This window comes from Zootoca vivipara, chromosome 3, assembly GCF_965207765.1.
Source record: "Zootoca vivipara chromosome 3, rZooViv2.hap1.1, whole genome shotgun sequence".
Classification (NCBI taxonomy): Eukaryota; Metazoa; Chordata; class Lepidosauria; order Squamata; family Lacertidae; genus Zootoca; species Zootoca vivipara.
In genome coordinates this window covers 72,377,849-72,437,120 of record NC_142586.1, presented here as the reverse complement: position 1 = coordinate 72,437,120, position 59,272 = coordinate 72,377,849, and the positions used below count along the sequence as shown (strand labels likewise).

Genomic DNA, 59,272 nt, shown 5'->3' with positions numbered 1-59,272 from the left:
GTGCTCCATTGTTAAAACCTGCATGAAATGAACTTTGAAGTTACAAAACCATACACTGCACACTACTCCTAAGTTAAGGACATTTGAAGGTAAACAATTCCCATCTTCCCCGACCACTGGTCCTGTTAGCTAGGGATCATGGGAGTTGTAGGCCAAAACATCTGGAGGGCCACAGTTTGGGGATGCCTGACATAGAACTTTGTCAAAGACTCTTACAGTACATTAGACCAAAGGTTTGTTAAAAACTCTTCTGTTCAAAAGTTGAAATATGCACCCACCAATGCATTACCGGTAAGTTATAAACCAAGAAGTGAGTTAACTGACAGTTCAATTATGTTTCACCAGTGTGTGATGTACAGGTGAAACTCAGGAAATTAGAATATCGTCGAAAAGTGCATTTATTTCAGTAATGCAACTTTTTATTTTTTATTTTTATTTTAATTTTTACAAATGCTTTCTTTTGGAAATTCCACAGTAATAAAACAAATAGTTACAATAATACAAAAATAAATATCGCTATTCCATTTCATTAATTACATTCCATTTGTAACTGACCCGCCTAACGACAAATAATTACAACAAATAAAGGCTTGACATATCTTGCTTTGCATGTCATGCATCTATCTCATATATTAGTTTCACCTTTTAAGTTGCGTTACTGAAATAAATGCACTTTTTGACGATATTCTAATTTTCCGAGTCTCACCTGTATACAATTTTATGTAATCTGATAAAATTTGCAAAGTTAGAAAGAGGACTGTTTACTAGTATTTTAATAATACATATAGTTAAAAATCAAAGAAGTCAATTCCTATGCTTTTGTTTATTTTTTTGTAGTTTTTAGAATGCATAGTATTATTAATCTTGTTCTCTTTACTCTGATAATCTAAGGCTGCAAGTCTAATCCCATTTACCTTGGAATATGCCCAATTGAATTCAATAAGGTTTACAACTGAGTAAATATAGCTTTCCTCATGAAAGTTTCCAATATTTAACCCACACCTAGGCATAAACATGTTTGCTAAGTTATACCCATTTTATGTTTTATGACATATTTCCAGTTTTGATTCAAAATAATTGATGGTGGGTAATAGTAAAGTGGCTATGACTGCAATCCCGTGTACAGTAAACTGGTTTTATTTATTTATACAGTTTTATTCTGTGTGACTTAAACATATCTTTATAAACACATGAACAAATGAAGCTGCCTTATATGAAATGAGCCAACATTAAGATACTTTTGGACCAGGTGAATACTCTCCCACCCCGGATCTTTTTGGTGCCACGTGAATGCTTCCCTGCCCTGGACTATTTTGAATGGTTTTTATGGGGGTGGGGCACTTTGGAACATATAATGTACACTGGGTTTTAAATGCTGCTTGTTCTGCTTTTTAAGCAAGTGACAGAATGATTTTTAGGGTGCAATCCTAAAGTGGAAGAGAGATTACAAAGGCAATTTAAAATGTCATCCGGTGTGTTGGCATCAAAGTAACAGGATAGAACTGAAAACAGAGGAATGTTCTGTATTCCTAATCAGTTACTAGCCTCAGGATTTAATTGGGAAGAGTGAAAGTTTTAGATACACTCAAGAACATGTCTAAATTCTGCCTGTGGGGCAAATATCCTATTAAAAAAACCCTAAACAGGTCAGGGTGGAATTTCTGCCTTCCCCATTTTGTTGGCCTTTTGACCCCCATCAGTTCTAGCCAGGATGACCAATGGCTAGGGATGACAGGAGTTTTAGTCCAAAAACATATGGAAAGCCACAGGTCCCCCATCTCTGTCATAGGTCTCTGTCTTCCAGCCCAACTAGTAGCAGCTTTTCTACTAAATGTCTTTCTATGATTCCCCCTTCGGCCTCCTGTGCCACATCTTATGCTGTACCAGAGGCTCCTCCAACTCTCCGGAACAAATTTGGAGGATGCAAGGGTCAATGGTGGGAACAAGGAATTGGTGAAACTTTCCCTCTGCTCTGATCCTCTGTGTTCAATGAATGGACCTCTGTTTCCAACCCCATAACTTAAAAAAAAAAACATAACTAAATGTAGTTTTAATTTCCAACAATGGGAAAATCAGTGTGCTGCCATAACCTAAAACCAATGAACATCCATATTATAGTCATCAATAAAAATACAAAGAAATTACAACCTGAAAACAACTCAGTATTGGGTATCTTCATAATATAGTTAGTAGTTCTGAATAAAAAGTTTAGCACAATCAAGTTTAAAAATATTTGAAACAAGCTGAAAAATATATATAACATTTATTGTACATAAACTGAAACATAATTTAAAATTCTTGGAAATGTGGTACATTTCGATTCCTTATACTCTTTCATAATTTTTAAAAATATTTTTCTTTCAGGATTTCACATTTAATGCAAAACTTTCAGGAGTCTGGATAAGAGACTGTTTCTTCATTAGTTTGCTGAAAAGTCCATCTGGGTTTGCAAGCAGTGTTTCATGCTTTCCACACTCAATAATTCTACCTTGGTCAAGAACTGCAACAGAATTAGCATTCTGAATGGTGGACAGACGATGAGCAATAATGAGGACAGTTCTCCCTTCCATGAGCCGATCTAGTGCTTCTTGGACAAGATACTCATTTTCAGCATCCAAAGCACTAATTCAAGAATAGATTGAAGGGAAAAGATGTGATATATTCCACTACTACACTCTGAGGGCTATTTTTTTTTAGTACAGACTAGTTGTCTAACCAGCTTGCTTTTGTTTCATTTAAAAATCTGCCATAAATACGCTTAAAATATTGTTATTTCACAAAGTCCACATTCTGTGGACAAAATAATATCCCATTATTTATTGGAAAAGATAATCTTAACCCATTTTGTCTTCAGCAACACACACCACCTTTTGACAGATCAGTTCCTACTGAAATTTAATTAAACATGTTCATTTTTAATCAAATTTATATTTAATCAAGTTTCAAAAGACAAGGACACATCCAAATGGGAGCTTCCCAGTTTAACAGGAGAGAAGGAAGTGTCCCAGAAAGAAAGACAGTTCCTTTCATTGTACAACTGAGCACAGCTTATCCTGTACTGATTTTTGTGCTCTCCTGGTCTGGACTTGCTGAAGCATTCCACAGATGTGGTCAGAAACTGTTGGGAACATCAAGTCACAGTTCCTTCCAAACTGCTTTGAAGGAAAATACATGGCCTGCTCTGGCATAAGGTGAGTAGTACAGTATAGAAGTATTAAAAGGTCAGTAGTAAAGAAGAAATTATCACTTCTGGGGGGAAATGTTTTACTTACCTTGTTGCTTCATCAAGAAGAAGAATTTTTGGATTCTACAGAACAAAATGAACTTGATTTTATTTTGGCAGTTTTTTAGTTGAAGATTGTGTTAATGTACATACATTGGAAAAATAACTGGAACATTAGGGAGAATACTTCAGATCTCTTCCTCTATATAGGTGGAAAGCAACTATGAGGCCACCTTTATTAACAATGAACTTATCAGTGGTTTCTGGTGGAATTGTTTGCGTCTTCCATATATTCTTCATGTAATTGGAGCAGCAAGCTTAGCTGCTTCATAGCTATGCTTATGTAGCAAACATAGATATGAAGCAGCTAAGTTTGCTGCTCCAATTACGTGAAGAATATATGGATGAAGCAAAGAAAAGCAGCATGGCAATGTCATTCTATGCAAAAATTTGAAATTCATTGGAGAGTTGACATAAGCAATACATATTTACATATAAGTATGAAATGGAGTAAACATGGTAGCTTTTAATATGCACTACTAGATTATTAAGATTCCTCTAAACTAAAGCACAATTGCAAAAATGGCAATGCATTAGTACTCACCACTAAAACAACCAAAATGTTTTATCACATACCAGAAAAAAGAGATTTTTCTATGTAGAGCCTGGAGTTTGTATCTAACTAAATTAAGAGCTGTTACCAACAAACGGGAAGGCAATTTACATTTTTTTAAGTAACCTGCAAGCTAACTCTTAAAAGTGCTAAGCAAAGGTACTACACCTTTGACACCCTAATCAAAATTACTACCGTATCTTCCCAGAGAGAAAATGCTGCTCCTGGAAGAGCAAGCTATTCCAGACAGACCAGACCGACCTGTAGGTTTCAGACGGAAAAGTAAAGTAGGACAATTTGACTCTATAGTAAGCATCATATAACGCCACAACTGTAACACATTTCCTATTCCTACCGTACTACCTCAGTTAAGAAAAATCTGTTTGACACATACAGTCATACCTCATGTTACGTCCGCTGCGGGTTATGTCCTTTTGGGTTGCGCTCCAGGCCAAACCCGGAAGTACTGGAACGGGTTACGTCCGGGTTCGGCGCATGTGCAGAAGTGCTAAATCGCGCTTTGCGCATGCACAGAAGTGCCAAATCACAACCCGCGCACGTGCAGACATGCAGGTGCGGGTTGCAAACGTTGCAGGTTGTGAACGTGCATCCCACATGGATCACATTCGCAAGCCGAGCGTCCACTGTATGTTTTCCCTTGTTCCTCTTTCAAGATATGGATATGAGAAAAGCCAATTGGTTTCTGTCTTACCTTGAGAAGAGCTCGAGCAATTGCAATCCGTTGCTTCTGTCCACCTGTTAAAAAATGTAACTTTTTTTAAAAAATCCTGTTTTTTTCTCTTTATGGAAATTCTTAGTTAAATGCAGGAGGATTAATTGCTCTCCACTAATTCTGCAAGGAGGACTACATTTTAAAGCTTTCCAGAGGAGTAGCTGTATGAGTGAGTTGCAGCAAAACAACAGTCTTGGGACACCTTAGAGCAGGTGTCAGCAAACTTTTTCAGCAGGGAGCCGGTCCACTGTCCCTCAGACCTTGTGGGGGGCCAGACTATTTTTTTTGGGGGGGGGTGAACAAATTCCTATGCCCCACAAATAACCCAGAGATGCATTTTAAATAAAAGCACACATTCTACTCATGTAAAAACATGCCGATTCCTGGACCATCCGTGGGCCAGATTTAGAAGGTGATTAGGCTGGATCCGGCCCCCGGGCCTTAGTTTGCCTATCCATGCCTTAGAGCAGTGATGGCCAAACTTGGCCCTTCAGCTGTTTGGGGACTACAATTCCCATCATCCCTGACAACTGGCCCTGATAGCTAGGGATGATGGGAGTTGTAGTCCCAAAACATCACTGCCTTAGAAACTAGCAAATTTATAAAAGCATAAGTTTGGGGGGCTAGGGTTCACATCGTCATTTAATGTAAGTGAATCATAGAGTTGGAAGGATCATCTAGCCCAACTCCCTGCATTGCAGGAATATGCAGCTGTCCTTTAAGGGGATTGAACCTGCAACCTTGGCATGATCAGCACTATGCTCTAACCAACTAAGCTATCCTGCTGTAATAATAATTCATTTCTTTGTTTATAATATAGTGCTATCCTAATTTGCAGGTTAGATAAAGGGAGACTTGTAAACAGTCAGGTCAAAGAGAATAGAATGCATAAAATACAGACAGTGGCCTGGTTTGTCACGCTAAGCCAAATTATCAGTCAGTGCAAATGTATAAGCATGTGGGCCCATGGAGAAGAGACCATGGCCTCTTTGCTCCTCCCTGGGATATTAACAAAATTTAAATTATATTTTAAAAGCACATATACTGTATTACACAATGCATTTTGAAAAGTTCGAAGTCATACCTGAAAGAAGAACACCCTTCTCCCCCACTAAAGTGTGGAATCCGTTTGGAAAGTTTTGGATAAAACTAGCAGCGTTTGCTATCTCAGCAACTCTCTCAATTTCTTCAGTAGTTACTGTAGAAGGGTCCTCTGCACCATAGGCAATGTTTTCAGCAATAGAGCATGAGAACAGAACTGGTTCCTAACGTGTAAAACACAACATTTTCATATGAGATTTTTTTTTATCTGAAGTCTTAATATTTTCTACCAATTGCAGTGGTTAAACATTTTGTACGGCAGTGAATCGATTCCTTCTATAGGAATATAGAAGGAAGTATCCCTATACTCTATAGGAATATAGAAGGAGTGTTCTCAGGCTTTTGTCCAAAGCTTAGAATGGAGCATTGCAGTAAGAACCTTCCTTTCACAAGGAGTGCAAGAATTGGATAAATATACAAAGAATCACTGCTTCTCTTCTTACCTGGCTTACTGTTCCGATTCTATTCCTGAACCAGAGTGGATTTAACTGACGAACATCAACACCATCAACAGTGATGCTTCCTTGAACAAGAGATGGTTGTTAGATAATATTCTAGGAACAGAGGGAGAAATAGGAGACTCAGGAGAATGAGAAATAATAGCAGAGGGAATGCTTAAGTGCCACAGAGGTTACTGTATAGCCTTCTTGGCAATTTTACCCTGAATGGAACTGTCTCCTCGTGTCGCCTACTAAAATCACATTTATTTGCCTATGCTTTGGAAGACTTGGATAAGGTTGCTCTGGATCTTAATAATTTGTAATAGTCTGAAGACCCAGGGGGCTGCCACCTTGCTGAAGCAAAGCAGACTCTGCATATTGTGAACAGGAGACCAGCATTTTTGCATTCTATTCTGAATGCAAAACTGCATCTAACACAATTGCTGACCTTGTATACCCTCATTCTTACCTGAGATTGGATCATAAAGCCTAAGCAGGAGAGAGACAACAGTCGATTTGCCAGAGCCACTTGGGCCAACCAATGCCATTACAGAGCCCGATGGGATGCTAAGGGTAAAGTCCTGAAAAATCAATGCTTCTGGACGAGCTGGATATGCAAATTGGATATTTCTGAACTCCAGAGCACCTTTGAATGCATCCTGGTTTAATACCATTCCCTCTTAAAAAAAAACAAACAACAACAACAACAATTAAAATTGCAGTAATATAAACACATTTATGACTGAAGAGGAACCCAATATTTGTGCAAGTAAGATGCATCTATGTGCATTACATTCAGTTGTGCCATCAAAAAAATCAAAATAAGGGGCACAGGTTATCTGCTGTGACTCTTCTTAAGAGTTATACAGATTTGCTCATTTTTAAATGTTATCTATAAGGCAACCTGGATCAGTCTGATCATAGAGGAATTGGGCACGAGCCTTAGCTGTGTTCTTTCTGGGAATTAAGTACCTTAGCAATCGCACACTCTAAAAATCCCCAGTGGCTTATTCTGCTTATGGCCTAGCTGGACTAGGTACCGGTAGTTAGTCCCACTTTCTCCCAAGGGAATAGCAGCACCAATAGCAGCACCAAAGACAGAGAATGGGTCATATAATAGGGACAGAACTTGGTGAAGAGCTGGGCTGATATGTTTAGTTCATTCTTCTCATATATTTGGAGGGACGAGAGACAATATACACATAAGGGATGGGTGGGGGAAATGCCTTCAAATTTCGTGTGTGGGTGTGTGTGGCTTCCCTTACTATAAACACAACATGGACTGGTCATGTGCGGGTGCCTGATGATCATCTTCCAAAGCAACTACTCTATTCCGAATTTAAAAATGGAAAGCGTAATGCTGGCGGTCAGCAAAAGAGGTTTAAAGACTGTCTCAAGGCAAATCTAAAAAAATGTAGTATAAAGACCGACAACTGGGAAACACTGGCCTGCGAGCGCTCCAGTTGGAGAACAGCCTTTACCAAAGGTGTCATGGGCTTTGAAGACACTCGATCCCAGGAAGCAAGGGAGAAACGTGCTAAGAGGAAGGCACACTTGTTAAATCCACACCGTGATCAACTCCCGCCTGGAAACCAATGTCCCCACTGTGGAAGGATGTGTGGATCCAGAATTGGTCTCCACAGTCACTTACGGACCCATTGTTAAAACAGTGTTTATGGAAGACAATCTTACTCGGATACGAGTGATCGCCAAAGAAGAAGAAACACAACATAGCTAAGGATATTCTGGTTTTTTTTTACCTTTTTGAAAAGGGTCTCACTGATCACAGTTGGCAAGACTCTTGCATGTTTTCCTATTGTATATCCTCTTTCCATCTGTGCCAGATCCCTATGGAAACACATAGTGTTGTTTCTATGGGGATGTGCCACAGGCAGGAAGAGAAAACATGGCTAGAAAATTTAAGGGTTTTGCAGGCTGCAGTCAGAAGCCAGTAAGGCTTTTTTTAAAGTGCGAAACACAGAAGAAAGCCTCAGACACCTTGTCTTAGAGTAAGGAAAGCACACACACATTTTAATGCTGTATTGTTTTTAACACTCGATTGGGAGCCGCCCAGAGTGGCTGGGGAAACTCAGCCAGATGAGTGGGGTATAAATAATAAATTGTGGAGGGAATTTCAGTCCACCCCTAAATGGAACAAACACACAAAGGGAAAAAGGACCATACAGAGTCAGGCTTGAGGTAATCAGCAACATCCCTGGCAAATCACAGAATTGCAGAGTTGCAAGAGACCCGTGGGTCATCTATATATATACCTGAAAACCAGCCCTGATGGGAAATTCTGCTGTAAGATGGCGTTCCGGGTTAGGGAGCTAACACCACAGCTTAAACATTTATGAAACAGAGAACCTACCGTACCATTAAAAGGAAGTTGTGGCTTTCGATCCATAAGTTCCCACAGACGCCCTCCTGCACCTAATCCTTTCATTAGCTCCGAATAGAAAGAGCTTAAACCTAAACAAGAAAAAGTATTGTTATGTACAAACAGGAACATGCAGGACAGGTAGTTTGTTATGAAATAGATTGGCATAACCTCCATGCCTGAATCCTTATTCTAACTGCTTCATGACTGCTCAGCCTGAAAAACAAGTTTTGCATGTTTGACAGAATAAACTCTGCCAACCCACTTCTAAATAGCTAGCATGTACACCTAAATAAAATTGAAATCTAAGACTAGGGTATTCTTGGCAGAGAGTAGTCATTCTGCAAGGGCACTGCTTTTCCCTCTCTTTTGAAGAAGGTAAACACACCCCAGCACTGGAAAACTATTTTTTCCTTTTAAGTAAAGTAAAGTATACTTTAAAGAACCTTTCAAAAGAACCACCCTGCTGGATCAGGCCAAGGGTCCATCTAGCAGGACATGAGAGCAACTGTTGCTATCTCCCAGCAGTTGGTGTGTAGTAACATACTCTGTCTGATCCTGGAGGTTGCATATAGTTAACATGACTAGTAGTCCTTGACAGACATATTCTCCATGGATTTGTCTCAACTGGTGGCCACCACCATGTTTTGTAGCAGCAAAGTTCCATAAATTACTTGTGTGCTATGGAAAGAAGTACTTTCCTTTGTCTTTCTTGAATTTCCTGCCAATAAGTTCCATTGGATAACCCCAAGTTCTGGTATGATGAGGGATAAACCCACTTTACCCACTTCCTTAACACCATGAATGATTTTATAAACACTTACCATGTCTCTACTTCTAAACTGAATCTTGACTATAATATTTCTAACTCATTCTTTTTAAGCATATATTTTATGATCCATACCTCCAATGCTTATGCCAACCCAGAAGGCGTACATTAAGAAAGAGGACAGTTCACCAATAGTCATGTGGGCACTGCTCATCAGTAATCCTCCTTTGTACAGAACAGAGAGCACAATCAAATTCCCAGATAGCCCAGTCTGAAAAAGAAAAAGTAACATATCTTCCAAGATAATCCAAACCTTCATAGCAGCATCTTCTGAAATTATCTCATGTTTGAGAACATTTATCTAAAATCTTAAAATAAAGTCATTTATTTGAAAAAAGCATCCTTGGTACCCATATTGCCAAAATTAAAAGAGTGAAGACATCAATTCTTTCATCACATTCTTCTAAAAGAATCAACTGGACACGTGAAGGGTAGTCAAAATACACATGACAGAAGCAAATTGGAGAAGCACATTCAGTACATGAAGTCTATTATGTTTGGAGTGCATCTTTAGGACTGCAACTATTATCTTCAGTACTCCCAAACTTTTCAGAAGGTCTCCAAAGAAAGCCAAATAAATCTTAATTTTGAGTCAAAGGAGCCCCTGCGCTAGCAGAAGGCACTTCCACTCATGCAAAGAAATCCCCCCCCTGGCAGTTCTATGTCTATTCTTCTTGAAGTTGTTGGGACCTGTTGCAGGAAGAGTTTGGTGTGAAGGACCAAGATCAGTGGTAGAGCATCTACCTTGCACAGAGAAGGTCCAACATGTCTCCTGACAAGCCTCAGAAAAGCTCCTGCCTGAAATCCTGGAGAGTTGCTGCCAGTCAGTGCAGGAAGCACAGAGTTAGATGGACCAATTGTCTGGCTCACAAGGCAGCTTATGATCCAATCCACTGCCTGCTCTACCCACCCTGGGATTACATCTTCTCTTATCAGAAAGGAAAACATAACCCATGTAAATGTCTTCAACCAATTTTCTTAGGAAATATATCCGTAGTCCCTGTTTACATTATACGAACAAGGAAGCTCACAATAGGCAGAAGGGTAGTTTAAAGGGGAAATGCTGCCATACTCATGCAGCATATACCCTGAATTTCCACTGAATGCGCTCTGATATCCACTCCCCCCCCCCCAGTGTTCCTATTAAAATCAGGGTCAATTGAAAATTCTCTGGAGCAGCTAGTGGCAGAGGTCTCCAAGAAGTGCCTTGGTCACAGTTAATGCTAACAAGGAAGGAAAGCTTCTGTAAACAGAACAGAACAAAACAAAAAAGTGATACATGGCCTGAGGTGCAACTCCCAGCTAGATGTGTAAATAATTTTCTGTAGGGGCGTTGTGATACGCTATTTACAGATGGAAAATCCGATAATGAAGGTGCCTATATCAAAGCAACAGTGTAAATATACAAGAGAAACCCAGGGACATTACAGAAACATTGTGGATTCCTCACCTTCTTCATATACTTACTGCTCCAAAGAATCCTGCTCGAGCTAACGCTTCCTTTTTGGCTAACTGTAACACATGATCAACTTTGCTCCTGTATTTCTCCATTTCTTTCAATTCTTGCCCAAAAGCTCGAACTGTTCTTAAATTTCCAATCCGTTCTTCTGCTAACTGCAGTTAACATTTAAAATATATAGATATAATCCAGGAGGCTTGAATTTCATGTGCCCCAAACCAACATACAATCGTAAATGTGATCCCTCTAATTCCGTGTTTCCCAACAGGGGGGGCAATTTGATTTTTAAGGGGGGGGCAATTCGAGAATGAGTTATTAACAGTGAATGGCCTTTTAGGCTTCCTCCACATGAATACGAGTTGGCTTTTTGAATAGTAAGAATTATATGTCACGGGGGGAGGGGGCATCAGGATTTTAGAGATGCTTAGGTGGGGCATGGCCAAAAAAAGGTTGGGAACCATTGCTCTAATTGCTTTTAAGTACTAGACGCACTAGCCGTATGCTAGAAGCATTTAGCATGTGATGTCGTGGTTTAAAAGACATACCTGAACTTTTGCCTCTTCGTGTTCCTGTGTAAAAGGGAGCTGGAACATAGTCTAAGGCTAAGCCCCAGTACTATATGGGGCTTGGGGAAAAGCACTGTAGCACAGGCCACAGAGGGCAGTTATACAGTGGCCTAGTTCATATTAAACTATAGTTTAAAATATGTTAACAAGAACAAGCAGTGAGCTTACCCCCCTGCTCAATAGTGCCTGCTTTGCTCCTCCTCTGTTTCTGTCTTTGCCATCCCAGGAGGGAAGCAAACCAGAGGCTGGTTTTGCATTATGTGTGAACCAGCACTGATAGTTTCTCTCCAAACAAGCCACAAATATAGGTGTCAAATGAGCCAAGCAGGCACTACTGAGCAGTATCCCCCCAGCATGCTGCTTGTTCTTATTAAGCCACCCTTTATTTTCAACTATGGTTTAACATGGCACCTGAAACAGGCCAATAACACAAGGTCAGTGCAGATCCATCCACACAAAATGCTGATGCAGGCCTCCATTTGTTAAACCTTGTTAAGAGACAATATATACAAACCCTACCATGACACCTACAAAGAAAAGTTACATAGAAAACTGTTGTATACCATAATAAGAAAAAAGGACTTCACTCTCAGTTGAAAAGGGGAATAGAAAGCTTGCAACATCCCTGTTGCTTCATCTTCCACAATCCATGCCTGATGTTACCTCATTTTCCTTAACTGAACCTTTATCAAGAGACAGCTGAGAACTAGTGGGAAATTGCTGAATAATGGCAAAGTGCAGAGTGATATAACCTCAACACTAACTTTCAGTATTTTTATTTTAACATGTAGTAACTGACCTGTGTTGATGCTGCAAGGGAATCCTGTGTCATTCTAGTCAGTTTTCGTAAATATCTTCCATAAATAACAGCCACAAAAGCCAGAGGTGGCACCACACTCAGAACAAATGTGGCAAGATTGGGAGACACAAAAAACTAGAAGGAAAAGAAGTAACCTTGAATCAATATTTTAGTACAATTAAATAGACACTGCTAGATCTATAAATTAAAGGCATGTTAACACAATGAGATTTCCTTTTAACAAGCAAGATGGGGAGCAACTGAAGGGAAATATTTCAATCCCTGCTGTTCAGGGATACATTTGGAGCCGTACTGCAACTGTTATCATTCACTACAGGCAAATGACTCAAACCCCACCCAAGTTGCATGATCCATTTGCATCACAAGTCACAATAGAAAGTAGAATTACCCAACAAACAAACAAATATATCACCAGATATATTTAAAGGCATTCTTAGTACAGTGGTGCCTCGCTTAAAGAATGCCCTGCTTAACGAAACTTCTGCTTAACGAAAGGTTTTTTCTAGTGGAGGTTGCCTCGCTAGACGAATTCGTTTTACGAAAAATTCGTCTAGTGAATCACGGTTTCCCATAGGAATGCATTGAAATTAATGTGTTCCTATGGGCAAAAAAAATTCAATGCATTCCTATGGGATTCTCTAGATGAATTTTTCATTATAAGAAAAGACCCGTGGAACAAATTAAATTCGTCTAGCGAGGCACCACTGTATATGTATCCTGTATCAAACAAAACAGCTTCACAGGTGGACTCCTGATCTTTGCAACCTCAACCTAAACATCCTGAGCCGGCAGAATACACACACAGAGAGAGACAGAGAAAGAAATAAGAAACATACCATCATCCCAACTGCAACTGAAGCCTGAGCACCAGCTCTTAGCCCATCAGAAAGGTTTTCAGTGACTGAACGACCCAAGAGTGCCGTGTCTGATGATAAGCGATTAATCAGCTCTCCAGTGCTGGTTTTGTCAAAAAAAGCTACTTCTTGTTTCAAGAGAGAGGAAAACATTGTTGCTCTCAGCCGTTTCACAATTCTTTGTCCTAGAAGGGTCAAGAAGTATGACAATTCACTGAAAAGAATTCACATATAAAGAATAAATTGGCAACTTCACTAATTGCAAGTTATTTTGCAACAGATCTTGTATCATAAATGAGGAGAGACAGAATGGTGTGCTCGTGTGTGTGCATATAGGGAGAATGGAGGATATGGGTTGTATTGTTTGCTATTGTTAAATATTTGGATCAGAAATTAATACCGTATTCAATTATAAGATGAAGTAGTTTTTGCATAACTTAGGAGAAGAAACTTATCTTTAGGCAGAGAAAGGCAATTCATACTATTACAATGTTTCAAAGAAATTTAATTGTGCATTTCAGAGTACAGTGATACCTCGGTTTAAGTACACAATTGGTTCCAGAAGTCTGTACTTAACCTGAAGCGTACTTAACCTGAAGCGAACTTTCCCATTGAAAGTAATGGAAAGCAGATTAATCCGTTCCAGATGGGTCCGTGGAGAACTTATTGAAAGTACTCAAACCAAAGCGTACTTAAACCGAGGTATGACTATACTGTATATTGTGAAAAGCAAAGGTAGTTCTATTGACCCATGCGGGGGGGGGCCGGGGACCTCCACAATCTATACAGTGGTACCTCGGTTTATGAACACAATTGGTTCCGGAAGTCTGTTCATAAACTGAAGCGTTCATAAACTGAAGCGAACTTTCCCATTGAAAGTAATGGAAAGTGGATTAATCCGTTCCAGACGGTCCGCGGAGTAACCGTTCATAAACTGAAGCGAACTTTCCCATTGAAAGTAATGGAAAGTGGATTAATCCGTTCCAGACGGGTCCGCGGAGTACTTAAACTGAAGCGTTCATAAACTGAAACATGGGTGTAATTGGTTCCGGAAGTCTGTTCATAAACTGAAGCGTTCATAAACTGAAGCGAACTTTCCCATTGAAAGTAATGGAAAGTGAATTAATCCGTTCCAGATGGGTCCGCGGCGTTCATAAACCGAAAATTCATAAACCGAGGTGTTCATAAACCGAGGTTCCACTGTAGTTGGGCAAACCCTTTATTGGCACCAACAAAAAGTCTGTGGATCCATCAATGGCCCTGCTCTGCTCCCACCCTACATATGCCCTGTTTGGAGGCCTTACATTGGCTGCTTCCAAACCACCAATGGGCCGGCTTGGATGAAACCAGGGAAACCAGGGAAGGGAGACCTCCGACTGTTCCTAACCCCTTCCAGTGGAGGTTAGCATGCTTCCAGACTGGATGTTGTCCAACAGCTGTTTTTCATACCCTGGAGTATATACATTTTCAGTTTGTATAATAGGAAAGGAACCCAGAGACCAAAGGGTGGGGAATCTGTGGCCCTCCAAATGTTTCTGGCTTACAACTCCCACCATCCCTAACCACTGGCTTTTAAATATGCAACTATTAGTCTGGAGCTACTTTCAGCCACTTGTTCCATTTTCCAGAAGATCATTTTAGGTATCCATTCCAATTACCTGCAATCTGCATGAGGTAGACACGGATTGCATTGGCAGCAGCACCACATAAAAATATTCCACTCAGCAAGGCACAGAGATTGGTTAGGTTGTCAGCAAGTTCACCAGTGGGATTTGTGTAGATGACATCAATTACTTTCCCCAAGAAAAAAGGGGCAGACATTGTGATGACACTGGAAACTGTCAGAAAGCCAACAGCAGCTGGGGGAAAATATAAGCCGTTTAATAAATGGGAAAAAATGATGCAAGGATTATAAAATTAACATTTTATAAAATACTTCAGCTTCTTATATTTTAGCAGTCTAACTGGAGAATTCTTAGTATCAAGAACATAAGAAGTGCCCTGTTGGATCAGACCAATTGCTCATCTAATCTAGCATCCTGTTCTCACAGTGGCCAACCAAATGCCTGTGGGAAACCCTAGCACAAGACCCCTCCCATCTCCTGGAGTTTCCAGAAACTGGTACTCGGAAGCATTCTGCCCACAATAAACATGGATACTTTGTGAAATACTTATATGAGACATCAGCTTAACATCAGGCGCATTTCACAGTACCTAATTTAAAGGGAATCTGTACAGCAGATATAAATTAAGATAAAGCGGCCTTTGAAAGGGTCTCCTCACAGTTAACCCTGATGGACCATAGCTAATCCAGGATAACATGTAACAACATGTCACTGCATGATATAATCACTCAGGCTACACAGTATGATGTTGCCCTGACACTCATGGCCAGTCTTTGGTAATATGGCACCCTGAGCAAGGACAACATTTTGCACCCCCTCAACTTTGAGTAGGTACCCGTATAAATACGTATAGGTTGCTGCTGTTGCTGCTATTGTTCCCCCTCGGCTTGGCACCCTGTGGTGGGGAACTGCCCGTACCACCCTAAATCCATGCTGCTCACACTGAAGGTGGGGAGAGGCAATACTGAACAATGTCGCTGCCTAGACAACAGGGCCAACATTCTCTGCCTTCCTACAGCATATTGCATAGTACATTGCCCACTTGGAATACTTGGCAAAACTTCTGCATTGATCCAATTTTTGTAGCGTGCATTTTTGCATCACCACTTGGGACAGAATATGGACACACAGAAGTGTGTTCCACTAAAAGTAATGCAGTATTCAGATGTTCATCCCGTGGCACACTATATTTTTAAAGCATATTCAAAACACATTATTTCCCCCAAGGAATACTGTGCACTGTAGTTTACCCCTCACAGAGTTCCCCGCCTCCTTTTGCAAAGCGTCCCAAACTACAGCATCTGGAACCTTTGAGGAACAGAACTTTTGCATGCGCTCTAAAGGCATCATGCGTTTCTTCTTCTTCTTTGGCGATCACTTCCATAAACACGGTTTTAACAGTGAGTCCGTAAGTGACTGTGGAGGCCAATTTTGGATCCACACGTCCTTCCACAGCAGCCATGGTGGAAGACAGAGAATGAGGACAGCTCGCTGTTGTAGGCTGGGCAGCTAATATAAAAGTGGATCACACAGCTTCCTGCATTTCTGGACTCTCCCTGGGCGCATGGCTAGAGGGGCTGTCCTGATGCGCTCCTGCACGTCAAAATTTACCACCACATCCATGTGGATGTGTCAGAAAGGCAAGGAGAACATAAGTGTAGGACCTGTAGAGGAGGGAATAAAGATTAAGCGCCAGAAGTCCAGCGTTTGGGAGAGATAAAAAAGCTGCATAGAGTCAGTTCTCTATGGTGGGCATTTGTGGGGTGGAGCAAAGGTGCAACCAGGGGGGGTAGAAAAGAACGACCTGGGGGGGGGAGCATTTTCTCAGCTCTCAGCCATTTAGTGGGTGGAGGCCAATGAAGTGGGAGAAAAAGAGAAAACAGAAACGGAAGAGCCAACGAAGCCTGGCAGGACATGGTAGTAGTAGTACCACGGTGCGCCCTTGGCTCCCCAGAGCCCTCCGGGAGGCAAGCAGGGAGACGGTCTCGGGGCAGCAAAGGAGGAGGAGGTACCTGTCAGTCTCCAGCGCTCGGGATATGCCAAGGCCAGGAGCCTCTTGGCGTCCGAGACCTCGGCGGCGGCGGGCTCGGCAGCCGGGGGCAGCGCGGCTCCCGGGGGGTCGCCCGCCTTCTTCCGCGAGGTCCCCGCCGAGGCCGCCCACGAGGACGCGGCGGAGCGGGAAGCGGCTGGCCGCGAGCGCAGAGAGCCGAGCGAAGGAGCGGCAGCGTCCCGCCACCTGCCCGCCGAGGGTGACGCGGCCCATCCGCCGCCGGCAGCCGCCTCTGCACCTCCGAAAGAAGCCGGAGCCCAGGGCCAGCAGTGCAGGCGCCGACGCCGCTGTTGGCGCCACAGCAGCAGCAGGGGGAGGCGGGGAACCAAGCCTGCCATGGAGCAAATGGCCGGTGGCCGCGCGGAGGTGGCGGTTGCTTGCTGCTGCTTCTTCCTTGCTGCGGCCCCCGGCGGGAGAGAGCAAAGCAGCGCCTCACAGGCTGCGCCGCCGGCGCTGCCCCATAGAGCGCGGCCCGCCTAAACGGGGCCCAGCCCGGCCCCTCCTGCTTCTGCGAAGCGCTGATAAGGCTCTCAGCTGAGGCGGCCTCCGACCATCCCCAGCCGGCAGAAGCGACCCGCCCGAGCAATCGCGGCGTCCGGAGGCGCCCTCTACCGCTCGCGGCCCGGACCAGGGCGTAGAGGCCGCCGCCTCCACCGCCGCCCGTCCAGCCTGTGCCGGGAGGACAGGGAGCCTCCCCGAGAAGCCCGCCCCATGATCGCCTCGCTGATAACGAAAACGGAAAAACACCACCACCCGATCACTCGGCCAAGTTTTCAGTTAAGGTTCCTGAAACTAAAAAAAAAAGCTTATTGGAACATAGGCAGGGTGTTGCTCTCCCCGGAACTACACACTAAACCATGTTTTGGACTTGGGGCTACAAGCCTAGGCGTACACTGGGAGTGAAAGTCTCCAGGGAATAAAACTGATCTGCACGGTTGTTGCTATTTACACACACACCTAATTTGAGGAGGGTTTATTGGTTTGTGATTTTTTTCTTGTTTTTATTAAGTATTTTACTTTTCAGTGAACGTGGTAAGCATACATGGGTTGTTAAAGCCAAGGGGTTTCCAGTCACTGTGTACAACGTCCAGGTAAGTCTGTGTCTAAGGTGAGGTTCTTTTTTAGGAATGTCCTGTCATTTTGGCTCAAATCCTCAACTCAGCCATATGGCTCACTCTGGGCGATGATCTTGGGCCAACCACTACTACTAAGCCTACCCTATTTGGTGGGTTTGTTGTGAAAACACCAGTAGTAGCATAAGTGGATGATGGGTCCATGTATGCTGCATTGAATTCCTTGCAGAAAAAGTGATATATAAATGTGGTAAATAAATTTATCTGTTTGGTACAGTGATACCTCAGTTCTCGAATGTAATCCGTTCTGGAAGACCGTTCTAGTTCCGAAATGTTCAAGAACCGAAAACTCAATGCGGAAGCCTCAATTCAATTGAGAAAATGGAAAAACACGCAGTGGAAGCTGTTCGACTTCCAAGGCACGTTCAAAAACAGAAGCATTTACTTCTGGGTTTTCAGGGTTCGGGTTATGAAACATTTGTCAACAGAGACGTTCAGTAACTGAGGTACCACTGTATATAACTTGTTCAGTGTTCTGAAGCCTGCAACCTAAGAACTGTCTGATTAATTCAGATCAATACAGAAGATTCATAGAATTGTAAAGTTGAAAGGGCCCCTGAGGGCCATGTAGTCCAACCCCCTGCAATGCAGGAATCTCAACTAAAGCATCTATGACAGATGCCGATCCAACCCCTATTAAAACACCTTCAAGGGAGGAGAGTCTATCACCTTCTGGGGGAGTCGGTTCCACTGTCAAACAGCTTTTACAGTAAGAAAGTTCTCCCTGGTGTTTAGTCAGAATCTCCTTTATTGTAACCTGAATCCGTTGGTTCGGGTCCTAAACTCTAGAGCAGGAGAAAAGCTTGCTCCATCTTCCATGAGACAGCCCTATCAATATTTGAAGATGGCTATCGTATCTTCTCTCAGTCTCTTCTTATCCAGGCTCTTATTCAGTTATTCCTCAGTTCAGTACTTAACGCTGGTGAGTTACAGAAATTGCCATTTTGACAGTCCATTTTTATCCATGTTTATTGGGAAGCGAGGTATGCAGAGGATTGCAGCCCTCAGAGTACAGGAGCCTCCTGTCAAAGTATGAAACGGGTATCTGGGCCCACTTCTGAACCTAAAGCCTTGGGCAGGCTTCACCAACCTGGTCCCCTCCAGATGTTTTGGACTACAACTCCTCAGTTCCAGCCAGCCCCTAGGCAATCTAAAAAAAGAGTGGAAATCAATTAAAGAGAAGCATACAGTAGGCTCAAGTTAACCTTCATCCCCTGCTTTTGTGAACTTTTCAGAAACATCTGTCTAGCTACTGCTAGAAACAGGATGCTAACTAAATGGCCGCTCTGTTTGAGACAGCTGGGCTGTCATATTTTGAAGATTTTATACAGCCTCTGTTTTAGGCTAACCCCTCCTTTCTAAAACTCCCAGTCTTCTCTGAACTCCACCAGCAAGTTCCCAGAACGAACATTTCTAAGGCTATTTCTTGGTGCTATTAGGAGAAGAAAGGATTTCCAGTGTATAAACTGGGTTCATTGTAGAGAAGACAATCATTAAATTTCAAAGACAAATAGAGAACCACAGAGCCTAACTTTATATAAAAATAAAAAATGATTGCATTCTTTGCATGCACCGTTACTTATTTCTGATAAATACTAGTGTTAAGCAGCATTGCCCTTTTTTTTGGTGGGGGGAGGCAGATGGCATGATTATTTCAAAACACTGCAGCAAAGGTGTACTTCTAATTCTGCCTGTTTTCTTTGAATTTTATATATGTTCCTCTGTATGCCTGCACCCCTCTCATTCCATGCATGGAAAATTCATTCAACTAGAATCAGGAATCAGAAATGCTCTTAGAGCCTTTACTCCTTGTTAGTGCATTTTTGTGTGTGCTTCCCCCTTTGGAATAGTAAGATGCAGCCAACTGATAATTCAAATAATGAAATCACAACCCTGTTGAAGCTGGAAATGGGAGGTCTTAATTCAAAGCATCTGGACAGGAAGGGACAAACCAAAAATCTGGCACATCTCCCTTTTCTTTCTGAAATATTGCCAATATCATGGTAATAAAGGGTAAGGCCTAGGGAAGAAAGCACTAGATTAGGCTCCACTGATTAAAAATCCCCCGCTAGTCTATTATAATTGAGATACTGTATAACAATTCTAGCAGCTTTCCCCTTCTATGGTCTTAAGGATGATATTTTCTGGACTCCGTAAATTATTTCAATGTGCTGTTTGTCTTCTGAGCATATATAGAGTTTCACTCCAAGGAGAACTGGTCTTTCAAAACAGAGGTCTTACTTACATGCTCCTTTGTGAAGAGAATCATGTAGCAACAACCAGTGCTTTTTTCTAAAAAAATGTTTAGGGGTACTCTCATTTTGACTCAAGAAAATCACCATTAATAGTTCAGTTAAGGAAACATAAATACAGTAAATGGACAAAAGTACAAAGATTCACAAAATGTTTAGGGGTATGCGTACCCCTGCATTCCCCCAGAAAAAAAGCACCGGCAACAACCCATTTATGAAGCCCATCGGGGGGCTACTTAGTTGTGTCCATCATATTTAAAAAAAAAACGTTATCCTGATAATTTGCTTTGCTGCATCAGCATTTATATGTGCCAACAAATCATTGTCATAATCTTCCATCTTAATAGTGCCAAAATTATGTTTGGACATAAGACATGTTCAAGCATGAGGCGCCCATGCCAATAATAGCCAATGTGGGTAGAAATGAAGGAACTAGAGGTGTGCATGCCATAATATGCTTGGGGTCACCCTGAATGCTTGACAGTGTCTTGCATCCAAAGCAAACAGAGCAGGTATCTTCAACCTTTGCAGATCCATGACCCACTTTTAACCCATATATTTGTACAGTGATAGGGCTCCAGTTGCGACCCACCTTAGGTCAAGCCGCAACCCACTGAGTTCTGACCCAGCAGTTGAAGACCAGTGTCAAAAAGGACATTCTCCTGAAGGTGAATGTATGCTTTGGGAAACCAGGAAGATTGCTGTTATGGTCTGGCTTGGCTTTCGTATTATTAGTGCTAACAGCACATACCTGTCATTCTGAAAGCACAGTTGCATAACTCAGTATGCGACATGCCTAATAAATCAAGCCCTATAAAAGCACATTTGCAATTAACGGCTTGACTTTCTGTCTTGGTGTGTGTGTGTGTCACCTTCTAATTAGGAAAACTAGATGGCAAAGTCTTGGCAGTGGCTGTAAAATTATGGTTGGTTAATAACCCTACTTTCAATCTACTGTAAGGACACCAAACACACACACACACACACACACACACACACACACACACACACACACACACAGCAATTAAAAATTCTAGTGTTTTTTAAAAATACAAACACTACAATAATTTAAAACAGATTATGCAAAGATGCATGACTTACATAGTATCGAATGGAGTTTCGTTCCAAGGCTTGGTGGTTGTAAATTGGTATGAAGGTAATGAAGGTAATAAAATTGTGCAACAGTCAACCTAGGCAAGCTACAACAGATTTTGCAAGGCGTTAACTTATGTATGTGTAAAATATGTTATACAGATTTAAAAACAGTTATAAAGCCCCTTAGCTTAGAATTGCTTTCTTCTTTTGCTTGAAAGTCTTAGGTAGACCACACACTGCTCAGTACCTGAAAATGCCAGGTTTTTCCCTAATGGATCAACCAATACATAATTTTTTTACATGTGATAACTAAAAGGGAAAGGAAATAAATTTCCCACCTACAAAGCCTATTGAAAAATGCTTACCTTGCTCCACAAATCGTCGCATACAACCAAGGAATATGAACGTAGAACTCTATGCAAAACAGGCGATCAGCATGATGGGAAATCATAATTGGCGTAGAGACTTGGCTTAAACATTTCTTATCAGTATAAATATGTTCAACCTCAACTACTGAGGAGTTTCTGTACCTGGAGGGCTATTAGTTGGTGAGTAAGCTGACAGCCATTCCTACTATTTGTGGCTTCTAGCCAAAAACATTTTTTTAATTGCAGCTGAAGAGTAGTCTGGTGGGACAGACCCTGGCAGAGATTATTTATGCATTTAATGACACCATCACACAGGAGTTCCGTAATAGTACAGTTTTAGAGTTTGGCACAGTACAAGCAATGTGACATCCAAGACAATGGCATCCATTTTATGTGCCTTTAAAAAAACCCACAGCATTAGCAACCCAGCTGCCACAGGGTCAAATTAGGCCCTAAATAGTTTGAGAATGTTTTCTCCAAGAAGCAGAACATGAAGCTCAATACTCCCAAAAGGTATATATTGAATGTGATGAACATATATTTGTGTGTGTGAGAGAGGTTGGGGGGGGGGAATAGTGTTTTTCCGTGTATAAGACGCCCCCATGTACAAGACGACCCCTATTTTTTGAGCCCAAAATTAAGAAATAAATATTTTAAACATTCCATGTATAAGACGACCCCCAATTGCAAACTTAAAAAAATTGGGGGGGGATACATGGAAAAATACAGTACTTTATCATTACGTTGATACAAGAAGATAGACTACCCGGAGAGACGATGCCCCTGTGATTCGGGACAAATAGAAACGGTAGAGCAGGCATAGGCAACCTCGACCCTCAAGATGTTTTGGATTTAATGAACATATCAGAGTGCTCTGTAGATTGATCGTCTTTTATATATCAACCTTTTATGCTCCTCCACACCCACCCAATGCTCCTATCCCCTCTTTTAGATTCTCTTAAATTCTTATAGGTTTTTATATTTACCTTCTGTTTTAATACCTTTTAGCTTTCCAAAAAGCTTTTTAGATTTTAAATGACTGTATCCCACCTTTTTATGCTGGTCTATGACCGTAATAAAGATTTGTATTTTACTGATAATATTTTAACATAATTTGGAAATGTCACAAATGGTCGTCTTAACTTTCCAGAGCAGATTTACAGGGGGTCGTAGGGATCTGAGGGAGGGCAGTGCTGAAGATGGCCTCCCTCCAGGGGCGTACCCAGGATCAAAACTGGGGGGGGGCAAGAGAGGAGAAGAGAGAGGGAAGGAAGGAGGGAAGAGAGAGAAGGAAGGAAGGAAGGGGTGGGTGGGTGGGAGAAAGCGAGAAGGAAGGAAGGGGTGAGAGAGAGAGAGAGAAGGGAGGGAGGAAGAGAGAGAGAGAAAGGAAGAAAGAGGGGGGAAGGAAGGATGGAGCTCCCGTCCGCCCCGCGCCCCCCCCCCCCAGCTCAGGCTGCTCCTCCCCACTCCCACGTTCCTGTCGCTGGCTGCAGCCGCGGAGAGGGCGAAAACAGCCCAATTTCCATAACCCGCAGCGACTTTTCCCTTTCAGTTTTCGGAGGGAAAAAGTGTGGGTTATGGTCCGTAAAATAGGCTAATTTTTTTTTTTTGCTTCGGGGGCAGCTGCCCCCTGCCCCTCGCTGGGTACGCCCATGCCTCCCTCCCCTTTCTGCTGACAGTAACTTTTGCATGATCCCTTCTATTAGAATAGTGAATAAAGTGACACAGTCCATATTGTTGTTTCTTTTCTAAAAGCCAGCAACCAAGGAAATTATTTTTAAAACGTTAGTAGTGGCTTGCAAGATTTGAACCAGCTTGTTTCTCAGTGCCAAACAGGAAAGCAAACACCAACATACTGCTAACCAACCTTACTGTTAAGAGCTGGGTGATCTGCTATGGTTGAGACCTGAGCAATTTTTATCCCTACTATGGCACTCTGGGCAGGGAGGTCTAAACCTGCCCATTCCATGTGACACGAAAAGGAAGGCTGCTCCCCTAACCAACTGGGGTGAGTGTGCCTGGAAATAGAGGGGCCACAGCTTGGATTAGGGCTGTGTGTTTGCACGCCACCAAGTTAAAAGGTTGTGTTTTATCAGGTTTCCGCTTCTGGTTCTCCCCCGCATTTTAACAGAAAGTATTTTTTCCTATGGCACTGCAATTTTAAATTCTTCTAAACTGCCCTGAGTAGGGCATAGGAACTAGAAAGGTGGTACATAAATGTTTATATAAGAAAATACAATAAATGTAGACCATTTGATCAAAATTTGATTTGGAACAGAAACACTCTGGGCTGAAATTTTAACTCCAGTAACTATTTTTTTGGTGTCCACTGAGAACTTGGCTTTAACATTCTAAGAAATGGGTCTGAAATGTTTGCTATTTAAATTATGCTTGAGCCTGTAGACAGACACCGCTTCTGTAAAAACCCAGGGGACTGAGAACATCAGTATCATGCGCTTGCAGAAGAGCTCACCTGCCTGGCTCATGCAGCAGACAGGTGCAACCCACAAGGTAAAAACTTTTTATCTGTTTATGGAAGTCTAAAGCCCATTCAGTTCCACACAGAGATACTAAACCTCTTTAAACTAAATGCTTTAATAGAAAAAAACAAAAATACAAAATCTCTTTCCGGAAAGCAGAAATATTCAGTCTTCTTAGAATGACAAAATTTAAGAGTTTGCTTTCTCCAACCCCAGGTTTTGCATGCGCACACACTTGTATGAAAACTTCATGAAACAACTTAATAGTTCATTAATCAGTGGAAAACATTGGAAGTTGGCAAAGCTGCATCTTCTCAAAATTAATAATTTAGTAATACTACTTTTTTTTCACATCGTCTGCACACCTTTGCCCATATTTATCTGCAGAAAGTATTTTTGGTGAAGTGAAATGTGTCCCTTTCTATTAGGAGTCCAAACATGCTACTATAAAGTCAGCCATATTTTGCTAGTTCTTTTTGGAAGGCAAGCTAGTAGTTATCACCCCAGCCATCTAGTATTCTGCATCACCAGTGCAACCAGATTTGGGGGGGAAACCCACAAATTTCTGATCAAGAAAGAGCTAAAAACATTATATCTAATGGAAGATACCAAATCCAAATTGCATCTTTTTTGCAGCCACTGTCACATTCAAATCACGTTTTTATAATTCAACGATAAAAATAAAAATACTATGCCTTTTATATTAGCAAGCTGGAAACCTGCCTCAATGTTATTTTAAACATTATTTTAATGTTACTTATATTTGGGAGCATCCCTATAACAAAATACATTTTTCTTTCCAAGACGATGGCAAAGATTCTTGTGCCACAGAAACTTCGGTGGGGAAGTATGTAGGTGGAGCTGAACAGCTAAAAGACAGACATATAAACTCCCGGTAACAGTTAAGCAGGATATGCCCATTAATTGCAACACATTCAAGTCAATGATCTGAGTTGCTTGGACTGAGTTTTGGCTATCCCTTCAGAAAAATATTATGTGTAGTTGGTTCCCACCCCCCACCCCCCAAATAGCTTCCTGCCCTTGCAGTGAAGTTCTCCTGTTGTTCTCCCTTTCCTATCTTTTTTGTTTTGTTTTTTGCAACAATACAATACATCTTCAAGTACAGTATTTCCATCATTCTGGACATGTCCACCAATGGGAAAGAAAACATTTTTTTCACAGTCAATTATATATAATCTTAGTTTATAATAGACTCTGGATTTCAACAACACACCCATTTTTTTTCTTTTTTTCTTTTAAAAAAGGTTAATGTTCCTGATTTTCTTGTGCAATTCCAGTCACTAAAAGGAGGTTACAGGCCATGAACTGTACACTCAGTACATTATTTATCTGTCCAGTATATACACCAACCAGTTCACTGGAAGAACCATCGACGGGAGCATTGCAGTAAGTGTTTCGAATATCCCAAACCCGAACAGAATTGTCCATTGATGCAGAAGCAATCAAGCTACTGTCTGGACTGAAAGTAAGGCTGGTGATATTATCCGTGTGCCCTCTTAATTCTTTGTAAAGCGTGCCAGATGCCAGGTCCCACAGCTTTAACCGCTGGTCTTCCCCTGCTGAAGCCAAGTACTTACCATTTGGAGAAAACGCAAGCGACAACACAGGGCCCCGGTGACCTGTAAACAGGCGCACTGTGCTTCCTTGCTGTGTGCTCCAGAGACGCACAGTTTTATCTGTGGATCCTGTTGCCAAGTAGTTAGAATTGGGGTGAAACTTAATGCAGTCCACGTCTGCCAAATGGCCTGCATATATCCTCAGTGGGTACGTCCGATCAAATGACCAGAGTCTTCCTGTGCGGTCATGGGAGCCGCTGGCAAAGTACAAGCTACAAGGACTAATGTCCAGATCCCACACAGGGTAGGCATGCCCTTGGTACAACACAGTGTTTGTGAAACATCCAAGGTCCCAGTATCGGATGGATGTGTCTTCGGAACATGACAGCAGTCCTGAACTGTCCGACAGAAACCTTGTGCTATACACTGGTCCGCAGTGCCCTCTTAGTATCTTCATTTCTGTTCCCACATTGTTATCATCATCTTCACCCTGCAAGGAAGAATAAAGAAGTCAAGTTTGTTCATCTGTTCAGAGGACATATCAGTGAACATTTGAGATATACACTCGAGAGTAGCAATAAGAACATACAAGTCAACAGAGGGGAAATTTCAGGGACCCCCAAGGCTCCACCAGCTTTAAGGGCAGCAACAAACTTTAAAATAGGAAACAGATTAGAATTGCAATATTTAGATGTTTAGGACTACCTATTTACCCAAGACGGTAAATATTCTATTGCAAGTAATGAAGGGCAAACTTATTGCAAGATGGTATAGACAGCAAAAGATACCAGTTAAAATTAACAGCAATGCAAATCAGTGCCACTAAAATTGGTGGATGACTGGTGTCACTCTGTGAACCATTGTCTGCTGGTCCCTGCCAACTCTGCCACAACCCACTACCATCTTAGTAGCTGCTTTTATAACAAAACTAACTAAAAGTGACATATTTGCTGGCACTGCTCTACACTGTTCCCAGTCTGCAGAAAAGAAGGAGCAGGACCAGTTAAGACCCAATTAATATTTTAATGGACAATGGAAGGCTTGCAGTCCTGCTTTTTATACAAGCAGTCTAGGATCTGAAACCTCCCTTTAGGTATTAATGGGGTCCCCAACCCCGTGAACAACTGCAGAAGACCTAAAATCAGTGGTTATAGTAGTTTTACCACCAGCGCTGTTGCTCTTAAAATGTTTTTAAAACTTTTCTAAGAGACATCTCCAATTGCTGCAGCCTTCTTACTCCATCCACAAAAGCTGCAGCTGGTATTCACTGAGAGCTGTGTACAAAAAGCAGTAAGAACTAATATTCTGCTTCTGGATTAGATTAGCAGCTGGATGAATAGGCATTAAATTACATTCAAAATGGCAATAGGTTTGAGTCCTGTATCTTTGCCTGTAGATTCAGGCTGGAAATACTATGGCTGAAAAATGTTATTTACTTAATGTTTCTGCAGTTTCATCTTTTCAGAATAAGATTTGTAGGTAGTGAAAGCACCAGCTAATCAAAGCTTTGCAGCAGTTAGGGTGAAATAAAATATCCCTTTACTTTCAGTGATTTTTCCAAACAGCAGATACTGTACAACTGGTGAAAAAACTACATATCGCTGAACATTGAGAGAAGCTGTCTTCTATAGTTACTGTGGCTGTTATTTTTTTTAGCTTCAGAGTTCATGGTTTAAATTTATAATACTATTGTTAGTTATTTTATAATGCTATATCATTTAAAAATTAGAAAGGCAAAAGATGATAAATCTGTTAAAAATGGTAAAGTCTTGACTGCAGGCACTGCACTCTCTCTCACACTCTCTCACACACAATCCCTATTCAAACTAGGTTGTAAAAACAACTTTTTTGAGCACAAACAACTGTGCAAAAATGCATCACAGTGACCCGGAAGTGGCAAGAAGAGAGGATGGAGTGGGGTGTAGCAGACTTATGCGCACTCCGCTATTGCACATGATGACTTGGAATGCCAAACTCTGTGCTAATTGGGGGTTGCCTGTACTACAGAATATGAACACATTGTTATACCAGCTGGAAGCCCAGTAGCATATAATATTTGGGAGGGTTTCTCAGGGGCCACAGAATTGTTTAGATTTTTTGGCTCCAGCAGTGCACTGGGGGAACTACTCTTGGAGAGAGAAATCTAACTGCACAAGCCTTGCATTACCCCCCCTCCCCCCAGTTTGTTTTTTATGCTGAAACAGTACACGGACATGCTGGTAGAAGATGAATCTATAGCCGCCTAGAGTGGCTGTGGAAACCCAGTCAGATGGGTGGGGTATAATTTATTATTATTATTATTATTATTATTATTATTATTATTATTATTATTGGATCCAAAGCCCTCCTATTCTGCTAACATGTTCCAAGAAGGGAGGAAAATTGGGGGCTGTACCCAAAGCTAGTCATCCTCAGAGTAGAACCACTGAAATTAATAGACACTACCAACATAGGTCTATTAAGTGAAATGCATCTACGTCAGTGAGTAGAATTTACTTCCCCTTTGTCCATGCGGTGTTCTTCTCCAACTATGGCTGTCCCACACTTTCCCCTTCCATAGATCTGGAGACTCCTATGCTTTGAAAATCCAAATGCTACATCAATTGCATAGAGAATCTCTGGATTTAGGGAGGAGAAACTGTAGGACAGCAGCAGTTGGAGAAAATGGTAATTAAAGCATACACAAGGGGTTCACAGTCTGCATTAAGCCAAAGTATCGAGTGGGCCACAGTTCACATTCCTCTGCCTGGGAGCAATGGGAGAGAAGTGTTTTTTTAAAACAACAACAAATGGCTATAGAAAGCCAAAGGTAAAAAGCTGGGCCACTCCACCTTTTGACCTGCTGGCAAGAAACAGAAAAACGTGGTTTATCCTTGCCCTATCACTTGCAGCAGGGATGTCCAACTTCCAAGAGACTGCGATCTACTCCCACTATAAAAACACTGGCAGTGATCTACCCAATGGATTGACCAAAGTTGGGAAGTTAGACCCAAAGTTGTTGAGCTTTTTTTGGGGAGTTGTTGATCTACTACCCTACTACGGGGGATGCTTCAGCAAAGTTCTTGACCTTTTTTTCCTTTTCCTTTTTTGGTCGCTCAATCGACCAGGAATGCCCCCCCCCCCGATCAACAGGTTGATCACAATTAACCTTTGGACACCCCTGACTTACAGCATCCATTAGCTATCCTTAGAGGCTTATATGCACTTACATATAGTTTTCTCCTTGCCTCATGCAGTTTGAACCCCATGATTACACACCTTGGAAGTCAGGGTGCATTCATGTACATGCATTAAGGATGAAGCAGCTTTCCAAAGGAAGGCCCTGGCAATTCCTAGCAAAGATGTAAATACATGTCCATTCTAATGGTAAGAAGCAACGAAGGGCTGATCTGTCACGTTGCGATCAGCACGACAAAGAATAGCAACTAAGCCTTGCATGAATCTTTACCCAGCAAAAGCTGTTGCTCCTTATCACTTTCACCTAGCAGTTACAGCTGATGGGCAGAAGGTGGTGGTGTGTTTTTTCCTGGCTGGAGAGGCTACAGCAAGCTTTGAGGATCTCTCATGTAAAAAATCATTGCAATAAGAACATAAACCAACTCCACCCAAATGTATACTGATAGCAAGATACTCTGACCTCCTCATCCAAGATATCACAAGCCAGGCGGATTCGAGATACGTCTACCAGATGGGGCTCAGATTTCAGCTTTTTGGACCGCAAGCTCCACAGCTTTACACAGGAATTGTCAAAGCCAGCTGCAAGCAGCTTGCTATCTGGCGAGATCTCTGCAGTGTTCAGCAACTGTTCAGTGTTATAGAACGCATAGAAACATATGGTGGTGAGCGAGGGCGGTCCATCTTTGACTCTTTTAATGCTATCCTGCAAGATGTCCAAGGCTGCCTCGTTTTGCAGGATGGAAGCAGGCATGTCGGTGGGCTCCAGGCCATTGCTCTCACTGCGTGAAGAGCCACCACTACCATATAGCTGGTAGTCCATCCTCTTGGCTGGCTGCACATCTAAGTGAATGTGCAAGGAGAGGACTTTGCAAAGAGCATTGTTATCGTCACTTTGGAGGTAGCGAAGGAGGAAGTTGTAGCTGTCTTCTTGAAGGCGGATGACATATTTGTTGTCTAGAAATGCCCGGAGCTGGAAGTTGGATAGGATGTCTTGAATCGTTAGTGTGGTCTGTAGCTGCTCAATGATATCTTTTTGGCTGGCATTCTGCAAGAACATCCCATGAAAGCGACTATAGAAGCTGTCCACTGTGCTCTTTAGGCCATTTTGGACCATGTTAAGATGGAGGTAGACAAAGAGGGGATACAGAAGAGGCATCACTTCATGGCTGTGCTGGGAATCTGAATCTAAACATACAGAAAGAGAGAGAGGGTTCACTTTATCAGAAGGTATTATTATGGAAGCAAGATAAAACATATTCTAAGGGCACTTGTGACTTCTCTTTCTGTGTTTTAAAAATGCACATCTCATGCCATTCAGTGCAACTTTCACCCCGTCAAAGGATATCTAGCTGCTCTGAAAGTCCTAAAAGCCCGCATTTGTTTTGCTAAGCCATACTTCATTTTAAATTAGGCATGGGGCTCTCCCTCAAAGAAGAGCTTTAGAATAAAACTAGCCCATTTCTGTTAATGCATCATTTAGGAACACACACATTTAGGGACATGGTGTTGACCTGGGAGTGGAGGAAAACACACAGACTAGCAGTTTGGGAAGTACCATAACATGCTAGGCTCTTTCTTCTTCTTTTGTACTGGTTTGCTTGTTTTCTGCTTTTTGGCCAAACTGAATCCCAATGGTAATTTCAAGAGTACATCTGAATATATTATTCCATGTCATATGTAAAACTACCATACCCCATTCGGCCACCTTCCTGGAGCTATTTTTCGACTCTATTCAGGAATAGAGCATATTCCCATTCAGCATAACCCATTCAGGAGAGTGAAATTCAGGCACTATATTTACAAAATGGGACCCTCTCTCCCATTGTTACATGCACCAAGGATGCAGAATTTATAGCTTCATGACTGATGATCCAAAAGCCATTTGAAAAGACCCAGTGAGGGTCAGGGGAGATATGGCACATATGTTTATGAAACTCACCTGTAAGAAAGTTGCGTAATCGCCCAAACTGTACTTCATATTGTTGTGGTTCTGCTAGGCAGGGTGCAGCAGAGATAATGTTGGCACTACCTGATTCAGACTGAACTAAGGGAACAAACAAAGGTTTTAAAAATAGTTTCTATAAAGCACTGGAAGCTGCAACACAACACACCATTCTCACATTGAAACAGATATTTGGAGTGTTTTGACAGAGTTTTTAAAAAGTGCCAAATCACCAACATCATTAGAGCAAACAAAATGTTTGTGCTAAATGACCAAAAGTAATCCTACACTTGATGCACATATATTAACTTTTACATTCAAGACAAGATTTGTGAAATCACTGAAGCAGTCTAGTCCTGCTTGCCTCCTCCCTCCCTCCCTCCCTCCCTCCCTCCCTCCCTCCCTCCCTCCCATAGACATCTTGTTGACCAGTGTGAGAACAGAATGCTGGACTAGATGGGTTACTGATTTTATCCAGCAGGCTTTTATTATGTTATGTATTATTCCTCTGTCAGTGAATGATGGAGATGAACCACTTGTTCATCTTGATACCACAAGCAATAGGGCTACAGGTGCTCAAATAATATACGCTTGTGACAAAGGCATTTCTAGACAAATATCTTCCCTTTAAAATCACACACTGGAAATGGGGATACCTGTACAGTGGTACCCCGACTTACGAAGGTGATCCGTTCCGTAGTGCTCTTTGAAAGTCGAATCCTTTGTAAGTCCATTTTGCGCATGCGCAAAGCGCAATTTTGTGCTTTGCACATGCGCAGAGGGCGTGCGGAGCGAAAATACTTCCGGGTTTGCAGACTTCGTAAGTCGAAACCTTCGGAAGTCGAGGCATTCGTAAGTCGAGGTACCACTGTACAAGTGAATATGTTGCCATTCTACTTCCATGACAGGAGTGAATTCATTACCTGTAGCTGAAATCACAAACCAATGCCACAGAGATTTTGTATCACCTGACATCACTTCAAAAAAACACTTTATTTCAGACTTTGTTCACTCGTAAGTCCAGCGAAGAGACAGCAAAGCAGTATGAGAACCTACTTCTACAGAATGTCAGAAACCTGAATTACCAGACCAACAGTGCAATCGTATGCTTGTCTACTCAGAAGTAGGCACCATTGAGTTCTATGGAACATGGTTATAGAATTGCAGCCTTAGCACTTTAATGCTACATTCTGTGTGGGCAATTGTGCTTTGAAGTATTAGGTACCTCTAAAGTTACACATGACTGTTTGTATTAAATATAACTTCTAAACAGTTCAGTTATGTCTCTGCGGGTCTCCTCTGAATTGATTTAACTTTAACTTTAACTGGGCTTTCAATTAGTCGGAAAAAAACTGATAAAAATAACACATTGCTCTGATGCTTATTGTAAAACATCTAGAACCACAAAAAAGTGTCAGGGCTGTAGAGTTCTATATATAAAAGTTGAATTATTTAGCAGTAATAGTTCTCGTCTTGGCAGAGATGAGCTAGAGAAGGTCTAAATCAGGCATCCCCAAACTTCAGCCCTCCAGGTGTTTTGGACTACAATTCCCATTTTCCCTGACCACTGGTACTATTAGCTAGGGATCATGGGAGTTGTAGGCCAAAACATCTGGAGGGCTGCAGTTTGGGGATGCCTGGTCTAAATCATTTAGCTTCATCTCAGTGAAAAGGCTGTTCTCCTTAAAAACCCCAAATTTACTTATTTAAACATAATTTGTCTGTTAAAGTTACAGGTAGGCAGCCGTGTTGGTCTGAGTCGAAGCAAAATAAAAAAATTCCTTCAGTAGCACCTTAAAGACCAACTAAGTTTTTATTTTGTATGCCATCAAATGCCAACAGTGTCCTTCAGCTCTCTATATTGGACAAACAGGCCAAACCCTACGCCAAAGGATAAATGGACATAAATCTGACATCAGGAACCACAAGACAGAGAAACCAGTAGGAGAACACTTCAATCTCCCAGGACATTCTATACAAGATCTCAAAGCAGCTGTTTTATTACAGAAAAATTTCAGGAACATACTGGAAAGAGAAGTTGCTGAATTGGAACTCATTACCAAGCTTAAAACCATGGAGCCATCTGGGATGAACAAAGACATTGGATTCTTATCTCATTATGCATGATCAAGCTTTCTTTAGCGCCTCAGCCCTTGCTTTTCCCCCGCAGGACCAATTGCAGTCATCAGTCGTTAACAGCCATCTACAGGTTTACCACTCCCATCAGCCCATCACCCATTCCCACCCCCCCACCCCCACCCTCTGTATATACATAAGGGACTGACTTCTGTTTCAAGTGTATCTGAAGAAGTGTGCATGCACACGAAAGCTCATACCAAAATAAAAACTTAGTTGGTCTTTAAGGTGCTACTGAAGGAATTTTTTAAATTGTCCGTTAAAAACACTTCCCAAAAATATTTGGCAGCCAAATCATTTCAAAATATTTGGAAATGGCAGCATTCCTGCTGCACTTTTCATTTTTATTTGTCTTATTTGGTAAATTGCCAGATTACCTTCTTGCTTGCTTATTTATTTGCTTCCCAGCCTTTGGACACAACTGGGTGTTACAGGATCATGAAGCCATTCATGCTTCAGACTGTCCCCAATTGATTGCTTAGAAGTTTCACTCTTTAGTAACTAGAGATTTGCACTTTACTATAAACCAGAAGTAGCCAACAGCGTGTCTTACCAATGTTGCTGAACTACAGCCCCTCCAGCAAGGACAAATTTTAAGGATGATAGGTTTGTAATCCAATAATATCTGGAGGGCACATGTTGGCGACACCTGCAATAAACTCATTAAGAAACTTTAGTAGGTACCTGTTAGATTAGCTGCCATTTCTTCCGCAGTCTGGCATAAGCGAAGCCCTTGTTTCAGAGGACCTTCTGAGTCTACATACTGCCTGCGTTTGAGGTAGCAGGAAACTGCCATCTGAATCTGTTCTGTGCGTACACGTTTCATGACCTCAAAAAGAAAAGGAAGCGCATTTCTTAAAACATGATTTTTGAATTAGAAACCTGTGGGAAACTGACACTCATTACACATTCCAAAAGCTGATACAGTAGAAAATGCACACCTTACTTATTCAATGAAATACCTGCTTATCACTCAGATCATAAAGCATCAAAGCACAGAAGTTTGCAAGGACTGAGGTTCTTTTAGGATTGCAGAGGTTTAGGTGAAAATGGTGCATGTTTCATTAGTGACTTCTTCAGGGTTCTAATGGCTGCTGTTCTCCTTCACTTTTTCTATTTTTATTCCCAAGCACAACAGCAGTGTTTTTAAATATATTACACTTAAGCCTACTTGAGAGGCACTATGCCATCCTGCATAGAACCCGATTAGTGTGCTGCAATTAATAATCAAATGTGATTTTATAAAATTCTACTCTGCACTCTTAATACAATTTTCTGTCAAACATATGAAAAATTAGTTTCAGTTTCGTTTCACTTTTACTAGAGTTAGCTGTCAAAGGCCAGCTATTTCCAGATCATTCTTTTACTTGACATTCTGCCCTACCTTTATACCTAATAGTGCATAACAGCAGTCATCCCTGTTGACTGGAACATTAGTGTAGAACCTTAACTTTTTCCTCAAGCATGGTAGAAAGGCACAGAGTAAAACTCAAAAAAGTGCTGGTTACAGGTAGGTAGCCGTGTTGGTCTGGGTCGAAGTAAAATAAAAAAAATTCCTTCAGTAGCACCTTAAAGACCAACTAAGTTTTTATTTTGGTATGAGCTTTCGTGTGCATCTGAAGAAGTGTGCATGCACACGAAAGCTCATACCAAAATAAAAACTTAGTTGGTCTTTAAGGTGCTACTGAAGGAATTTTTTTATTTTACTTCAAAAAAGTGCATAAGTGAAATAGAAAAGCATTCTGGGTGTTGGTTACCTGCTAAAATCTCTGCTTACTCACACTGATTTATTACATGCATATCTTGCATTTTCTTTAGGAAGATCAAGGCAGCATCCCATCGAAGCACAACAGACCCAAACCTGCCTAATTTCAGAAAGGCATCTGCATTACATATGTACATTGGACCATGGTTCTTATGTAAAAGAGGAAAACACAGAAATACTGAGGGTTTGTTAGCCCCATTGGGAGCAAATCTGATTTCAAGTAATAGCTCATAAAATATTGCTGAACAAAGCTGAAGTTCCAATGAAATAACTTACAGTAGAACTCACCTTTTTTTTTTACTACTACTAGTTGACCTTCCTACCGGTAATGTATTTTAAAAGCATCAGTATTATGAGGTTCCTTGAAGCTTTTCATGCAAAATCAATTAAGGTAGTAGCATCTGCAGAGTTCTGATGTTCACTTTTGTTCCACACAAATGATTTACTACTCTACCAACTGTATTACTTATGGGGGGAGAGGGGAGGAGAAGAAACCCCATGATAGGTATAATTATGCCTTCAACACTCCCCTACAAAGGCAAAAGAGATTTTAGGCTGAATTTGCAATAATTAAGAAAATACAGTCTGTTCCCTTTGAGGATTTGAAAAATACATGCAATTTTGTAAATGTAAAACAAAAATCTTTGTCCACCAAAGTGTGTATATGCAACCAAGTGAGTTATAATTCTCTGATTACTACCAGAGACAAGTCAGCAACGACTGACTTGGGTACATTCTCCTTCAGAGATATGGTATAATACCAACTGTATTTGTCTGTATTTTTAAAATGATGTTTCAATTGTGTACTTTCAAAGGTGGCACAACATTTGCTCATATACCACAGTTGCTATAACTTCTGCTGATAATTGCTGTAGTACATACCTATTTAATTTGTAAACTCTGCATGGGAAGGATAGAAATATCTTGCTTATCCAGCCTGATTAAAAATTCTGCAGAACTTGAAAGCTTGTAACATTTGGGATTTCTTTTTCTTTTTTAAAATTATCATGGACCAAACTACCTTTAAATATATGTGTGTGTGCATTAGCCTGCATAGCAATGATATTCAATTAATGCCACAACGGTAATGCAAACTAGTCAACCCAAACTATTCCAAGTAACTAAGTACAGGACGCCTCACTCTAAAACTCTAAAACGGACCCACGCGGTTCAAGAACTCGAAGTCCCCTTTTGCTCCAAACTTTACCCCATCAAAGCTGCATTCGGCACCAACCCCGCTAATGGGAAGCTGAAGAGGAAGGATGCACAGAGGCAGATGAAGCCTAAGGTCTTCCTGCCGGCAGCTGTATGGGAAAGGCAGATGCGGCGTGAGGATGGGCGGGGGGGGGGGAAGGGAGAGGAGAGAAGACGACGACGCCTCCACCCCGGGAGGGCCCTTCCGCGCGCCACACTTGGCGTAGCCCGTCCTGACGCTCCACCCGCCCGGGAAAAGGAGCCGCCGCTGTTTTGTTGCTGCATGCCGGGGAAGTGGGGCCGGTCGGGCGGGGGGGTTTGAAAGAAGCACTCACTGAAGCATCGCAGGCAGAGGAAGAGAGAGAGAGGCGCTGCGTATGCGCGCGCGCGTGCCTGTGCGTTTGAGCGACTCCCAGTGCAGGCACGAGACGGAATTCCTGGGCTCGCGCCGTCAGTCACTTGCTCCCAGTGGCGCGAGACGCCGCCGCCGCCGCTCCAGCCGCTCGTGCGGATCCCGGCGCGCGCGCGTGCAGCACCTCCTCGCTGCTGGGTCTTCCGCCAAGGAGGCTGCCTTGGGCGTCCCGGGCCGCTAGCGCTGGGGTTGCTCCTGTTATTGCCGCCGCCGCCGCTGCTCCTGCTGCTGCCGCCGCGGCTCGGAGGAGCCGCTCCATGACTGACGGCACTGACACAGAGAAGGAGGAGAGCGGGGCCGGGGGAGGAAGGCGAGCGCGCAGGCGCAGCCTGCCAGCCAATGAGGAGGCTGGCCCTGTCGGCGCTCGGCTAGGAATGCCTGCGGAGCTCTTTTTGCTCTCGCTCTCTGTCTCCTGCAACTCGCTGGTTCGGGGAAAGGTTACGCCGAAGGAAGAGGGAGGAGGGGGGAATCTGAGGATGTGCCGGAAGAAGCAGCACGTGCGCGGACGGACCGGGAGAGGGGGCGGGGCCAGGGCGAGAGCGTAGTGCTGCGCTTAAGAAGCGTCGCCATCTGCGCGTAAGTCCGGGGCTCGCGGGGGGTTTTCGTCCACGTGGTGCTTTTCGGCGCAAGATGCGCGTCTGAACGAACGGGAACGAGAGGGCGGCTGCCGCTGGTTCGGCAGCGCGATCCTCTGCATGCGTTGTTGCTGTGGCTGTTTAAATAAGCAATTCTCATTGAGTTGAGTGAGACACGTTTTTTTGCTGCTACTGCTACTCTTATTTTTAAAGGGAGAGGTTGGGGGCAAGCGAAGAGAGGAGGTACAGACCAGATCTCAAGTGAGATATCTTTTATATACCGAGCCTGAAACTACTGAATGGGCTTCACTGTTAAGAAAGCGTGCGACCTTAATAGCACGCGTGGCACTTGGTTGTGAGGGATCTGTGTCAAAGTATTTAGGATCTTTTTTTGAACGAGAGGTGCCAAAATTTCAAGTTTCCCTGGAAGTCCTGTCATTGCCTGCTTCTTGATTTTTCATACGGCAGGATGTGGTTTCTTGGTAGTGAGGGCTGGATCTGCATTGAAGTCCGGATGTTAATGCTGACCCTTTTGTAGTTGCTCCTTGAGAACCATAAGCAACCCATAACCTGTTCGGAGTGTTGCTTCTGTGATCCTGGGGAATGGAAGGCAGCCTTGCTAGCAGTTGCTATGTTTGGGGAAGATGTTGCGGTTAGTGACATCTAAGCGAGGCCACTCTTAACCCTTCATTAGATCTTTCTTCATTGATGGCACAAAGCAGAATGAATACAGAGAACCTGTGTTAAGGAAGTGCACCTGCATAAAATAATAAATTGTGGACTAGTAGCGCAATTAATGCATACTTCAAATGTTCCTTCTCAAAATATTTTATTTTAGATATTATCTTCATGGCTGCAATTTACTCTGGCATTCACCTGAAGCTAAAAAGTGCAAAGACATCATGGGAGGACAAACTCAAGTTGGCTCAGTTTGCATGGGTTTCTCATCAGTGCTTTCTTCCAAACAAAGAACAAGTAATGTTATTCCAATTTTTTTTTTGTATATAGAATGCCTTGTTTCAGCACAGATAATGTTATTCAAGCCATTTTTTCATATCTAGCTAATACCCAGCTCTAACTGGAAGTGGCAGGGAGTACTTTGGTACTTCATTTTGTTTATTTTTTCATAAAAGGCTGTTATTATTTGTTTGTTTATTACCTGCCCTTCACCCTAAGGTTCAGGGCAGGTTAGAACATTAAAAACAGTTTAAACAACTTACAGTCATACAAATAAGATTTATTACAAGAATGCCATCTTTGGTACATCCTTGTAAATATGTGTATTCTCTCAAGGAAATATGGGTTTCAGTAAATACGTAACAACTACCATATTTTTCACTAGTTTTCGTAGCAGCTGTACTGTCTTGCCTTTCCAAATAATGTTTCATACACATCACAATGGGGGTACATTCTACACTTGGATTTCCAGAGTAGTGTTAGCACGCCTTGATTGCTATTTTATTTCCTAAAAGCCTCAGTCTAGACAACCTTCTAATCTCAGTGGGAGAGTTAAGCACCTGCTCAATTCTCTTGCACTGAAACTAGTGGGACTTGAAAAGAACTTTACTGCTCCTGAAGAGTCCTTTGAGACATCAAAACCTATGAATCCTCAGAGTTGATATGAGGCTTGTTGCGTAAGCTATCAGGACTCGTTAAGTGAATCCTGCCCATAGTTCTGGAGCATATGCAGAATTCCAGCTGAAATTGGAACTTCTTGTTAGCACTCTCAGAACCTTCACTGAAACTCCAGAGTAGCTTACACATGGTTTCTAAGCATTCCGCCCCCCCCCAATCTGTGCATTATGTGGTCCTCACGCCCTTTCCTCCCTCCCTCCACCCCACCCCATCCCGCCTTTTGTCTTTAAAAGATGTAGAATGGCTATTACTAATGTATAAATATATTTGTGAACACAGGTCTTGCTGGATTGGGTGTGCCATACCCTGGTTTCCTGTTACAACAAGAAACTTGAATTGCCCAATGATATTGTTGAGAAGCTTTGGACGTACCTGGACAACATCCTTCATAGCAGGAAGCTGCAGAGTCTCTTCAAGGATGGAAAGACAATCACCCTACGTTTTTCAATTGCACAGGTAACGATGTACAGGACAGTATGACCCAGTTTATCAGTGGGTAGTGTATAGTCCACGCTGGGCCTTTCTGACTGTCCACCTCTTCCATCATAAGTTCCCCTCTAATTTTCTCTGGTAACCTCTGCTAACTGTTGGCAGCTGTTGCTCACCCTGACTGCCGTATTCCTCTAATATTGCAAATGTGCATGCTGCCATATTTATATGTATTGGCTGCAGCTTGTATGTATATAATTCTCATGTGCATGCGAGAAACTTGGTATAGCTTCCAGTGAGGTCACAACTGCTTTGTTCCTCCCTGGTCTTTTTAAATCCTGTGTTGTACTAGCTAAGACAAGGTTTGACCTAGCATGTTGTCTCTCCTTATGAACCACAAGCTGTCGCCTAAGATTGTCTTACCTGGATGTGTATATTTATTCAGAAGCAAATCCCACTGAATACATTGGGATTTAACTCCCAGTATGATAGGGTTTTAGGATGCGGTGGCGCTATGGGTTAAACCACAGAGCCTAGGGCTTGCTGATCAGAAGGTCGGTGGTTCGAAACCCCGCGACAGAGTGAGCTCCCGTTGCTCGGTCCCTGCTCCTGCCAACGTAGCAGTTCGAAAGCACGTCAAAGTGCAAGTAGATAAATAGGTACCACTCCGGTGGGAAGGTAAATGGTGTTTCCGTGCACTGTTCTCCATTCTAATAATTCTGGTATTTTATCAGTTTTCCCATTTTTCACCACTACGATTCTGGCTGCCGCGGTTGCATAAAGGAATACCGTACATTCCTTTTATCCTTGGGGATGTCACTCATTACTAAACCCAGCAAAAATGCCTCTGTTTTTTTAGAGATTGAACTCCTAAATATCTTTTTAAGCTCTTCGTGTATCATAGTCCAGAATTGTTTCACCACTTTGCACCCCCACCACATATGATACATCGTCCCCACCTCTGTTTTGCATCTCCAACAGAGATATGATTGTTTTTTGTACATCTTTGATAGTTTTACTGGGGTGAGGTATCAGTGGTAAAACATCTTCATTATGTTTTCCTTAATCAAATAGCACGCTGTAAAATTTATATCAGTTTTCCATAGCCTTTCCCATCTGTCTAAGTGAATTGTCTTGCCCAACTTTTGTGACCATTTTATCATTGGTTCTTTTATTACCTCATCTTTCAGTTCCCATTCCAGGAGCAAGCTGTATATTTTCGATATTATTTTCCTATTTGGTTGCAGAAGTTCACATTGTAATTTTGATGTTTTCTGTTCAAATCCTCCCCCCCCCCCATCTTGGTTGAAGATATGCAATACCTGGTGATATTGTAGCCAGCTGTTAGAATAGTTCTTAACCTCTTCATAAGCTCTTATTTTTACCTCACCGTGCTCTTTTATTAATAGCTGTTGATATGTTGGCCAGCCTTTCTCCATATTTACTCTTTTCACTGCCAATACTTCACTTATAAATAGCATAATAGAGTATCATTTCTATGTAGAAGATTGACCGTGAATTGTCTTTGCTTCTTGCTTACTCTCCAGGTCATGAATGAAAAGCTTTCCACCTCTTATGCCCAGAAAACCTTGAGGGACGTTGGCACTGTGCTAAGTTGCTGTAGCGGCATCCTGTCTGTGCCCCCTCTCTCGATAGTTTACACTGCAAAATTTGAGCTCCTGGTGGACCTTCTGAGCAAGTTGTCCTGGCTGGTGTGTTGGCAGTTGTCATCGGAAGAGGCCGTGTCACCCCAGTTGCTCGAAGTCCTCCAGCTGACCTTCCGGCAGTACCTCCTGATTCAGAGGCAGCAGGCCAATGCGAACCGCGTATTTGGGCAAGTGACTAAGCAGCTGCTTCAGCCATGCCTGCTGCTGAGGCATTTGCTCACTAGCGGGGCATGGACACAGGCGGAAGACGGCCATCTGCGTCAGCATCAGAGCAAGGAGATCCGGAACAGCATAGAAGCCCTGCTGGTGGCTGGTATTTTCCGGCCAGAACTTTTGTCGTCTTACAGTGAAGAGTTGCTGCCGGAGAAGGAGCCTCACGCCGTAAGAAAAGGGGGTTTGAAACATCTCCTGCTGCCGGCCAGCACAATCCAGGCTAGATTAGAAGATGCTAGTTTTTGTCCTCCGGCTCTTCATGGGAAAGTGGTAGCAAACTCAGTGCCTCTGCTCTTTAAGTTGTTCCTAGAATCCTACAATAAGGCCGAAAACCACCTTGTCTGCTTCCACATGCTCACCAGGCTTTATCGCTGTCTAAGGATTTCCAGCCTGCAAGAGGATCTTTGGAATAGCCAGTTTTCTCCGTCAGAATGGACCTCGGAGCTCCTGGCCATGGAGCAGCTTTTGAACTCGGTGCTGAGCAACGGCATCTATAACGTTGCCGCGGATAGGATTCGGCACAAGGAAGTGCAGTTTCGCTTTTACCGCCAGCTGGCACAGATTCTGGTGAGCCATTCCCAGCCTGCCATCCCTGCCTGGTTCAGGTGTCTCAAGGCCTTGATCTCCTTAAATCATTTGATTGTGGAGCCTGATTTGGACGACTTGGTGGCCTCCGCCTGGATTGATGCAGAGGTGTCTGAGCCGCGTACGAAAAAGGCTCAGGAGACACTGGTCGCGACTCTCTTCCACACTTACGCCAAGTTGCGCCAGTTCCAAAAGCTCTTTGAAGAGGTTCTGTCTGTCATCTGCCGTCCTGCTGCAGAGGAGCTGAGGCTTCCGGTTCTGCCCGCAGGCATCCGGGCCAAGCTCTGCGAGTGCCTCCTAGACCTGCCACCGAATCAGATCCTGGACATTGTGGCGCTCATACTGGAAAAGTGCCAGACTTTCCTTATACCTGATGTCAGAGGAGACTCTGACGTGGCCTCGAAGCTCCAATCCATGAGCTCATTGCTGCACTCTGTTCTGTTCCATATGAGGAGCTTAGATGATTCCACCCCGTTGCCTGTTGTGCGTCGGACTCAGAATCTGATGGAGACCATGCAGAGGGAGGTAATCCGAGCTTTGTTTGACCTGCTGACAGATTGCCAGGCAGAAGAAGCGGAGCTGGAGCTTTGGGCAGAGAAGGTTGGTGGCTCTGCTCTCCTCTTTGCTTGCACCTGGGTAGCGGTTGATACTCTTTTCAGTTTAAACTGCCCAAAGTATGCCTCCCCAGGAGGCAAAACCGCCTTGGCTCTTACTGATTCCACCGTAAGCGACTGGGACTTCTCAGCTGTCCTCCCTGGTTTGGATATGCAGTGCTGGGGGAAGATCACTAAGCTCTTAAGCTGTTCCTGCTCAGGGAGCAGATACTGTACAGAATGGCTGGTGCTTCAGAAAATGAAGATGATGCTGATGCAATCCAGCTCTCAGACAGAGGCATCCCATCGGGCTTTGCAGTGTGCCGGAGCTTTCATCCTTCAGTCTGGAAGATGTTGCACGAATGGAGAAGAGTCTGAGCTCTGGGATGGCAATGCAGGTGCAATAACTAGCCTCACTTACCCTACCGCTCATTGGCACCTCATAGTCTCCAACCTTCCCATCCTGGCCCCCTATCTATCCATGAGCGATACATGGTACATTGCAGGTGTGCTCCTGAAAACACTGTTGGCGAACCAAATGCAGGCAGCCCCTGATGGCGACGGCAGCTCCTTAATCACCGTTGGAAAGGTGTCTACAGATTTGCTGCATAGTCCTCTTCTTCCGGAACTGCGGGCGCTACACTCCTCTTTCCTAAGCCACCTAGTCCAGCACTGTGCGAGCATCGTTGCCAACCAGCCTCTTCAACAGCTGTCTGCAGAAGATGTGCCATGGTGTGAGTTTGACCCTTCTGGTCGCAGTGCCAGCACAGGGGCTAGCAGTGAACCTTCCATGTGCTGGACAGCGATGGAGAAAGCTGCTCAGATTATACTATCGTCAGCAAAGGGGAGGGATTATGTGACCTTGGAAGAAGAGCACCTCCATAGGCTTTTGGCTTTGCTGGATATAATTTCGGCGTTGAATCTGGACAGCCTCTTTCCTCTGGGCCACACGCGGTGCTTCCTTTTGCTGTTATCTTTGGCTGCCAACACCAAGGCAAGCATCACTTGCAGCGAGACCTTGTCTCTGAAGTTCAGGACAACCTGCTACCATCTCCTGGCCTGCCTGCAGACAGGCAGGAACGCAAATTCGTCCTTCAAGGTCCTGCATGCCAGCGATGTTCTCGAAGCCGCCCTCTCCTCTGCGTTTGCAGCCTGCAAGACTTCGGCCGGCGTTTCAGCAGCTGCTCCGTGGGATGAATTTCTGTGCGGGGTCCAGGTCTTTTTGGAGCACTACCTTCAGTTCACTCTCGAGAGGAGGCAAAGTGTGAAGCTGAACCTGGAGAAGTTCATGTCGTTCCTAACCACTTGCAAGCCGTGCGCAGCCAGCAGCGAACATGATGAGAGTTGGAGCCCTGCTGCTGACCAGCTCCTCTTGGTGGCAGTAACAGCACAGTGTCAAGTTCTGGCTTTGCACCTCCAGCACCAGCAGCAGCAGGGGAACTATCAGGCTTCAGGAACGCTGCCTGCTTTGCTGGAACAGGCAGTGCTGCAGACGGGAGCTACCATCCAGCTCTGCCTTAGAAACCACACAAAAGGCCAGCCGTTGCCTTTGGTGTTCCTGCCGTGCATTACGACCCTTCTGAAAGCAGATTCTTTTCTTGCGCATTCGGTGATGGGGGAGAGTGTGCAAAGAAGCCCCGCACAGCCGAGCAAATGCCAGCAGCTGTCTCACCGCGAATTGTACCAACGTTTTTACATCCAGCTCTTGAGAGAACTTGACTTGGCTGGCGGCAACGTCCGGTTCCTTCGCTCCGCGCTGCAGTTCCTAACTGCCTTCTGTTCCATGCCGGAACTGTATCCTGCACAAGCAACTTCCATTGCTGCGTTTCACTCCATCGGAAAACTACTTGCAGGTAACAACTGGTTATCCGTCCTGCTCTCTAAACCCTTTGTTACACATAGAAGCCTTGAGGAAGTCCGTGAGTTACAATGTTGGTACAGACATCCAGCTCGGGGATGGGGAACCTTGAGCCTTCCAAATGTAGATGGACTACAACTCCCCTCAGCTCCAGCCACTGTGCCCTACAGTCAGCAATGATGGGAGTCGTAGTCCAACAGCATCAAAGGGCAGCAATCTCTTTGATGGAAGCTTGTGTGTGATGCCTGTCAAGCCTCTGCTTAAAGACCTCCAAAGGAGGAGACTCTACCACACTCCTTGGCAGCAAATTCCACTGCCGAACAGCTCTTACCGTCAGGAAGTTCTTCCTAATGTTTAGGTGGATTCTTCCTTCTTGTAGTTTGAATCCAAGAAAGAAGATTCCACCTAAACATTAGGAAGAACTTCCTGACGGTAAGAACTGTTCGGCAGTGGAATTTGCTGCCAAGGAGTGTAGTGGAGTCTCCTCCTTTGGAGGTCTTTAAGCAGAGGCTTGACAGGCATATGTCAAGAATGCTTTGATGGTGTTTCCTGCTTGGCAGGGGGTTGGACTGGATGGCCCTTGTGGTCTCTTCCAACTCTATGAAAGATCACACTGGGCAGGAGTAAGCCCTACACAAATAGAGTGGAGTCCCTAAGACGGTTGGATAGCACCTTGTACTCCTCCTTCCAGCAGCTCCTGCAACCAAGCTGGTGCCAAATGTATTGTTCTGTTTTACTTTGGACCATATCAGTGAGCAGTGAGGAGTCTTGCCATCTGAGCAGCCATCCATACATACACTGCCCAGGCTTGCATCCCAGAGAGATCATTTTGGTGCTGCTAATGCAGCAAAAACAATGCGGGAGGCAGCAGTTGTGGGTCTCTGCAGCCCCAGCAGCCCCAGTGATTCTCCAGCAGTTTCATTTCACCCTCAGAGAGGCACTCCATTGTCTCTCGAGACAGATGGATGCCAAGAACTTCAGCAGAAGTTCAGAAAAGCGTTACAATTCATGCAAACCCCTGGAGTTTGGATGATAGTGTCGTCTTTCATTATTGCAGGTCCTGGAGTCACCGTCCAAGTGATTCGAGATCTGGAAGTGCAGCTGACAGAACTGATGGCCCAGCTGGTGGAGAATTGTACCCCTGACGACTTTTGTGCCATGTTGAGGGTGGTGCTTGAGGGATTAGATGTTCGCAATATTTGGAAACAAAATCATGAAGTAGGGGGAATTTATTTACTTACCTTTAAAATTTCTCGTATACATCACAACTGTTCGTTGCCCATCCTACTCCTTGCTATGACATTACATAGCTGCCATATGATAGCAAGCACTTTTTTTTTTTACTACTCTTATGTGGAAAGGAGGTATCGGAATGCGTAGCATTGAAACTGACATGTTTGGGCATCTTAGGCTGGCTTCTACAGAATCAAACTATTTAATCTCAGGATGAGGAACAACCTCTGGTCTTACAGATATTGTTGCTCTCCTCTAACTTCCCTTGGTGTCGGGGATGATAGGAGTTGTAGTTCACAAACATCTGGCGGGCCAATTCCTGATTTAACCAATGTTGCCTTTTCTGTGTGGCGCTGGCTCTCCCAAGATCTTTTCTGAGATCTTTTCTCAGATCTACTGCCTGATGTTTGCTTTCTTTGGAGATGCTGGAAATTGAACCTGGGACCTGCTCAGGACAACACGTATGTTCTGCCCATTGAGTTATGGCCCTTTCCCAAAAGCGCTTTGGCCTTTCATTTGTAAATACTGTAAATGGGGAATTGGACCTCTAGTACAGATCCTACTCTGTTTATGTGCTAATATCTCAAGTCTTGAAGGGCTTGCGCTTGCATTACTAAAGCCACAGGCACAAGAAAAGTGTTGGCAGAGTTGGGGGCAACCTGTGGGGGTTGCAGAAATTAACATATTTAGGGAAAGGAATAATACCCTAAAAGAGCCCAGTAAGGACAGTGTTCAGTGGCCACAGGAGGGAAAGCCTGAAAACCAGTGTGTCTGTGTGGAGAAAGATAGGGGGAAATGGAAATGGAAAAAGGAGGTCTGAGGAAAAGACATATTAAACCAGGCATCCCCAAACTGCGGCCCTCCAGATGTTTTGGCCTACAACTCCCATGATCCCTAGCTAACAGGACGAGTGGTCAGGGATGATGGGAATTGTAGTCCAAAACATCTGGAGGGCCGAAGTTTGGGGATGCCTGTATTAAACAATATTTTACATGTCCAGAAAAAAATGTGTAAAGCAGACTCTGAACATTGATGGACTTAAATTTCTTTAATTTCTATGGAACTGTGATTGTACCTAACTTTCCCGGGGTTGCACCCTTTCACCTTCACGTCTCCTGTTTGTTTTTCTTTTGTGCAGGAAGCATTGTCGGCTGTTACTCTGGTCAAAGTGCTGCTTGGCTGCCCTTTAAGCAGAGAGAAAGAGAAAGCGTTCTGGTTTTCCAGTCCCCGGATAATCACTGCTTTAGTTGTGAGTATCTCTGTAGCCAGAACTGTGGTGCTTCAGGGCCTCTCTGTGCTACCAACACTAATGCACTCCCCACAGGTCTTTTATTCCCAAGGAGTGTGTGGTGGGGAGCTGGTGTTGTTGATCGGACTCCAACTCCCATCATTGGCCAAGCTGGCTAGGGCTGATGGGAGCCGGAGTTCAGCAGTGTCTGGAGCACGACAGGTTCCCCACCTCGCCATGTGTACATGAGTAGCTGGAAAGCGAGGAGCTACACTTGTTGGTGCCATGCTTTTTCCACACTTTAGTTTTGCAACATGGCTGGATTTGTGCTGTTCTGTATGGGATAGATAAGATAAAACTTTATTTGCATTAGCCAATGGCCATAGCAACAATAAAACATTATACAGTGGTACCTCAACATCCGAATGACTCGACTTCCGAAGGTTTCGACTTACAAAGTCGGCAAACCCGGAAGTCTTTTCACCGTACGTGCGTTCTGCGCCTGCGCAGAAGCAGTACGCGGAGTTTGCGCATGCGCAAAACGGACGCTTCAACAACCGAAGACTTTGTCTTACGAAGAGCGCCGCGGAACGGATCGCCTTCGTAAGTCGAGGCACCACTGTACACAGAAAAGGAAATTTGTCTTCTTTATGGGAGTGATAGCACTCCATCTCCAAAGAATCATAAAGGGAGGGGGGAATTGTTTCCCCAAATGGGGACGATGCGTGTTCCACACCTAGGGTTACACAGTGGGAGAATATGAAGCCACTCGGAACATTGGAGTGTGTTAAAGTAGCACTAAGGGGACGTTCTGTCAGCTCAATTTCTCCTTGTGCAAAGGAATCTTAACCCCCTCTCCCCCCACAACTTTGTTTTGTGTGTTTCCCACCCAACCCTCAGGAGCAGAGCAGATTTGGGCACACGGCAGGGTATGTGTCAGGGGAGGAGAGGGGGGAAATAATATTGTGTATGCAATGAATATTTATATATATGAATTGATGAAGCAGTTGCAATTCCAGCAGAAAATAGTAACCCTCCTTTTCACTTTTTTTTAAAAAAAATATCAAATTGTTCACGTGCCCCAGAACTTTGTTGTTGATGTTTAGTCATTTAGTCGTGTCCGACTCATCGTGACCCCATGGACCAGAGCATGCCAGGCACTCCTGTCTTCCACTGCCTCCTGCAGTTTAGTCAGACTCATGTTGGTAGCTTCGAGAACACTGTCCACCAAAACTAAGATACCATAACAGGGGCGTGCATAGCCATGAGTAACATAAAGTAAAATGGGAAAGGTTAAGTACAGTGCTACCTCAGGTTACGAACACTTCGGGTTACAGACTCCGCTAACCAAGAAGTAGTACCTTGGATTAAGAACTTTACCTTAGGATGAGAACAGAAATCATGCTCCGGCAGCATGGCGGCAGTAGGAGGCCCCATTAGCTAAAGTGGTACCTCGGGTTAAGAACGGTTTCAGGTTAAGAACAGACCTCCGGAACAAATTAAGTTCGTAACCAGAGGTACCACTGTATTTACAAAGTGGTACAGAGAGGAGGGGAGGGGAATTGCTGGCCGCATCAGAGACGTTCAATAGGTTCCTGTGATGCAGGTACCGGTACAAATAGAAGTTGCAGGAGTGATGAAATGTCCTTTCTGGGGAAACATCATCTTTCCAAATTCCAAAACCTCACTCATCCAGCGCAAGGGAGATGTAGTATCCCAGCAGGTGGCGTGCAACCTTGAGACGCTTGGTGTGTGTGTGTGTGCAGAAAATAGAGTTACTTCTGTTGAGCTAGAAAGAAATGGTAACACAGAAGGGCTGTAGATTTCTGCCTGTATTGCTTGTTACGTCCTTCTGCCGTAAATGTACATAAACTTTTACAAAGTCAGATTTCGGGTGCCTTGGATGCATAACTATGGATCTGCATTCACGTACCAGTATTACTCCTGTTGGAGAAAACCCGTGTGCCTTGTTTGATGGCAGCAGAAGCTTGCCAGGAAAGGACGTGGTAGACAAACAGGGGTGCACGTCCTTTCCTACAGCTCCTTCTTTCCTTCCTTTTTGACTCAGATGCAAATAAAAGAGGCATCTCAAGATCCAAAGCACATACCCATCCTCACAGTACCTATACTGGAGACAGTGGCAGCCCTCCTAAGGCAAGGAGAAGGGGTTCTCTCCAACCCGCATCACGTCACCCTGGTGTTCAATATTCTTCTGACTGTCCCTCTTGACCAAAGGGAGTATGGGAACATCTTCCTGGGAATTCACGAGGTCCTCTTTTCCATCCTGCAGTGTCATCCTAAGGTAACGAAGGGGGCAGAGTTCATTTGTTGATTTTGGTGTTTTTACCTTTTTTCCCTAAGGTCTAGAAGTTGCCGGGCAACAACTCCCATCTTACATTTCTAGCCCACCTTTTCCCACAAGGAGCTCAAAGTGGCATGCATAGCATTCCTCCCCGTTTTATCCTTGCAATCACCTACGAGGCAGCTTAGCTTAAGAGAGACTGGTCCCAGGTCACCCCTTGAACTTTGTGACCTGCTTGTGTATTGAGAAGGGAAGATGGAGGGATGTTGCATTCAAAACTGGATTGTGAATTTTAGGCCCCGTTAAATATTTTTATGGTTTATTTTCTAGTAGCTTGTCACCCGCCCTATGGTCATATTGCGATGGAAGGGCGGGAGATAAATTTAGCAAATAAATCCGTTTTGAAGTTAAAACACAGATTGCCTTTTGTTCCAGTGCCTCAGTGTTGTATTGAATTGGTTTGCAGGTGATGCTCAAAGCAGCTCCATCTTTCTTGAACAGTTTCCATAGACTGGTTATTTCGGTTATGCACGAGGGGAAACAGAAAGGAGACAAAGGTCTGGTATTTTATTTGTATCCCATTCTATTCCTATCCTGTGACCCTGCCCTATGCATAAATGCTTTTGCATAGTGGAGCCAGCTACATCTTGCAAGATTTGAAGTTTAGCAGCACAAACTGGAAAATGTTTATTCCAAAATATGTCTCCTTTTTGCTCAGTAGGGCTTACATCCTAAATAAAAGTGTGCATCCTAAATTACCGTATTTTTCGCTCCATAAGACGCACCTTTTCCCTCCCAAAAAGGAAGGGGAAAAGTCCATGCGTCCTATGGTGCAAAGGCCAGAGCCAGAGCCCAGAGCCTTCCTTTTCTCTCTCTCTTTCTCTCTCACCCCTTCCTTCCCTCCCTCCCTCTTCCAACTTGAATAAAATATTGTGGGGGGGGGCAGGTAAGCCCCACCTCGCATTCCGTATCAGCCTTTCTCAACCTGTGGGTCCCCAGATGTTGTTGAACTACAACTCCCATCGCCCCTAGCTAGCAAGGCCAGAGCTCAGGGATGATGGGAGTTGAGGGATGATGGGAGTTGTAGTTCAACAACATCTGGGGACCCACAGGTTGAGAACCGCTGCAATTGATCTCAAGACAAAGTACATGCACACTATATGAATGACAATGCCCATCAACATGGGGGGGGGGGACTTCCTCAAATACTTAATGGGGGGGCAAGGCACCTAGGCCTCTAGGAGGTGGCTGCTATGCCTAGGACAATTCAAGAAAGCAAAAAAAAATTTTTTTTTTCTTGTTTTCCTCCTCTAAAAATTAGGTGTGTCCTATGGTCTTATGGAGCGAAAAATACGGTAACCAGTGCCATGCAGTGGCTTTGTGAGAGAGAGTGCTTATTTATGGAAAGGTGAATGATACTCAGTACAGTGGTGCCTCGCAAGATGAATTTAATTCGTTCCACGAGTCAATTCGTTTTGCGAAAAATTCGTCTTGCAAATCGCGGTTTCCCATAGGAATTCATTGAAGTTTCTTTTTTTGCCCATAGGAACGCATTAATTAAATTCCAATGCATTCCTATGGGAAACCGTGATTCGCAAGATGAATTTTTCACAAAATGAATGCGTCTTACGAGTCACCATCAGATTGCACGGCGCATTCGTCTTGCAGGGCATTCGTCTTGCAAGGTTCCACTGTAGTGGGTGGAGCCAATGATCACAGCCAGAACCAGGGGTAGAAGCCTATCCCAACGACCACAACATAGAGAGAAGGGATGATACATCAACCTTTGTCTCTGGTCTCTCATTGGCTTTTCCCGATTGGTCAATCACCTTCCATAGGAAAAAAATGTTTGCCTGCCCCTGGTGTATGGGACTGCAGCCGAGGTCCTTCAGTGAACATGCAAGGACATGTTTCTTTCCGTTCTCCTTCACAGCACTAAAATTTGCCCTGTACAGGTCAGGAGGGAGTTCCTGTTACAAAGCCTCATTGTTTTCATATGCATAGTTTCTATTAAGCCCTCTTATTTCCCTCATTTTGTTAACAGTTTATAACAGGCTGCAGAAACTGTTGTGTTTGGTTGATTTTTGGTTTGTTCCTGTATTTTACTGGGAGGTGGGTGGGAGAATCACGAAAAGATTTAAAAATAAATAAGAAATATCTGACTTTAAACTTTGCTTTCCAAGGGATCGCAGATGAATTTGAAGTTATACTGAAGTGTGCCCACTTGGTGGAGCGGATGTATTCTTATATTGCTGCAAAAACAGAAGAATTCACTGTGTTATCTTCCTTCATTGTGGCCCAGTATGTAATTGAACTGCAGAAGGTAATAATCAGCTATTTACTATTTATTTGTAAGAATGGAAAAGAGGGGAGTATAATGATTACCGTATATGTTCCTTGTGCATCAGATGCCATAAATAGATTGCAAAAAAGATTCCAGAGCATTAAGAGATGCTTGCAATTAAGGTAGGTTTTTTATTAGAATTTGGAAACTAGCCACCAGTCACGACGGCTGCCTAGTACCCCCGCTAATGGAGGCGGCCTATGCTCAGGGCTTGCCACTGTGAGAACAGGATGATGGGATAGATGGTCCTTTGGCCTGATCCATCAGGGCCTTTTCTTACGTTCTTAAACCTCCGTTTAAAGTGGGGTTTCTAATTCTAGTTTGGAGGTGAACTATGGTGTACAGTTACCATAGTTTGACTGGTTCAGGAGCCTTGGCAAAGTGTGGTTACAGCAAACCAGACAGTGCAGGGAACATCGGAAGCTGTCAGGAACATTGTTGTTGATATACTAGCTGTTTTATGGGTCTGCTTCTCGGCAGGTGCTCTGTTGTCTTTCTTTCTCTGCCTTCACTCCCTCTCTCTCTCTCTAAATAAATAAAATAAAATTCATTAACCTCTGATGGGAGGGCGTTCCACAGGGTGGGTGCCACTACCGAGAAGGCCCTCTGCCAGTTCTCTGGAACTTCGCTTCTCGCAATGAGGGAACCGCCAGAAGGCCCTCAGAGCCTGGACCTCAGTGTCTGGGCTTAACAATGGGGGTGGAGACGCTCCTTCAGGTATACTGGGCCAAGGCCGTTTAGGGCTTTAAAGGTCAGCACCAACACTCTGAGTTGTGCTTGGAAACGTACTGGGAGCCAGTGCAGGTCTTTCAGGACCGGTGTTATGTGGTCTCGGCGGCCGCTCCCAGTCACCAGTCTAGCTGCCGCATTCTGGATTAGTTGTAGTTTCCTGGTCACCTTCAAAGGTAGAGCACATTGCAGTAGTCCAAGCTACTACAAAAAAACCCCATCCCTTTTAACATACAGTTCATTAACCAGGTGTTTCATCCCTAGTTTACATACTAATTTGAGCACCCATTTTTCCAGTTCAGGGAGTAATAAGTGAAGGAGGATTCTGAAATTTGTGTGGAAGCAAGCTCTCCCCCCCCAGTCCCCCCCCAATTTATTTTTATTTAAAATATTTCTATACTGCTCTTCTTAAATGTTACCAGGGTAGTCCATAGCAATGCAACAAAATTCTATTGAAATTATTATAATATACATCAGAATCCACGGTACACAAGCTGGATAGCACTCAGGCTCAGCATTAATAACTTTCCAGCACCTGGGTGAACTGAAATGCCTTTAGCAACCATCGGAAGAAGATGGCACTTGCTTTATTCCAGACAGCAGGCAGTTCTGCCATTTGGGTACCATAGTGGAAAAGGCTGTCCCTCTGGGTTGTGTCAGGATAAGACCTCAGCAAGCCGTGGTGCAACAAGGTGAAAGTTCTTGGCATATGGGCAGATCTCTGTTGGAAAAGGACTTCCTTTAGATACCAAAGTCCCAAGTTGTTTAGGGTTCCATGCACCAACACAAGAACCTTAAATCTGCCTCAGTAGCAAATTGGCAGCCTGTGCAGGTTTTGGTCCCCCCCCCCCAAAGCATGTTGCATGCTCATCTTCAGTCGCCCTGCTCAGCAACCTCACCACTAGCCCCAGCTCCTGAAACAGTTTTAAGGGCAGCCCCCTCCCCCCCCCGTGGAGCACATTGTAATCATTTATTCGATTTCTTTCTTGCCTTTCACCATAAAGTCCAAGGGCGGGTGACAGCAATTTAAAATACAGTCCGCCCTGCGAATGTTTAGCGTCAGCATGGCAGCTTGCTGCAGTATTTCCAGCTTTAGAGGAAGCTTTTTCAGGAGGGTTTTGTATACTTGAGGCACAAAATAAAGGCCAGTTGTTGGCTGCTGGAACCCCATTAAACAGGTACATATAAAGATGAACCATTTTCATATAAAGATGAAAAATTCTCAGGGACGATTCACACCCCGGCCAGCACCTCTTTAATCTTCTACCCTCGGGCAGGAGATATAGAAGTATAATCGGTCGTACCAAGAGGCTAGAAAACAGTTTTTATCTGTGGGCTGTTAGGCTGCTGAGCGGAAAATAATATAATGCAACTGGCTTTTGGGGTTGGTGTGTTGTGCGATTGAGCGTTTGTGTGGGGGCGGGGAGGGAGACTCTGTTAATTTCATTGTACATTGAAAATAAAGGTATTATTATTATTTATTAATGATTCCCTGGCCATCTCGGATGATGCACGTTGGTCATTTTGTTCTTCGAAGGCAGCTTCCACTTCTCCAGCACTGCTGAAACTGCATGAACTGTCACAGCGATTAGAAGTTCACTTCATTAGGAAAGAGTTTATTACTTGCCTGGGGAAGAGAAGGAAAGCCTGGATTTTAATGACAGCCTCTAGTTTAATTTCCATTATTCTAGGAACTTAGTGCGACAGGTCTGGAAGCATGAAGCTAATTTGGGCTTTTGGCGCATGGAGGGAGGAAAGGAGAGGATCTTTCTGTGGCAGAAAATAGCACGGTCTCCCCTTGGGGCCAGAAATCTTGGCAGCAAGATGCTTCCAGGGTGACATTTGAGTGCAGAGATTGTGCCAGTTGTGGGGAAGGCTGGAAGGGAACAGCCAGCGCTCAGGTGTGGAAGATTTTTATAGCCAGTTCTGATGACTGACAGGCTTAGAAGTGCTTAACAGGATAATAGATAACGAATGCATATCCTGCCTCAGGAGGTGACGGTGGAAGAGTGTGTTCGTGTGTGTTTATGTGCATCATCACTTTCAGGGCTAGAAACTTCGTAAAGCAAAGCTGGTTTATTGAAGTGAATAGTCTCTTCTGCATCTGCTGCCTTCTATATAAAGGATGGCTGTTTTCTCAATTTTTGTTCTATTAGTTGTTACATACTGATGAAACTGCATGTTTTGGATATATTGTCTTGAATTTGAAGGATGATGTCAAAAACAATATACCACTGAGTGAAACCAACATCACGGTCTGCTCAATATATCGCCCAGTCCTATTGCTGAGGAGCTGCCCCAACTGGCTGTGACTTTGCGGCTACTGCATTGCCTCAGAGCTTTTACTTATGAGTGTTGTGTGTGTTTAATAACACGTTTTAATGAGTCATTTGTGTTCCCTCTAGGTGACTTTGCACCCAGCTGTGAAGAAACATCTAACTGAGGGGATTTATCACATCCTAGATCTTTGTGTGGACCGTGATATCAAGTTCTTAAATGCGTCCTTACCAGTGGGAGTGAGAGAAGTTTTCAAGGAGCTGTATCGTGATTATTCTCACTACCACAAAGCTCTAAAGCAAGGGGATGAAAAGTACACAGCATGAGCTACCTATTGTCTACCTGCTGCTTTGAAATCTCACAGAGGACTGTCTTTCAAGGTGATGAGCACTTGCTGTTCTTAAGGTTTGTGTACTTAGTATCTGAAATCTAGAGGCTGTGTTCATCTGGACAGGTGCCCATAGCAACTTCTGTGTCGGTGACTGATGGATGTATGCTTTCTTAATAATTGCAAGCATGATTTGAAGAAGAAATAGTCTTTAAATGTTTGTACCATTTACTGGCCAGATGTTGCTACCTAGTTCCTAACAGTGGAGTCTGAGGTCCTGGCGATCTTTGTTTTTGCTTACACAGTAAAGAGATGCTGGAGTCAGAACCTTCAAGAGACAACATGGTCTTCTTTTGTTGTAGACAATAGGTATTCATGTAGAACAACTTGTGGAAATAAATCATATTTTTGGTTTACTGTATATGTTTTTTATATTGAGAATATGTTTTTTATATTTCGAATCCCTGTGACGGGGTGAGCTCCCGTTGCTTGGTCCCAGCTCCTGCCAACCTAGCAGTTCGAAAGCATGTCAAAATGCAAGTAGATAAATAGGAACCGCTACAGCGGGAAGGTAAACGGCGTTTCCATGTGCTGCTCTGGTTCGCCAGAAGCGGCTTTGTCATGCTGGCCACATGACCCAGAAGCTATACGCCGGCTCCCTCAGCCAATAATGCAAGATGAGCGCGCAACCCCAGAGTCGGTCACGACTGGACCTAATGGTCAGGGGTCCCTTTACCTTTACCTTTATATTGAGAGCAAGAAAACCACTCACCGCATTGTGCTGTAATTGTGAGAGCTTGTTAATTAATTAAATGAATTAATAAACCTAATAATTCTTTCTTTTTAAAAAAATTTAAGAGGTGTGGCTCTTCAATACACTTGACACTGGTCTTAATATTTCTGATATGTTATGTGCTGTCTACATGCAATTTTGCCACTGGCCTGTAGTGAGCAGCAGTTATTCTCTGATAAACAGGACTCTCAGACTGGTGGGCTACCCAGGGAACATAGCTCTGTGTTGGCTGCACCTTCAGAAACTGCCTGGTAAGAAAGTCACCTTTCTTAGCCTTTCTGCATATCCCTCAGCATTTATGGTTCATGATGTTTCTACTCAGCTCTACAGTCTAGCCATCTGTGCATACCAGAGATACTAATCTTCTTCATGCTTCCATATCTGATTATTCTTGGATAGGACATGAGTCAAGAACGCTTGGATTTAACAAAGGCTTGCCCTCTCCTTCAGCATTTGAGTCATCCCTTCAATGTATAAACAAAGCAGAGAACTGACGTGAGTCAGGAGGTTGCTGTCCCACCAGCGTAACACACCCCAAGGGTTCAAGGAAAAAGGGCAAAAGAAGGAGAAATAAATATAGCCTTACACAGTGTAACGTCTGAGGCAAATAGATACCAACCATTAATTTATCTTGGGACTGTTTTTGTGGTCTTCCACTTTCTCCATGGCCCACTCTACGCTTGCAGCAAAACAAAACGATCACATCACGAAGTGCTAGAGTGGACTGCACAACCGCAGGCTGAAGGTGAAAGGAATGCCATTTTTTTATTTTAAAAAAATGTTTTACCCTATTTATCTTCGAGATAAAACCAAGAAAGGCTAGCACATTAGATAGGGTGGCTCTTACCTTCTTGTTGGGACCTTTTCAGATGGAATTGTTGGCATCAGTCCTGTCTCAGGAGACAACAGAAGAGTGTGCCTTTGGGGGTAAATTCTGACGGTTGGAGAGTTACAGCACCTGCTGTGGCTACAGAGATTAATGCGGGAAAGACAAGTTTGGTTGCAGATGAAGGTGTCTGGTTTCGCTGCTACACGTCGCCATGGGATTCTTTCTCTTTGCGCTTCTCCCAGCGGTCACTCCTCTGGTCATTGCTGTGGATCCATGACCTGTCTGTCTGTCTCCAGGCACTGCTGTCGTCTTCTGCTAGCCGTTAATGCTGCTGCCTTCATGTCATGTTTGCAGACATCTTTGTAAGAGTTGCTCTGCCAACAGGTCTAGTGCCTAAAGCCATCTCCTCTTAGAACACATCCTTGGGGATCCTGCCATCTTCCATTCTGTGGACATGACCCAAGCCAGTACGTATAGGCATCACTGAGCTAGGAGTGCAAACATGCCAGGAATGTGGGATTGGGAGAGCACATCTTTGTTTGAAACTCTGTCCTGCCATGCAATGCCCAAAATCTTCCTGATGCAGCGTATATGGAAGGCACTAAGGTGTTGTTTTTGGTGGTTGCAAGTTGCTCACAACTCGCTTGCATAAAGCAGTGTGCTCAACGCTCCAAGCCTGGTAGACTTTTATCTTGGCATAGATCATTAGCATCATGTTTTTTCCATACCCTTTTGGAGATGTGAGCCGTTGGCTGTAGCTGCATTGCGAATACGCTCGTGTTGATGGAGAAGTTGCTGGTTATGGTGGAGCCCAGGTAGATAAAATCACCTACCACTTCAAGCATGCGGTCACCAAGTGGTGATGCGTAGAGTGCTGGCAACACCCTGGCCCAGGATGTTGGTCTTCATCAGGCTGATGAGAAGGCCGAATTCCATGCAGGTTTGGGCAGAACGGCTGATGACTCTTTGTGGAGCTTTCTTGGAGTGCGGTGTCAAGGCCGTCATCTGCCAAACAACATCTCTTGTATAAGAACCCGCTGCACTTGTCTTGCCATGGAGACATGCCAAGTTGAACAGACCCCCATTGCTCCTTGAAGGCATGGAGAGCAACAGGAAGAAGAATGTGCCAAAGAGAGTTGGGGTGAGAGCACAGCCCTGTTTCACACTGCTCTTTATAGGGAAGACATCCAAGGATGAACCATCATCCTTGATGATGCCAAGCATGTTCTCATCTTGCAGATACACAGGAGAGCACTCCAGTCCTCTCTGACCTCATTGCAGTCTTCATCACATTACATTGATCCTGTTTTTAATTTGTGCTGCTAATCATAGTAAAGATGGTTGGTTGGCTACCTTGAAGTGGCGTACAGTCACTCTAGCTGTTCTGTGATCAAATTCTGGGTCCTGTTGGCATCGACTTGTAGGGAAAATTAATTCCTACATTGTGTGTGGGTAATTGAGAACTACAGAAGACTGGCAGAGGACAACACAGGGCAAATGGAAACAAAATAGAGTCACACAGCTGATCGAATCCTTGGGTGGCCATTGCAATATAGCAACTTTATCACAAGAGGGAGCCATTGTCAAAAGTTCACTGTCAGGCTGCAGCCTTACGGTGCCAAAGGACATTTCTTTTTTTGTCCTTAAAAAAGCACACACACACTTGTTCTTAAAACATCAAGGGGCTGATAGATGACCTGATTTTGTTTAATCATTCCCTAAAATTTCAGCTGAATGACGATACCCATTTGAAGAAGGGACCTTGAAAGGGTGTGTGTGATACATTTGGATAAATCTGGCAAAACAGCCCTGCTTTCCCTCCCGGATTTCAAATCATGTGAGCAGTGGCAGGCATGTGACTCTTTTAAGTGTTCAAGAATTCCTTTCACAGGCAGATTTCTTTGAAGTTGTGGTTAAGTTGCTCTGCAGAGAAAGGCAGTTCCTTCTTCACTGAGAAGCAGTGACTGGGAAATCGTAGCCATGAGCCTCAAGTATGAGCCAGAAAATCCCTGACTGAAACCTGGCCTGTGTCACAAGCTCACAAAGTGTCTTAAGGCAAGCTGCTGTCATCTTGGCCTCGGCTCCACATCAACAAGAAGAGGATAATGTTTTGGATTTTTAGTTGTTTTTAAAGTTTACAATCCACTTTTCTTTCACTAAGGGCTAACAACATAAAAACAGAAAACAAGACTGCTTTGTTAAGGGGATCCTCTCAGATTTCTGTGAGTAGGTCTGTCCCGTTGGGTTGCCACGAAGAACATTTTCACCCTTCGTTAAACATGCAGTCCTTTTCTGCGCTTTTTCACACACCACTCTGTGAAAGGCTTCAAAACTCTTCACAGATTTTCAGGGGGAGAAGAGGTCTGCATCCCTGTAGGTGAGGGTCTAAACCACGGAGCCTCTTGGGCTTGCCAATCAGAAGGTGGGTGGTTCGAATCCCTGCAACAGGGTGAGCTCCCGTTGCTCTGTCCCAGCTCCTGCCAACCTAGCAGTTTGAAAGCACACTAGTGCAAGTAGATAAATAGGTACCACTGTGGCGGGAAGGTAAACGGCATTTCCGGGCACTCTGGTTTCCGTCACAGTGTTCTGTTGCGCCAGAAGCGGTTTAGTCATGCTGGCCACGTGGACAAGGCTGTCTGTGAACAAACGCCGGCTCCCTCGGCCTGAAAGCGAGATGAGAGCTACAACCCCACATAATTGCCTTTGACTGGGCTTAACTGTCCAGGTGTCCTTTATCTTTGCCTTTACCTGGGGGGGGGGCTGGACCAATTCCCATAACCACCCAGTGATTCTGTGCAGTTGATTAGTTGGGCAGGATGGGACAGTGGCATGCGTCTGAACAGAGATCCTATTGGAAGTCATGCATGGCATCTGGAGCCTTCTGTTCTTAACACATAATGTTGTAGGCCAGGGGTGGCCAACTCCCAAGAGACTGTGATCTACTCACAGAGTTAAAAACTGGCAGTGATCTACCCCCTTTTTGGGGTTTGGGTCAAAGTTGTTGAGTTTTTTCAGTGAGGAGGTAAAATGTTGAGCTTTTTTTAGGGGAGCCACAGTTGTTCAGCTTTTTGGGGGGGAGCCAATGATCAGTTCGAATCCCTGCAACGGGGTGAGCTCAGTCCCAGCTCCTGCCAACCTAGCAGTTCGAAAGCACATCAAAAAGTGCAAGTAGATAAATAGGTACCACTCCGGCAGGAAGGTAAATGGTGTTTCCGTGCACTGCTCTGGTTCGCCAAAAGCGGCTTTGTCATGCTGGCCACATGACCCGGAAGCTGTCTGCGGACAAACGCCGGCTCCCTTGGCTAATAAAGCGAGATGAGCGCCGCAACCCCGGAGTCATCAGCGACTGGACCTAACAGTCAGGGGTCCCTTTACCTTTAATGATCTACCAGTGATCTACCACAGACGTCCAGTGATCTACCGGTAGATC

The 59,272-nt window shown here is 43.7% G+C and overlaps 3 protein-coding genes across 8 annotated transcripts; 1 reads left to right on the top strand and 2 right to left on the bottom strand.

Moving 5' to 3' along the window:
* Positions 1–2,025: 2,025 nt before the first annotated feature.
* On the bottom strand, positions 2,026–17,646 carry ABCB10 (ATP binding cassette subfamily B member 10). Of its 2 annotated transcripts, XM_035108469.3 has the most exons (13): positions 16,656–17,646; positions 14,677–14,877; positions 13,001–13,203; positions 12,144–12,278; positions 10,787–10,933; positions 9,395–9,530; positions 8,487–8,582; positions 6,580–6,789; positions 6,114–6,193; positions 5,654–5,834; positions 4,549–4,592; positions 3,273–3,307; positions 2,026–2,622 (listed from the first exon to the last, which is right to left on the bottom strand). In XM_035108469.3, the coding sequence occupies exons 1-13, from the start codon at positions 17,029–17,031 to the stop codon at positions 2,361–2,363; spliced, it is 2,106 nt and encodes a 701-aa protein (XP_034964360.2). In that variant the 5' UTR covers positions 17,032–17,646; the 3' UTR covers positions 2,026–2,360. The 2 variants fall into 2 exon arrangements, with proteins under 2 accessions (XP_034964360.2, XP_088522556.1); XM_088666430.1 differs by lacking the exon at positions 6,580–6,789.
* A 6,470-nt stretch (positions 17,647–24,116) lies between these two features.
* TAF5L (TATA-box binding protein associated factor 5 like) lies at positions 24,117–36,522 on the bottom strand. 3 transcript variants are annotated; one of them, XM_088666431.1, is made up of 6 exons: positions 36,148–36,283; positions 34,611–34,718; positions 33,538–33,682; positions 30,715–30,819; positions 29,236–29,960; positions 24,117–26,088 (listed from the first exon to the last, which is right to left on the bottom strand). In XM_088666431.1, the coding sequence occupies exons 3-6, from the start codon at positions 33,677–33,679 to the stop codon at positions 25,288–25,290; spliced, it is 1,773 nt and encodes a 590-aa protein (XP_088522557.1). In that variant the 5' UTR covers positions 33,680–33,682; positions 34,611–34,718; positions 36,148–36,283; the 3' UTR covers positions 24,117–25,287. The 3 variants fall into 3 exon arrangements, with proteins under 3 accessions (XP_088522557.1, XP_088522558.1, XP_034964358.2); XM_088666432.1 differs by having other exon boundaries at positions 34,635–34,718; XM_035108467.3 differs by lacking the exon at positions 34,611–34,718 and having other exon boundaries at positions 36,148–36,522.
* Positions 36,523–36,583: 61 nt separating this feature from the next.
* URB2 (URB2 ribosome biogenesis homolog) lies at positions 36,584–54,636 on the top strand. 3 transcript variants are annotated; one of them, XM_035108463.3, is made up of 10 exons: positions 36,584–36,800; positions 37,638–37,774; positions 38,714–38,890; positions 40,411–43,774; positions 44,837–44,997; positions 46,151–46,261; positions 48,309–48,542; positions 49,009–49,099; positions 50,726–50,865; positions 54,021–54,636. In XM_035108463.3, exons 2-10 carry the CDS (start codon positions 37,649–37,651, stop codon positions 54,216–54,218), a joined length of 4,602 nt encoding a protein of 1,533 aa, XP_034964354.2. In that variant the 5' UTR covers positions 36,584–36,800; positions 37,638–37,648; the 3' UTR covers positions 54,219–54,636. The 3 variants fall into 3 exon arrangements, with proteins under 3 accessions (XP_034964354.2, XP_034964353.2, XP_088522554.1); XM_035108462.3 differs by lacking the exon at positions 36,584–36,800 and adding an exon at positions 36,811–36,962; XM_088666428.1 differs by lacking the exon at positions 36,584–36,800 and adding an exon at positions 37,042–37,060.
* Positions 54,637–59,272: the final 4,636 nt, after the last annotated feature.

Excerpts from the sequence above, each read along its gene's own strand:
- ABCB10 (XM_035108469.3), bottom strand. The coding sequence starts at position 17,031 with ATGGCAGGCTTGGTTCCCCGCCTCCCCCTGCTGCTGCTGTGGCGCCAA. Across the intron at positions 8,583-9,394 it reads GGTTGGCATAAGCATTGGAG|GTTTAAGCTCTTTCTATTCG; the intron begins GTATGGATCATA and ends TTTCTTGTTTAG. Across the intron at positions 5,835-6,113 it reads GAATCGGAACAGTAAGCCAG|GAACCAGTTCTGTTCTCATG; the intron begins GTAAGAAGAGAA and ends TTTACACGTTAG.
- TAF5L (XM_035108467.3), bottom strand. The coding sequence starts at position 33,679 with ATGAAACGTGTACGCACAGAACAGATTCAGATGGCAGTTTCCTGCTAC. Across the intron at positions 29,961-30,714 it reads ATTACGCAACTTTCTTACAG|ATTCAGATTCCCAGCACAGC; the intron begins GTGAGTTTCATA and ends CTGTATGTTTAG. Across the intron at positions 26,089-29,235 it reads GTGATATCTTGGATGAGGAG|GGTGAAGATGATGATAACAA; the intron begins GTCAGAGTATCT and ends TCTTCCTTGCAG.
- URB2 (XM_035108462.3), top strand. The coding sequence starts at position 36,920 with ATGCGTTGTTGCTGTGGCTGTTTAAATAAGCAATTCTCATTGA. Across the intron at positions 44,998-46,150 it reads TTTGGAAACAAAATCATGAA|GAAGCATTGTCGGCTGTTAC; the intron begins GTAGGGGGAATT and ends TCTTTTGTGCAG. Across the intron at positions 50,866-54,020 it reads ATGTAATTGAACTGCAGAAG|GTGACTTTGCACCCAGCTGT; the intron begins GTAATAATCAGC and ends TGTTCCCTCTAG.